This window comes from Leuresthes tenuis, unplaced genomic scaffold (assembly GCF_036924035.1).
Source record: "Leuresthes tenuis unplaced genomic scaffold, fLeuTen1.0.hap1 SCAF_7, whole genome shotgun sequence".
In the NCBI taxonomy this organism is placed as follows: domain Eukaryota; kingdom Metazoa; phylum Chordata; class Actinopteri; order Atheriniformes; family Atherinopsidae; genus Leuresthes; species Leuresthes tenuis.
The window spans coordinates 13047035-13107982 of record NW_027325361.1 but is presented as its reverse complement, the minus strand read 5'-3'; the positions used below and the strand labels follow the sequence as shown (position 1 = coordinate 13107982).

Here is a 60948-nt window from a genome sequence, read left to right as displayed (position 1 = left end):
CATTATCTAATGCCGCCAGCATTGTATCCCTTCTGTCCTCCTTTTTTTTTTCTCTCCTCCGGTCCCGTGACCACCAAGCAGTTGAGGCAGAAAGTTGCCTTATTGAGCCAGGTTCTGCTGCAGGTTTCATCCCGTTAGCGTTCTCTCTCACTTTTGCCAAGTGCTTCCTCACGTGGAACTGTTGGGTTTCTATCCTGAAATATCTATATTTTGATTTAGTGCCACGGACATGCAATTAAATCTAACTCAATAATTCAGTTAGGCCTCCAGCTTGGAACCCAACAGCTTATCGTTCATGCTTCTAAAATTGAGTCATCTTCCCCAGGTTCCTTAGAAATCGCATCTGATAATGTTCTGTAGAATCTGAAATTTTGCCCCCCCCCAAGAAGGAAGTATTTCTTTGTTTGCCTCTGGTTGAAATTAGTCTCAAGAATTTCTTTTTCCCCTGAAGGAAGAAGGTGAGATGCCGTGAGCTATGTGTGAAATCCTAGCGGCAGCACCGTCAGTCATCTGTCAGCTACCTGTCAGCTCGAATAAATCCTCACTTTACTACCATTTAGAAAGGTAGTTATTTTCAAAGCGGCGCTTGAATGCGGCTGGATGCGTTCCAGCATCTGACAATATATGCAAATTTCTCAGTTCTCACTTTAGAATATCGCTACCACTGTCATTAAAACAAAAAAGAAAAGACTCCTTTTCTTCTAATTTCCCCTTTTTCTGTTTATTGCTTTTTTCTGTGTCTCTTTTCTGTGTTGCTTGAATTTATGCCTGATATCTTTGGAGTTTGAATTGCCGTTTTTTATGCCTTCAACCCAGAGGTTTGTTATCCGGGTGGAATCGTTTTATCTTTAACTTGGTATTACGAAACAGTTTTTAATGAATAAATCTTTTTCCGAGCCTTGTTTATGAAGCATATCTCTGCTGCTGGCTACCTAAAATATTTGTTATGTTTCTGATCATATCTTGTACTTCCAAAAGCTTCCATGTGCTGTTCATGGGTTGTGTCTGCCAAAGACTTTCATGTGTACCGCGCTTTCAATCAAACTATAAATTACATACTTTCTAATCAGTGCCAGATATGTCACCCATAGTGACTCGGGGATGAAAGGGTGTTGGTGCTTGTATTCAGGTTATTTTGCATATTAATAATGATCTGAATTTTTTATGCTCTGATAAAATAAATGCAACATTAAAGACCTTATTCATTCCCAGTGTGTACAGCCACTAGTTTAAGGGAGGGGGGGTTTGTCACATCACAAAAGCCTAAAAGTTAGTTTTTTAACTATGTACTTCCTTTAACCAAAGCCAGACTTACTGGGCTTTAAATAATGCTTCATTTTAACCCTCCCTTTCTCCCTGAACTGTTAAACTGTTAATGAATGCTTTGAGCTTTTGCATCCAAAATGTGGGAGTTACAGTCGCTATAAAACACTAAATGGGAGTATGTCAGACGTTCAGAGTTTGGTCGGCAGGGTGCTGAACTTGTTTGCACTTGGCTGTAGAAAAACAGCAGCTTCATTTGGAATGCTGGCTTCTATGTTTACAGGTGCCATCATGTGAGTCCAGTTCCCCTTTCGGAGTTTTACAGAGTAACATGTAATCTGATCAGCTGTAATTTGAGTCCAAAGAAATGTGGACAGCTTTTATTCAAGTATCCAGGCTGACTTTTGGATGGCTTTTGATTTTTTTTATTCTTTTGCCGTTGTTGTTTCGTTTTATTACGGTCAAATGTCCGTCCGGAAATCTGTCCAGGAACTTCAGTCCCTGGAACTGATTAAACTTTGTGTTATATAACATGAACAGAAGAGACTTCAGGGACAGTAGATTATATAAATTGTATGACCTGAACTCGCTCTCAGAATTCAATTAAATGAAATTCCATTCACTTTAATGGGCGTGGAATTAAATCACAGTTGTCATCTCACAACACCAGAGCAAAACTTATCAATTTCCTTTGAGCAGGCACTTGAGGTCAGTTAAACTGTCCTTTGACAGGATGAAACCTCGGACAGAGACAACCAGAGGGAGGGCGGCCATCTGCTTGGACCAACTGGAGTGAGGGGAAAAGAAGAAAGCGAGAGCAGTGAGAGTTGATACATAAGCTTTTCTGATCTAAGTAGATATACACTACTTTTGTACCAAAGTACACTGCAGATGACCAATATGGTGCAGCCCCTGAAAGATCTTAGTCAAAGTATTGTATGTATGATGCTCCAGAATGGGCCCACGTACACTGGCTAAAAAAACAGAACAAAGTCTTTATTTCCATCCGATTCAGGTCACCGCATATGTTGAACGCAGCTGTGATACTCAATTGGCCCAATTCTGCAAGCTGCTGGGGACAACTTAAAAGAACATACAGATAAAGCAACACTGGCCTCCAAGTGGCATGTTGTAGCAAAGCAGCCATACTTGAATCTTCAACCCTGCTTTACGTCATTGTGGCAGATCTTCCTATTCACATTCTTTCCACAGATTAAGGGTGTTCACGCTGCAGCGCTTCACAGCTGTGAGTCACAGTAGCTCCAACGGGAAGTTGGGTAAAAAGGGAAGACGTGTTTGACGTCACTGTGAGCAACGTAGCTCAGAAAATTCAAACCTATGAATGAAGGGTGAAAAACCAGCTTCTCTCCTGCCCGAAACGTCATCATCAACTTGTCCTGACATGTTTGACTTCTGACACACTTCTTATGTGTGTCAAAAGTCACGACGTGTTAAACACGCTGAGCAGGCTACGTCCTGCCCACTATATGATAATGAAAAGCAGCTAATACATCTATAATGTACATGGATTTCTATACTATGTGTCATGATATCATTTACAGTATCAGTCAAATGTTTGGACACACCTGCTGATTCAAAGTAAATGAACAGGTATGTCCAGGCTTTTGACTTGTACTATGTGTACATATTAAACCCACACTCCTGCAAAAAAATATCATTCAATATGATGAACTTTCAGTTCTGCGGAACACTGATTTTCGGCTCAGAACAGGTACTTGCAACATTACGAGCTTTTAACATATTACACGATCGTGATGATTGTGACACACTAAAGAAAGTCAGCGTTGTTTAATGCAGCGTAAAAGGAAGGAAGTCTTATTCAACCCTGGGAGGCCTGACATTGCACGCATGTCTGTGTGTACGTGTGCACATGAGTGTTTTATGCAAGGACAATTACTCACCACTCAGTCATCTGCAACCACACCCAACAATTATGTACTGTTACAGAAAGTTAAACTGCTGTGTCCTTACTTACCGCTGCCATCAAGTGATGGGTAATTAGATGGATACTCTATGGATCCCAAAGGGAAATGAAGGCATTCAGCACCTTGTTTGACTCGCGTACACACATACAGTGCAAAATAACAGCTGTCCCTGCGAGTGAATCATAGATTCCAGTCAGTATCCAAAGCTGTGCAGTGGATTTCTGTGGTGGATGTGATGCAACAGATTCCTTGTGTACTTGTAACAAACAGAATTCAGGAGAATGGTGCCATCGTGTGGTCAGAACGTGAGAGTATCTTCTGCAGTGCAGTTGACATAATTACACTATATGTGCATTGCTGTCCAGCAGAAATAAACACAACATTAAAGCAGTCACTCTCAACATGAGGTTTTACTTTACTTAAGGATAATTTTGGCTTAAATCCATTGAAGTTGTAATTTCGTCAGATGGCTGTTTTTGGGGACAGAAGTCAATCAAAGAGTGGAGGAAGATCGGTTGATGATCTGGATTTAGGAGCCAGGGGTTTGTTATTGTCCATGCATTTTAGGTTTTTAGAACAGTTGATTTAATGAACAACTTAGAACGAATACTTTTCAGGGTGAAAAACACACACACTCACAAGGGGTTTGAGCTAAAAATACTAAGATAAGTTATATCCATGTGGTACTATAGCTCTACTTAGGGGCTTCCCTGGCCTCTTCAACTCTATGGTTAAATAAATGAATCTCATAAATAGTTAAGATAAGGCTGGCAAATTTCCAGAAAGCCATTGTATTTATCTATTTTAGACATACAGCTGTTAATTTCCAATGATCATGTACCAAATCCAATTACACTGTAAGAAAGAAACCACCTACATAGCACACCTAAAACACTTTTCTGACAGAACAGGTTTTTTAACATGTCTGTGGAGTGAGATATACCTGATGGAAGAAATTATAATAGTGTCGGCAGATAGTTGGAGACTGACAGTTTTTACATAAAACTGATCAGACCTGTTCCGGAAATATCCCTCCAGATATATTCAAATCTAGATGGGCCCACATTTGACAACAAAGGGTATATTTTTTAAATGAGTTCACATGCATTCCCTTCAGAAAGTAAACCTTCCACTTCAGTGGGTACAGGTAAGTTCATTTCAGAGTCTAAATTTTCTCTCAGAAATGATCATAGCTGAAGTCAGAAAAGTTGGATGAATCATAAATGCTAATTCTTAAAAAGGCATAGATTTTCATAACAGCACTCAAGATATAGAATATATTAATGATATAAAAGTAAAGGGTATAAATTAATTTAGTCTTAGAGGGTCTTTGGTAACCTGTGATTTTTAAGATGAGAAGTCAAAATGTCGACCTAACTGTGGTTAAGTTTCATGACACTGGGTTAAACTACACAAAACTACAACCCTAATAGAAGTTCCCTGTACCAGGATGCACTTTTTTTTATTGTGCTGTTCATTTTGTGGAATATGGGCCTTTTGCAGGCTCTAGAAAGACGAAGCAAAGGTGTGAAAACATTGATTTTGTAACTTCTTTTTTTTAAACACTATTCTGGATGCTTTGCGGCTGGTGTGATTTCCGTCGGTACTTCTGATTCTCTTTTTTTTTTTTACACGTTATGATGCATGACCACGCCAGCTGGGGAAGTTGTTAGCATGTGGGTGCAGCTGATTGAGCTTTCCAAAGCCCAACCAATGCCTTGAGTGAGGCCCCAAATCCAGTTGAGTTGATGTCTAAGATACAGAGCAGGAACAAAGTGGAGAGAAAGGAAGAGGATGTTAAAACCATCCCCCTCTTGATCTTTATGATCTTCATGAGAAAAGTGAGATCAGATAAAATGAAAAAGCTTGAAATCCTGGCGAGGAAGGAGCAGGAGCAACAGGAAGGTAATATAGTTGTTTTTTTCACTGAGACATAGCTGCAGGAATGACTCTTTAACACCGAACCGGTGGTTTTCAGACAAGATGGACAGACAGAGACTGCAGACAAAAAGAGTAACAGTGAAGAGTTGTTTATCAAGAACGTTCACCTGTATTATCTGTCGACACTGTGTGTAACATCATAAGCTTGTAAGTTGTTGCTAAACTGCAAAAAAAAAAACTACTTTCATTTGTGATGATTCTGAAGATCTAAATCAGACCTCTCATTCTGTTTCACTTCAACTTACTAAAACTTTTTAAAACTGTTAACTGTTTTTAATCTATTTTGTTATCTATTTCTTGTTATTTTCTCTCAACATTTGAAACTACAGTAAAATAATTTCTCTTTGGGCATTAATAAAGTATTAATGAGTTATATTACTCGAAATGATAAAAATAACATTGAGGATAATAATATTGATTATGAATACATTGATAACAGTACTGCAGTATTCATTTCTAACAGCAGGTGGCAGCATTTGACAAGGTTAAGTTACAAGTAATCGAGAAGACTCCATTCTCACCAGCCGGCTCAAATAATATACTCCAAGTCTTGTATGGCGTGAATCCGCGAAAATACAGTTGAATCACTTATGTTAACTCAAGGTGCATAAGGAAGATTAATCGCAGCATCATTTAATCACACAAGCGACACTATTCTGCTTGAAAAGTGGGCAGAGCGGTGCGCATCACCACCGCCCACTTGTGAGGACAGCGAGTCATGCGGCCTCCACTGTTTTGATTCACGACTCGGGCAGGAAGGGCAAAAATGGCAGAAGACTGGAAGTCCGGGTGACTTCTCCAAACAACCCTGCCATTCCGATTAAACTCCAACATAATAAGACTGGAGTCACCGGTGAAGCTGGCAACTGTGTACGGTACTCGACTCTCTCCGGAGAACATGGAGGTTATGGCGGAGGAAGAGGCAGAGGAGCGCAGGTATGTGACAGCTTGGGCAGGGCTGATTACCCGGCTAGCAGGGTTAGGAGTGACCGTTCATAGATAAACAGCATAAGTAGAGAAATGCTATCATTGTAAACCCATTCGCTGATTAGATAGAGACAACCATTAATAGAGACAACTTAACCTCACGTAAGTTGAAGCAGTGTAAAAACAGTAGGTTGCTAACTCGCCGAGAGTGCTAACTTCGAAGCTAGGCTAGGCTAGGCTAGGTTAGGCTGACATGGCAGTCAGAAAACAGGCATTAACTGCAAGGTTAAAATGAGCCACAATCGTGTGGATGGTTACTAAATGCTTCGTACCATTGAAACACTCCACATATTGGGAGAGACAACATGGATATTTAGCCGTAATCTCTGTTGGTGCTAATTATTAGCAACCCCATGGTTAGTCCGTGCTAGCAGCCAAAGCTAGCTGTCAAATCTGTTTTCTAGCTGTCGCTGGCTGCGTTGTGCTGTAAAGTCACATGCTTGATTTAAAAAGTCTATATCAAGCATGAAAGTTTAACAGACCAGTGTGCTTCATGTTCTGTACATGTTGCCTTTTAAACTAATGAAATTATTATTATGAATTATTCAAAACACTATTCCTGATAGCGCCTTTGAGGGAATGAACAAGTTCACTTATGTTCATTTTTAAGGAAGTTGCGAGTGGCTGCTTGCGCTGGTTGTCTGGCAGTTGCACAGTTTGGACTGATCAATTTAAAAGACAACGCTTTAGAGTTTACACTGTAAACACAGTTGTCCCGAGGTTTATGAGGAAACTCCTACATGCACACCGCCACGCGCAAACTCAGAGGAAACCGTGTTGACATGAATCTTAAACCACGACAACCTTTATGGGATTTGAGGAATTTTACTCCATGATGTCCATTGCACACACACATAGTGGCCTCTCTTTATTATTGCTTAAATTCATCATGCTCTGCAGCATGTGAAGAATGTTCTCTAACTTTAAGCCAATTATGGAATGTTATTTGATTAGTGGCCCACCACCTGATGCTGCTCAGTGCTACAGCTGCTTCATACAAATGAGTTTTTATCTTCATAAATGTGCTCCTGTGCACAAGAGGGAGAACAACAAGATGTGTGCTTGGTTACGATTACTTTATGTGATAAAGGGGTTCAAATGGAGATGGCTGGTCAAGGTGCCCTATATACAAAATAAGGTGTTGACAGAAGAGAAATTAGGAAAATTCAAAAGTTGTGTAACTGGTTTTGTTAAGCTTGACTGCTGATCTGAGAGACTGGATTTTTATTTTATTTAATTTTTTTTTATCTGAAACCTTTTAACAGTAACTATGTATCCTAAAGATAAGGGATGCCTCCCTGGCTGTTTACCCAGTTTAAGATGTTCCTGTAAAGGCTGGTTAAGGGCTGACCTGTTTGAAGAATTTGTGCAAAATGTGAGCTTTCTTATTATATAAGCTGATGCCAGTTGCTCTTTTATTTGCAGAAAGATTGTGGTCAGCACAGTTGGTGAGTGACTAAATTGCTGAGGAGGATAGTTTTCTTAGTGCAGGGAATTGTTTTGTTTGACATCAGCAATGATTCAAGCAAGCCCCGGTGACAGTTGTCACCAGCACCTCTTTAATCCGTTACTCATTGTTACCCCCATCCTGTCTTTCCTTCCTGCCTCCCTGTTTGCCTCCAGGAGGGAGCAGTGGAAACTCCTGTCCAGCTTAAAGACCACAGTGGAAGGCCTCGTGTCCACCAACAACCCTAATGTGTGGTCACGGTACGGCGGCTTGCAGCGGCTGCACAAGGACATGAACAACATCCTCAGCCACAGACTCAAGAATGAGCAGGTCAGGAAATGCAGCCCTTTTGAGTTGGTTTTCTTTGATTCATTTGTTTTCCTTTTAAAGATGAAGCTGTCAAATATGTTATTGATGGAAGACTTTAACTGATCAGTTTCAGCACAAGCTGCCGTCTGCTTTAGAAAATTCTGCAGGTCAAAGTTGGCGTCGTTAAACTTTGACTTGCTAATCTCCACGGTTGGCCAGTGTTTCAACACACGGGACTGATTCAAAGTTGTATCTCACTGGCCTATGTGTAGAATATACGCAGAATGGAGTCGCATGTTTTTAAAGAAACCTTTTCCATCAGATTACAAGCAAGCATCTGAACACCTGATCTGCGTTTTGTGTGTGGAGATGGTGTCTTATTATCAGGTCATTCTCAGGCAGAATGTTTATAGCAGCTGCCTTTCTGTTGCAGGTGTACTACAAGCACAGGGACTACTGGCCGTTCGTTTGGTGCGTTCGCTACATCAGCCCCCATCTTGCCTCACACGTCGAACAGGTGGGCTGATTTGTGGCGCCTTTTCTCTCGGTTGGTTTGTTCGAAAGCGTAAAACTGTTGACATTTTGCGAATGCTTTTCTGCACATGTGAGAAGGGTCTGGCCTCTTTCAGTTCTGCAGGCCGTACTGAAAAGTAACCTATTTACTTTTAATCCATTTCTTTTTTTTTTTTTTTTTTTTTTTTTAAACCATTCTACTCATTCACCTTTTGTCCGTCATCATATTTACTGTCAAATCAGCAACAATATACCTTTCATTTTTGTTTTAATGTTAAGGTGATATTTATAAGGTGAAAGTCTAGCGTAACTGTTGTGATGATGATTTTCTCCGCCTGCTGTTGCTGACCCAGCTGTGCTGTAATAACCATGTGATGGCCTGTTGCAGCACTGCCGTAAACAGTAAAATCCCTGTTCTTTTGTTATACTCTGATAAGTGTTTTACTCTGCTGCCGATGCCCCCGACTACCTCATCCCAATCTGTTCTGCCCGTCTTTCTGTCCATCCTCAGTTCAGTCATCTGGAGCCGGTACTGAGCAGTGGGATGCAGAGTGCTGGTGAAAGCTACAAGGCTGAGCGCTGGCTGCTTCACAGCTTACAGGTTCACATGCTCTCAGCTCAGCTCCGACCTCTGCTCAGGCATCTGGGACATACTCGGAAATATTATAATGGTCAGTGTTGCCATAGCAATTGAAACCTCTATATATTTCTGCTCCTCGAAGTGTTTTCTTGTCCACGTGAAAACGTGTTTATTCACTTCCTTTGTCTCTTCCTTATGTCTCTCTTTCAGATGATGCATTCCTACTGAGTGAGCCTCATGTGATCGCCATGTTTCAGTGTCTGGAAGCTGTGGAGCAGAATAACCCCAAACTGCTGGCCCAAGTAGACACAGTTGGGGTAGGTTTCTTACACTTCTCTATATATGTCACAGCTCCTGTGCATGGACAAAACAATGGGAATGGGAGAGGTGGGTAACCGGAACTTTTTACAATGTCTCTTTTCACTCTCCAGTTGTCCCCTCTGAAAGGCTCGCCATATCTGGGTCTTTTGAAGAGCCAGAGCTTGTGTGTGCTGCCAGGGGCCGGTGGGACCTGGCGGAACGCTGACACGGCTCCCAGCAGAGAATCCCTAAACCGCAGACTTGCCACCTCAAACTGCTCTCTGAGAGAGCAGAAATCTGCCAGCATTACAGGAGCTGCATCCCATAACAGCGACACAAGTGAGGAAAATAGCCAGTGTACATTTTAAATGTGCGCTTGGATTGGTTGGTTCTGTTGTTAATTTGTAGTTTCTTCTCATTCAGCTCCTCCAAGATATTAAATGCTGTAACGACAGCTTTGTTCTTTATGTTTCTTTCTGCTTCTTTATGAAGTACGGTGAATATCATGTTGTTGTTTTTTTTTTGGACAGTTCTACTTACATTGATGTTTTATGAACTGGGAGATCTTTTCCTGGTAATAATAAGACAACAGTCAGCGATCATCAGAGAGTCCACCGTTCACCCAGTTGAAGGTTAAGATTGTCAACAATTGTTCTGATTTGATGGTTGAGTTTTGGAGTCAGATGGATCATTCCTTGAAATGATTTTAGGCGATTTTAGACATGATTGTTTATCTCTGTTGTTGGCGGAAAGTCACTATTTTGGTTCTATATGAGACTACATGGGGAGGATTTGGGCTGTGAATACACTACAGTTTGTACGTAAATAGACTGACTTACTCATACAGAAGACTGATTGTTTGTGGGAAACAGCTTTTTGAGGAATGTGTTGATGTTGGAATGGGTTGCACATAGCGATTTGAACCACAACAACAGTTATAGACACGTTTTAGCGTTTTGTAAAATGTTTTCATGAAAGATTCACCCTTTGTGTGTTGTGTTGCAGACTCGACCTCTCCAGCCAGCAGCTCGGGAGCTCCCTGGGTGTTTGTGTCCAGGCCTGGGGAGCTCGAGCGGGGTGTGACTCCTCCTCCTGTGCCGGCGTCGGTTCCTTGCATCTCCCTGACGGAATCCCCGTTGTCGGCATCCCTTCAGCCTGAACCTGGGGACTCTTGCGACGGAGACTCTGATGATGGTCCAGAGTATCTGGCTATTGGTAACCTGGGGCAGCGGAGTCGCCGTGACTCCCGCAGCTCCACTCACAGCAGCGACCAAGGCGAGAGCAAGGAAGTGTACCTGCAGCGGAGTTCCCTCGCCCCGACCCCACCGAGGCGCTCATCTTTTTCAGAGGGTCAGAGGGGGGTGGGCAGGGGGTCCAGAGGACATGCCCGCTCATTTTCAGACACAGGGGTCAATCAAAAACTCAGGAATGGTGAGTCAGCTGGTATGATTACAGAATTTGTAGAAAGCTAGATTTTAAAAGTCTTAAAATATTTAAATGTCTAAAAACACCAGAAATGAATTGTATCCATTACAGCTGCAATCCTACCATTGTTAGTATTCAATGAAATTATATGTGCAAACCAGTCAAATGAAGCTTAAAGTATTAAGTCGATGGTTGCGTGGATCTGCTTTGTCATTAATTGTAACATGGTCAGTATTATTTGGAGTCCCTTCTCCTCGGCTGTGGTCTTTCTTAGAGGATGTACGCTTCCTGTCTGAGTTTAAAGCTTGCCAAAAGAGCGTCCTCTTTTTGGCTTTAGTGAAACTTCTCTCATTCTGCTCTACCTCTCTATTCTCTCTCTTTTACTGTTTGCACAAAGGAGGGGGCCACCGAAAAATCACCATAATAATAGAGGATCCTGTAGCAGGTTGGCAGTGCAGTTTCACTGTACTCCATCACTTGACCCCTCCCACCCTTGTATTTATCCGTTTTGTTTTATGCATGTTGATGCACTTTATCCCTCTCATTTCCAGTCTTACCTTCAGCTCATCATTTGTGCTTGTGGTCCGCAGGAGCCGCTTTGTTTTTGATATGATCGCGTATTTTTCTTGGATCAATTCCACGTGGCAAAAGCCAGGGATGATCACTTTCATTTCAGTTTCCATTGCATGTTGGTGTGTTTTCATGAAATAATTCAAGGATTCATTTAAGGTTTTTCTGCATTTGTAGGAGGCAGATGCAAAACAATTAGCAAGAAGAAAGTTTAGAAGTAAAGGGAAAACAATTTGGTGTCTGTTTTGTATAATTAAATGTGCTTCAGTTCATTTCCATGATCTTTGAAACCTCATCGAATCCCTGATTTAATTGTACTATCTTGTTATGCTGTGATCATGGCTAAAACTCAGCAGCCATATTTTTTTGTTGCATACAGTAAAACAAACCATTTCCATAGTTAATATTTGGCACAAAGTTATGGGACTTTGTGATTAATAAGCTGTTGATAAGCAGTGTTTTTTTTCTCTCTCTCAGAATCAGCTGTCGAAGACTGCTGTATGAAGGATTACAGTCCTTTCTCACCTCAGCGCAGTGATTGCAGCACCCCCAGTTCACTTTACATGGAGTCTCGTGAGTTCTCAGATTTTCGGGTTGCAATACTTAATAAAGTGCTTTGACAGTTTCAGTATAGCACACTTTTGCTACTGTTGCCCTTAGCGGAAGCAAATCTTCCATTTCACATTCAAATTTTTCAATTTTGCAGATGTTCTTTGTTTTTTTTGGGGGGGGTTAAAGTTGGGGATAATGAACGATGTTAAAAGTACGATAAAGAAAATGTCGGGCTCGTGCAGATCCTGTGGTTGTTTGACACAAAATGTTGAGCCAGAGGCTGTTAACAGCATGCATGGGAAGTTGATACAATAGTTTCTTTTTTTTAAGCAAACCGAGTCTTACTTCCTGAATGCCGATGTGTGTCAAGTGTCCTTTAAACGCGACAGTCTGGATTCTCAGTAGGAAGCTCACGGAAGGGTTACAAAGTGTGTTTTTGATGGTACAACCACAAACCGTACAGCCTTAAATTCAAATATGAATTTAGTTTTAGTTCACTTGGTCATTTAAAATTTTTGCAACCTTCGTATTTCTCCCCAGCAATAGACGAATGGTGCATGTTTTATTCCCCTGCGTTGTTTTGTGAAGCTGTAGTTTCCTTAAGCATGCAGGATTACATAAATGAATAGCTCAAATTTCCCCCTTCTCGTTTAGCTGTGAAAAGCAAACCTTTGCTTTGTAAGTTTAAACGGGTGATGGGGAATAACCTGTATTAAAAAAAAAAACATTATTTATTTGGCTCTTTTTATCGATTGGTGTAAAGTTGTGTGTGTGTCTCGGTTTCTTCAGATGGGACCCAGTACAGCAGCGTTCCTGATGGGATGTTCAGGAAGCCTTCAAAGGGTCAGAGCCTCATCAGCTACCTGTCAGAGCAGGACTTTGGCAGCTGTGCTGACCTTGAAAAGGTAACAACTTCATCAGTTTTATTTATAAAAAAAAAAAAAGAAGAAGAAAAAAGTGGTTTACCCTCCTGATTGATATCTGATCTCCTGTTTGTCCCGCAGGAGAACGCTCATTTCAGCATCTCGGAGTCCCTTATAGCAGCCATCGAGCTGATGAAATGCAACATGCGACGTCAGGAGGAAGAGGGCGAAGAGGAGGGAGACAGTGACTCTGAGATTCAGCAGCTAAAGCAAAAGATCCGCCTGCGGAGGCAACAGATCCGGCGCAGCCGCCTGCCAACCTGCACATCCTCCCAACACAGTACGCTGCATTTCTAGTTGGTTGAGTTTTAATGGATGGTGCAGATGCACCACATGGTCCTGTTGTCTAAGAAATGGGTTTAATGTTTGTTTATGTGACACGTGATCAAAATTTCCTGGTTTGCATAAGTCTCCTTCGAGTCTTTCCTTCTGTGCAGATTTCCATTCCACCGACAGTGGAGGCTCCAGGAGGAGCTCTCAGGATTCCTACCAGGGCCTCTCCAACTCCGGCTCAGCTGAGGAGGTGGAGGAATGTGAGCTACAAGGTATGGGGGGGGGTGGGGGGGGGGGGGGGGTGTTTAAGTGAAAACACATTTGAGTCTTTATTTTTCCATCACCATTAAAAACAAGCTCCTTGCAAGCTGTTCATTGGGAACAATCAGTGCAGGAATACTAATGTTAACTTATTTTCATCTGATGAAGATGCAGCTCCTTTAGCAAAACGACACAATGCAGCAAACAGTGTTCCCATCCACAGCTGTGAAACTGTTACTTTGACCAAAGCATTGCTATCTATCTATCTATCTGTTTTTTTTTATTCTTCAGAATTCATTGGAAATTTTCACCATGTGTCTGTGTGAATGAGTCGTTGTTTCAGTCGTAACTCACACCCACTCATTACCACAATGGCCGCTCACTAAGTTTTATGATGAACCATAAACATAAAAGTCTGAGTCTCCAGGTCACGGCATGGTTATGCGCAGAGCGTGGGAGTGAAATATTCTCAATAGCGACACGTGATGGAACTCATTTAGGATTTATATGGTTGTACTTATTTCAAAAGGTATGGTTGGTCTAACAAGGCGAGTGTCAGATAACGGACCCTTTTTATCTGAACATGTATTATTTTGATACATGGGTTGCAGTTCTGGGTTCTACTCTGCTCTTCTGTTTAAACCTTTAAACGGTTTGTGTGTGAATTCTATTTAGTGTGATTTCTTTCCTGCTGTGAAATGGAAATGGTTGTCTCCAGCCTCACCAACAGAGCAACTTTCTCATGTGCAGCAGTCCGCTGGGATGTGCGTGTTCCAATGCATTTCCAGTGTTGAAATATGTGTGTGTGTGTGTGTGTGTGGTGCGGGTTGTTCTGAGTGTTAGTTTCTGTCTCTCAGATGGCTGTGAGGGCCAGTCCCTGCTGGCGGTGTCTCAGAACGGACTCTCCCTGTCACTCGCCTCCCTCTTCTCAGGTATCTGCGGGACGGTGTAGTTTCCAGACGGTTTACTGTGGCCGTGCTCCCTCGAGAGGAAGCTGGTGGCTTTGCCCCAAACTGAAAACTGCGATTCGGATGAAGACGAAGCGATCAGTGTTGGGGCGAAAACAAAGTTAGAACATCAGGTTACAAGCTTGGACTTTTGGGAGGCAAATATGCAAGAATGAGTTAAATATCACTACCTTTTCCAAATGAAAGATAGCGGTGTTCAGTCTCTAAATGAAGCCAAACATCAATCTGAGGGCAGCTACTTAACTTTTACTCCGAGTAGCTGTCGATTTAACCACACATTTCTGGGTTTGGGGATGTTCCAGGTCCGTGTATCTGGTAATATTTTTAAAACAACACGCCGTAACGTTTCAGTTTGGGGATGAGCCAGCCGCCTCTTCGTCTTGGTTGAACTGTGCTTGGCTGTTTGTGTTGTTGCTCAGTGCTTCGGGGTTTTGGTGGTGCAGGAGGACAGATGTTGCCCGTACCTGTTAGTCTACCGAGGCACATGGGAGGAGACGAGCGAGTCAACGAGTGGCATCCTGTTGCATGTATAACGAGCGGTTCTCACCATCCATCCTCGTCATTATTTCTCATGTTCAGTGATGAGGTGTGATTGCCGTCACATACACATTCCTCCATCTTTTTGTTCCCCTTATTTATTTATTTATTTTTTTAGATGATAGTACATACAGTTTCAGACTGTGGCTTTGCTTTAATAAATTAGTATTTTTGTTAAATATATTTATATCCATCTCATGCAGGGGCAGCGCTGGTAATGAAGGACCACGGGGCATTTTTCTCTCTTAAGTGGCTTATATTTACATGTAATATATGTATATTTTTGCTTTAATGGGAATAAAATGTTAATCATTCAACCCCACTGATTAACTATTCATCCAAAGCCCATTAACTCTCTAACTGTGCCATGATTGCACCTCACTCTGCTGGACACAAAATCACTGGAAATCATCTGCCACGGCCTCTGCTCACACTTCCCTTTTTTCTGGGTGCCAATGATTTAAAAACACGTCGCGCTTCACGTCCCAGTCAACAATCTGCCCGAATTATCGGTACAAGCGGAGCTATTCTCAGACACCATTGAGCCAAATCATATTGTTTGTGTGTCTGTAGCTAAATCTCTCATTTTTGTTTCCACTAGAATCTTTTCTTGGCTAATGCCGTTGATCAAAATGCTCGCCGCTCCTGCTGCTACTCGGTGAAAACGTTTGTTCGCTGTAACCCAGAAAGGCTCTGAATCTAAGCCGCGCTTCGGCAACAAACAAGAACGTTGATCTTGTGATAGAAAGAATCCCCGCAGGCGGTCTCCTGTTCTGCCAAACCCGGGCTGCGTGTGTTCTTGCTTACATGTTGATTCTTCAGTTTTAGAGGAAAAATAAAAAAAAAATGTTGTAGAGATGCTGTCGAATATGTTCTGCTTTCACTGCATGAAATGTGCTTGCATAGTTCGCTCTCAATCGGCTATGAGACTTTTAACTCTTCCAACAGAATTGCTTATTTTCCAAGCGCCGTGGTCTTGTTTCTTTTCTAAAACTTTCCCTCACAACATTAAATGCTGCTTTGCCGTAGCAGACAGTGTCACCTGAAACCAAAGAAACTCCAGCCACTGCCCTGTTCTTCCCTTTTCTTGCATTATTTTAGTTTCTTCCATTACTAAAACTCACAACTTTCGTTTTCTTTTGACTCGTTTGGCTCGTGGATGAAGAGGGTTTCTTCACCCGTATCAACCTCTCCTCCTGGGTGGTCAGATGTGTCTCATTTTGCTCTCGCTTTGTTCTCTAGACGCAGACATAAAGCGCAGTGTGAGCTCCAGCGGCAGGTCTTTTCTCAGCTCAGAGTCCATGTGAGTAACAGTTTCTTTTCACCTTCATGCTGCTTCCTGAATACAATTTTTCGTTTTCGTCATGACGACTGAATGTTAATGTTAAAACGGGTTGTTTTTTTTGTTTTTTTGGGTGACCCCAGGCCCAAAAAAATTCAACGACTGCCTCAGGCTCTTATTTTTGGGGATTTCTGGGAGTAAGATGAACCAGATGGATTAGCAGCCAACAGAAAGACTTCAGTGGAAAACCAGTCCACGTGCTTTTTGAACATTCCTCTGTCTTGTGTTTTTCAGCTCTCCCTCCTACCTCCACTCTAACTCAGCGGAGTCGGTAGCCATGGGTTTACTCAGGCAGTTTGAGGGCATGCAGCTTCCTGCGGCCTCGGAGCTCGACTGGCTGGTCCCAGAACACGATGCTCCACAGAAGGTGCGTGGTCTGAGCTGAGTTACATCCCTCCACACATGGCCCTTAACACCCAGCTGTATTTCTCACAGAGAAAAAGACCAGTTCTTCTCTTTGATCTCGCCGTCTTGCAGTTGCTGCCCATTCCCGACTCTCTCCCGATCTCTCCTGATGACGGTGAACACGCAGACATCTACAAGTTGAGAATTCGGGTTCGAGGCAACCTAGAATGGGCACCGCCTCGACCTCAGATCATTTTCAACATTCATCCTGCCCCCAAGTGAGTGAACGCCTGGCTCTACCCGCCCTCCCTGTCTTTCTCTCTTATCCGTTTGTTTCTGTTTTAATCTGACCCCAATGTGGTTGCATCACCTTTGTCACAGCACACACAAACAAATCAGAAGAAGCCACAAATGAAAGCAGAATTGGAGGAGTGAGCAGAGCCAGAGTCAAAATGAACCATCAGTCGCCATCATCTTTGAATCTTTAGCTTGTCATGTTATCACACAGCTTTCAAAGATGATTTACAACAAATTGCGTCGGAACCGTCTCCGTTTCCAACACTCCTGAAGTTTAAGCACAGATGTGAATGTTGGCGCATACGATTTGCATCGCACCGTGTGCTCATACATTGAACTGCAGCGTGTGCGTTGCTTTTCTGCATAAACCCCATCCACAGATTTTATTAAACTGAAGTTTCAGGAAAAAAGCTATTTATTTTGTAGCTATCCAGGAGATTGAGGTCACGTAAGGTCGCGTGTAACAAGCAAAAAATGACAGTTTTTCTTCTTTGTATGAAAAATTGTCAGTAACTTCTATGTTGGTTTCCCTTTCAGGAGAAAAATAATTGTGGCGAAGCAGAATTATCGCTGCGCCGGCTGTGGCACCCGCATTGACCCAGGTATGAACAGCAACCACAGAAATACTTCAGCATGACTGGAAGTGGTAGGATAGGGCTTTTTTTAAGCTTTTATTTTCCTATTGACCCTTTAGCTTTGGTGCACTTTTAAAAATCACGCAGTGTCTTCATTTTGCAAATGTAACTTGTAACTTTAAGACTTCAGCTGACGAATAGTCTCATGCAACCTTAGTCACTTATCTTATCTAGTCACAGCCTCTCATGTCTCAAAATGGCGTCTTTCTTTTCTTTCTTTTTTTTGTTATGAATGGTTTTGTTCCCTTCCTTATCGGTGTCCACCTCTGCACCCCTCAGATTATATCAAGCGACTGCGTTACTGTGAATACCTCGGCCGTTACTTCTGCCAGTGTTGCCACGAGAACGCTCAGGCTGTTGTTCCCGGCCGTGTGCTGAGGAAGTGGGATTTCAGCAAGTACTATGTCAGCAACTTCGCCCGGGACCTGCTGAGTAAGATCGCTGGCGATCCGCTGTTCAACCCCAGTGACATCAACAGCAGCCTTTACAAGAAGATCAAAGCCCTGGAATCTGTTAGGGTGAGTTTGAGGCAGTGTGTCTTTTTTTATTTTTTTATTTTTTTTATAAGCAGCTATTGCATGTACCAGTGTCAGAGGTTGCTGATTAGCTGATAACATCGAATTAAAAGAGAAACGCCTGCAATGCACAACAACCCTACTGTGGTGTTCTGAACGTTAAGTACCCTAAACTGAAATGGCAAACTTGTGACTCGATGCTATTTGCGTGGGAAGCCAGAATGAATAGAGACATTCATGTTTTTAACAGATACCGTTTGGATGAAGCTAAAAAAACACTTCAGTGCTGCTGTTCACTGACACGTCTGTCCAAGATTTAGCAAAACCGTTATATAAAAAAGATAGAAGAAGACCCAAAATAGATTATACAAGCACATTTGCAACCGCATTATCAGGTCGTCCATTATATAAGTTATTTTTAATCTCTTTTAATTTGATTTAATTTTTGATTTAGAGCCTCTCCTACCTTTCCTCATTCAAAAGTGTAATTAAATGATAATACTGGGCAGGAAAAGGCTTTGGAACCTTATGTAGATGATTATAATTCCTGCTGAAGGAGGGGCTGCAGCAGCTTGTTTTAGCAGGAAGTCAGAAAGATGAAACGACCTGGTGAGGAGCAGCTAAAAGGAGCCCACTGAGGAGCTGGCTGTGTGAAAATGTTTACACCAGTGCTCAACACAAAGGGCGGTCTGTTTGGAGAAATGATATTCAGGATTATGGTTTGATTCCTGCTGCATCGTGAGATAATTTGGATACAAATCGATTGTATCGAGTTGCCATCCTTGCACTTCTGCCTTGTTAAAAATGTATATTCACTGTAGCAGCCAAGCAGGATTGTGCGTTCCCAGTCACTGTAACTTGTAACTTTAAGGCTTCAGCTGACGAATTGTCTCATTTAACCTTAGTCACTTATCTTATCTAAGGTGGGGTACCTTACCTCTCTTCAAACTGCAGTGATTGGGTTGATTGGGCTGCAGCTTTGTGCTGTAAGGTGTCACGATTTACTGTGAACTGACTTTTTCTGCGCTGCATCCCTCTGTTTGGTCGTGTCATTTTCATTATCTTTTGTTCTTATTTTACGCCGATGCAAACGGTGCTTTCCAATTTCTCTGTTTAGGTTTTGAGGGTGCAGCTGTTCCACATGAAAAATCTCTTCAAGACGTGTCGCTTTGCTAAAGAGTAAGTCATGTCTGTGCAGGTTTGTCTCGTTTTCAGTTGAACTGTTCAGAAAGTCTGTGGGCAAACATGTGAAAAGTGTCACATGTTCGCTACTCCTCAGGGTGCTGGACCATTTCGACAACCTGCCAGGTCACCTGACCGAGGATCTTCACCTTTTCTCTCTGAATGACCTCGCTGCTGTGCGTAACGGAGAACTGGCTCCCCGAATGAAAGAGCTGCTTAAGCTGGGTACCATGCATGTAGCTGGCTGTGTGGTAAGATGAGCCCCACAATTTCTGTCTCCATACGATATCAAGAAGCTATTGACCTGTTTTAATGTCCACAAAATCCCTGAAGGTCTTCTAACGGTTTTCCTTCTTTCGTTTCCCCAGCTGTGTCAGGCGAATGGCTTTGTGTGCGAGTTCTGCGGCAACGACAAAGACATCATCTTCCCCTTCCAGCTGAGCAAGTGCCAGCGCTGCGAAGGTGAGCCACCTCCAAGAGCCCCCTCCTCCCGCACTTCTTTTCCACTTTCCTGGAAAGACTGGAAGATCCCCAGTCCTCGTAGACTGGCGAGGGTCCTGTCCAGAGACAGGAGGGAGGGGGAGGGAGGGGAGGAGGATTTACAGCTAGGAGCAGATCAGGAGGTGATGAGAGGAGAGCAAAAGAAGACGGATGAAAAAGAAGCAGAGTTGAGGCACACAGCTGAAGTGAGACATAATAGAGGGGGAATATTTCAGGCTTTGACTTCTGGAAAACTGGTTAAGGCTTTTTCCAGGAGGAAGAGTAATGACGGGGAACAAGAGATGGCAGGGAGCGTCGGAGAGGTGGAGGGGGTGGAAGAGATGGAGTCCAGCAAAGCGGGGGAGGGAGGAGATGTGCACGTGTGCAGTAAAGAGAAGGATCAGAGTGAGGAAAGTGGAGATGAACATGCCCGGAGGGAAAAAGTGAACTTCCTCAAAGTTCTACAGATAGACAAATTAAAGAAAAGCATCTCAAAGCGAGACAGAAGAGGTAGTGACAATGAAACCTGCAGCAGCGTGGAAAGTTTAGAAGAAGCAGGGCCAGCGAGAAAAGGCCGCTGGATGATGTCGGGGTTCGCAAGTCGAGTCAAGAAGTTGTCAAAAAAAGGGAATGAGGATGAAAGGGAAACAGAAGTGAATGAGGATCTTGGAAGTGAAGAGTTTGTAAAGATAGCGTTGGAGGGAGAAGAGGGAGCAGAAGAGGAAGGGAAAGATCGGGCAGAGGGTGCAGATGAAACCACAGAAATTGAGAAATTTACAGTCCCAAAATTACTTAAACCCCATCAGCTGATGTCTGTTTTCTCCAAAGGGAGAACCAAGGGAGCGGAGGATATAAGCAGCCGTGAAAGTGACCTGAAAAAAGGGTTGAACAGTGAGGAGGAGGAGGGGGAGGAAGGCCGTAAAGATACGGCACAAACTAAGTGGAGAGCTCGCAAAACCCGCAAAGCCAGGAGAATAACCAGAGGCAAGGAGATGAAGGACAGGGGTGGGCAGTATGGGGAGACTGCAGGGGAGAATGCAGAGAAAGAGGACAGAGAAGATCGTACTGAGGGAGGTGGAGGGCAAAAGTAACAGCAGAGTAAAGTTAAAGAATACAAAAGGTTCAGGGGAAGAAAGGTTGCTTCCAGGCGTCAGAGACTGGATTAGAAAACTCGCTCATAAGGTCTAAGATTGTTATGAGCCAATTAAGTGCAGTTTATAGACTGAATCTTTCATATTTGGTGAATGATAATTAGTTACCTGGGGGCTTCAGAACTGTTCATCCTTACTTAAAGTTGCCAAGTTATTTATGTTTTATTGTTGTTTTATATGAACCTGTCTTACATGTTTTTACCAGAGCTGACTGCCTGCCCTCATTTTTCTATTGCAAAGCTGTACGTAATCATCCCAGTCGTCTGCAAATATTTGCCGGTTGAATGAAAGTCCACTGCGTGGCAGCAGAGCACAGAGACTACCGACAAGTGGAAATGCAACTTTTCAAAACTTCTCATTTCACATCTTATGTGTTGTTTGTCAAACGCGCACAAAAGAAACTCGAGTCTTTAGGCTTTGGTTTTCCTTCTGTTTGTTTCCAACCATCTTGTGGTGTGAGACACTTTCCTTCGCTTATTTCCATCTGAATTCCTGGCATGTTGGTTTTACAGATGCACAGCTGGTGGAGGGTAGATGTTTTGGCAGCCGTTTGGTGGTGGATGTCTTTTAGTTTTCCTCCTTTTTGTCGGCTCTGTGCTGTTTCCGTCTTGGCAGCCGTCTGCCACCCAAGAGAGATCGCTGCTAAATGACGTCCCTGAAGTGGCACGTCACCCATTAACGTTAGGTTTGAGTGTACTTTGGTCAGAGATTTCAGTTTGGACTCTTGTTGAAGCTGCAGCTTATGGTGTGCCTGGGCCAAGTGGAGGATTGATAGTTTGATCACTCATTACTTCAGCTTTCTCTGATTGTTTGCCTCGTAACACGAGTGGAGTTGTGTGATCGTGCTCTTCCACCAGCGTAGGAGAAGCCTTGCAGTAATTCTGCCGCCTCAACTCTCTATGCTGTTAGATTTCTTTTTTTTTTTTTATTTATTGTTGTAGGAAGAATGAGATTGTGCCAAGGTTTTTTAAACTGTAATTTATGCCTTTTTAGTTGCTTCTGCCTTTTACTATTTAAGTTCCATCTTCATGTCAACAAGAAATAAACAGTATTGTTGAATTTGCTTTGCCTGTCATTTCATCATTACATTCAGATTGTATCATTTGTTTCTTTTTAAAACACAGAAAGTAGAAGATCTCAGTAAAGATATTGCAGAGTTGTGAAACTTTGCCGGTCGGTTACGGTAGAACACGACGGGCCTCGACACGTTCGGGTTGTGGTTTGTGCGTCCCAGAACACGAGCTGCTTCAGACCTCCTCCCTCCTGTCTGCCTTGCTGCCTTCTACCTCTGTGCCTTTTATACTCCTGCGCTTCACCCACCCTCCCTCAGGACACCTTGTGATTGGCTGTCCTGTGTATAGATAAAGTCTTATTGTCTCCAGACTGGTTAAACTGGTTGACTGCTGTATAAAACTGGAGCCGCAGCTCGCTGTGCTCCCTGTGCTCACTGCTTATCTCCTCTGTTACGGTGGGCTGTGAAGATGGTGAACAGAACACAGCAAAACCAAACTGACTTCTCTTTTGTCTGTGATACGTTTCCCTTCCTCAGAGTGTCACGCCTGTTACCATCGGAGCTGCTTCCGGACGGGCAACGACTGTCCTCGATGTCATCGGCTGGAAGAGCGCAGAGAGAGGATGGCGCGCAAAAACATGGAGGAACAAGAGGATGAGGGAGGTGGGACTTAGGGCCGGTGACGGCGGAAGAGCACAATGCGACCACGATTGCACTCAATGTCTCATTTTCTTATCCAGTCCCTTCAGACCTTGCTGACGGTGCCGCCTGATAAGAGCAGCTTTCCACCAGGTTGTCGGATCAGGTTTCACTGTTTCTTCTGTCAGGAGGAACGTGTCTACTGGTGATTTGTTTTTATTTTTTTTTTGAGATGAAGATTTTCTTTAAACGCCCTTCAGACATGCACTTTAATTTGTGAACGTGTGCTGCTTGAAAAATGTGTCTGACTGACGATTGCATTGAAACAAGATTGTGTTTTTCTTCCCCCGATATGTGGAAATTTTCAATGATTATTATTATTTCTTTTTCTGTTTTAAAAGAGAGAAAAAAGATATCTATTTAGGCTCAACGTACAATAATCTGATCTCATTCCTCTTGTACTGGAGAAATCAATATTCCCTTCCATATTTCCTCCGTCACCACAAAAAGCAGTGGTTGTTTGACGGTAATTCCTATTTCTCTAAAACTGAAGTTTCAAGCTTTAAAGCATTCTCCTTGTTTTTTTTTGCCCGCCTTAGTTAAACAGAGCTGAATCATTCCTCTACGGACGGAGCCGCTCTGTGTGAGCACGTGCGAATGAAGAGACCCGCACAGCTATTCGATGCCACCCATTTGGCACTCTCTGTGCAGAAAGAGCCAAAGACTGTTTTGTGTAGAACTTGTTAGCACTTGTGTATTGCGGTATTTGTAGGAAAGTATTTGCTCGGACTGTTGCACTCAGGTCTGATGCCTCTTACTACTGTCGGCGAATGCTTCGGACTCTTCATTCTACTGGCCTGGTTGAAATTTTTGGCTTTTGTGACCTTTGTTTTTTCTCCTTTTAACAAAATGAAATTGGATATGTAAGTCTTTTATGATTTGACTGACACTGTATTTGAATAACCCTGCCAGTTGTCTTGTTTTTGTTTTAATATGAATACTCTGAAGCTATTTAAATGATGCTTTCTTTTCCTTAGTCCTTATGTTCCCATTTTAAGCGGTTTTAACCACATTTTTGAGCTCTGGGACCAACAAAGTTAGGCCGGCAGAGAAAGTAGAGTTTCATGGGACAGCTGAAGTTGCAGGATTAGAGTTCAGCAAAAGGTGTCGGAATCGTTGTTGGAATCTTTTAAATGAAACTGCAAATGCTCTGTTTTTGTGCTGCTCTGTGTGTGTGTGTGAGAGTGTGTGTGAGAGTGACCGCGTGCACGTCTACCTGCTGTGCTTGCAGCCACGCACAAATGGTTTGCACTAACCTTGTCAGCACTAAGCTGTTTTCTAACGTAGGCTTTGGAATACCAGAGTGTCTCTGCTGAATGCACTGATCCCGTGTTGTTTCGTTGGAAGGGGGGGGGGGGGGTGGAGTTTGGATGTCACTCTTTGGGAAGTTTTCAGATGTTCGTTTTAAGAACATGAACCGTCACCTTGTAATGTTACCGTTTCTGTTATGAAGTTCCTGTCATCTTGGTTGCACATGTTTGAGGAGTTTCACTCCAGTATGACAGTCTTGAATTTGAATGAATTTAACACTGTTATGAACAACAACAAAAAACTCTTATTTTATTAAATTTTTTTTCCCCTCCAAGATTAAGTCATTATTATTGATTGTAGTTTATTTTCCTAATTATAGTTTAACCCCCTTATATGTGTCACAAAGACGTGTCCAGTTGTTTAAGTGCCTCTGTTTTGTAATATGGAAAATATTTTCCCCTGCTTTTTGCAGTCATCCATTGATTGCGCAGATTAATCGCATGGGAACCGCTCGTCTACTACTGCAGAATTTTCCATTTTTCTTTTTGGCAGATTTCCGGGCTTCAGGTTCAGGTTCAGGTTTTTATAATCTGTGCCTCTGTTGTATTGTGAGTCGAGGGGAAATGAGCTGTGAGAAAACGCGGGTAAAGCTCTGCTAAGAAGATTTGTGCTCGTCTTTTCATCCAAACTCTAATAGACTTACTGCTGTATGTGGACAAACCCTTACAAGATGGACCCATCAAACAGTTGTCTTCACAAGAGAGAAGACATTTTTAAAAAAAAATTTCTTTTAAAAGAAAGTTTGGACGCTAAAGCTTATGGCTCCTGTAGGAACCGACCACCCAACCCTTTAAAAACCTCCTCGACTCAGCTGTTTGTTCGTCTTTGGGCTGCCTTTATTATGATGGAGTGATGAGGTTTAAAGTGCACTACAGATTTAAATGTATGTTATTAAAAATGTTAATTATTCTTATTATGTCTTAATTTGCTTTGAATCTGTAATTATGTTGATAATAAATGACTGCCGCGACTGTTAATACGTTGTCAACTGTAACTAACATTCATTGAACTGTCAGTTAATGTGCTTTTTATTTTCAGAATTAATCCATAATTGAACCATTTTGTGTCTGATAAGGCAGTGTAAAACGATCCACATTTCAGATCCCACACTGTTGAGCTTTGGAGGCTAAAACCGGTGCTGATCAACTCACAAGCCAGTTAAAGTCAGCTGAAATAACAGTTTTTCAGCCTTCAGACCACCGTATTGATTAAAACTGAGCATGTGTGCTTCAACTTTTAAGAGGAAATTGTAACTTTGACATTTACAATGTGTGATGAGAATATCGTGTATCACATCATGTGAACTTTTGTACCATCTAGTGGCAATGATGAGAAAATATTATTTTCACAGCCTCACATCTTCAAAATACCAAAGTCATTTTAAATGTTCCAAGTTTTCCTCCCAGCAGGATCAGAATAGCTTATATTTCGAGTTGCTTGGACCATATAATGTACAGCTGCATGCTGCTTTGAGCCTTTTTCAAAGGTCTATGACTGCATCCAACTGTGCTGAACCTATTTAACAACCAAACCAAAGTCTGAACCAGTCTGAGCTGTGTGCAGATTTGATAGTCAAATTTCCAGATGAGTGAAGCACAGAAGGCTGCTGTGCTGCTCGCTGATATGATTTCCTCTTGGCAGTAATTCTCACGACGTTCATCTTTTCTCAGAGCATACTTTGTCAGTCTTAAGCGAAGTGCCTTCTCTTGATCAAAATGAGCCTCACATGAAAGAAACAGATTACATTTATCAGATATTCATTGTACATAATGTGCATCGAAGTGTTTATTCATCGCAGCAGGTGATACAACATTATCTCCCACACAGCTCAACAGTCTCTCATCATGCCTTTCCTTTTGTTTGATTCCTTTAGCAAACAACAGAAAAGACATGGGTGCTAACAAGATGTGCCGCAGAAATGCACCCGCTTGGAAAATAATGTGCTTTTAGAGGATTAAAGCACGGGAATCTGTTCTTACAGGAACCACAAACCCCTAAATAAGCATTATATGGCCTCTTTAAAGACGCAGGTCCACCTATCTCTGGACCAAATGTTAGCACACTGATATGCGTGCTACTCTGTACGTTATGTGGACAAGAACAAACCGCTCTAACTGGTTTTATTTACCCTCCGAAGAGCAAATATACACACAAGGCCCACAATTTCACATCACTTTTAGCTTGCAGAATTTTTTACATCACTGATGTTAAGTTTAAGAATCGTCAGAGAGTCTGGATGTTAGCAATGATATCGATGCTGAATCCATGTCCGTTTCAGCTTCTAGGTGCATTGCTATCAACACATAGGCTGTCATGGTAGGTTTGCTGCTTTGCACTGCAGTGTGACGTTCGTGTTGATACATTTCAGGGCTCAAATCTGCACATGGTTCTGAAAGTGTAGTGGAAGATGAGAGTGGAGATGGAGTATGAGATGAAATGTAGGTGAGGGTACAAGCAGGACTGGAGAATTTCTGTTCTGGTCTCACATGAGCTCGGCATGAGTTACACACAGATTTTTACACGCACGTATACATCAAACATTGTCTCATTGTATTCATCATAACGTTAATCGGCACACTATGCCAGCTGCTGCAATGGGTTAATAAACAAATTATATAAAAAAACGAGACAATATGGCTCCGGACATGTCCTTTAACCCTCTAACCATACATCAAGCTTCATTTATGTTATGCCAGATCCAGATACTACTGATGGTGATGAAGCTCGCAACGATGAAGAGAATGTACAAGCCGAAGAGCATGCGGTCGATCACTATCCCAATCATTTGCCATTCCTGCGAGTTTTTGGACCCCTGAAAGTATTTGTCCATCTGAAGACGAATGGCTGCGAGATCTCTGCTCAGCTTCTTCAGCTCATCCAAGGCTGGCTCCAGAGGGGGCGCTGGAGGAGGGGGGCCTTTACTGGTGTCATCCGAGCTACCCTGACAATGACTTCCAGAGATGTGTATGGAGCTGGTATTACTTGCTGGCTCTGGGGGAAAAAAAAGAAACAAGATATGTCTACTACATATAAGTCCTGAGGTCTAAAGTTATATAGAACAGAGGTATATTGGTCAAATTAAGTCTAAGCACCCCATCAGTGCACCCTGAGATGAGTAAAACCAGAACTCAAATTTCATCCATGTTATACAGACTCAAGGAAGGCTTTAGGGTGTTTTTTTTTAAATTTTATTTCTGTCATTTATTTATTTGGATTATAGATGCTGTTAAAAGACCAGGACATCGTTCTCAGCTGTGCCCCATTCTGTGATAGAAACATGAGGAAGTGCTGTCAGCTCCATCGACTTAAAATCTATCAATGGCACACTTCTACCAGCTTTTAGGTGTTTTTAGTTGTGTTTTAGAGCCCATCATTGTGAACATGTCAGCTGTGATCTTATTTTAGCCTTGTAAATGAAAGCTTTAAAGCTATTTGCTGGACATCATCAGGTCAGATGATGGCCGTCTCTTTATTCTTGCGTGCTGAGAGATAGACGTCCGCATTTGCATTCTGGGTGTGACTCATCATGTACAAACTGGAGTACAGAGTTGGAAAAATGTCAAAATGTTGCAACACAAGCCCCAAATGCAAACACAGCTGAAGTCACATCACATACGCTCTCTATAAAATGGGTGAATGGGAGTTTTGTCAGAGGATGCTGAGGTCATAGAATTATAATGCTGCAGTTGGAACTAACGATTCTATTAGACCAACCAGCAGGCTGAATTGCGCCCATGAATAAGTTGTCCATTGTGTGTTGTCCAAGTGTTAAATAAGAAATAACAGTGTACCTTTATAATTTGGGTTGAGGATGACTGTGATTCGGTTGCTTTTCTTCATCGGGGGGAGACATACGACGACAGCTAGATAGTGCAACACAAGGGTGCGGAGCCATGTTGGCACTGCACTGTCCTGGCTGGAGCTGAACTGGATGCTAGTGATGAAGACTGTCTCCAGCAGACTGGCCACCATCAGAGCCAGGCTAATGGAGAAAAACACATCTGCAGGACACAACAACAAAAAGGGGGATTCATTACAGTCCTCCTGAAGTTATCTTCAGCTCATACTTCTGAATGCTAAGTACGCACGTCCTCAGTTATGGTCCTCATCAGGAAATAGTGTTTAAATTACTGCTGGAGAAACCAGTGGCTCTTCTCCTTGTGTTCAGGATTGTTGGCAGGTTTCGATCATGTGTCTTTGGTTCTTAAAGTAAAGTAAACATGCTTGCTGAGTCTTTTTTTTTGAAAGGTGTAATCCAGTTGGAGCTTGGCATTAACAATGAGTACCTGTACAGTCACATGCAGCAGATCACATTCTCACATCATTGTCATCTTGACACCTTCAGTGGAAAAAAGTCTATAATCCATACTATAATCGATAATATTAAGGAGGCTAATAGAATTCAAATTGTGCTGCGGCATTAGGAAAACACAACCACATAGATTAAAACAGGACATTTTCTCTGCATCTTGTTTTCACTGGTTTGCATGTCGAAGCTGTCTTTTACTTCTCTCTGTTGCCATCTTTCACGTCGTTGCAGATGTTATCAGACAATTCTTTTGTTTTCAGTCTTTCAGTCTCTCACAGATAATGTTCACCATCACTTCAGACTCTGAATGATGCATCTCTGTCTGTTTGGGCCCCTACGCCTGTGTCCAATAAACCTGCTTAATAACCTGTTCGTTCCTCTCCACCTGTGTGGCAGTGACATTCACAGAAAATGAATGATAAAATCACGGTATCACTCACTGATCAGAGGCGTTGTCTCCCCGGTAACAGGCAGCAGGTCATTCATGATGAGCAGGAAGACAGTGTAACCCAGGATGAGGGTCATCTTAAAGGATGATCTGTCCACAGCAGATGGAGGCAGCATGAAGCTGAAGAGGTCCACAGCAATGAGGAAGCAGCTGGGGATCAGGAGGTTCACCACATACAGCATTGGTCTGCGTCGCAGAATTATCTAAAGAAAAGACAAAGGAACAAAGGCTTAACACTTTGAACTTTCTCTTTTGGCCCTCAGTTGTATAAGTTGACACCAAAAATGAAACCAGAAGTTATGTCATATTTGGTGTTTTAGTATTTCTTCTTAAGTCTATTGTTAACAAAGGTGTGAGTCGTGTTTGTTTTTGAGCCTTTGCTTCCTGCTCATGTTTCACATTGGGTTTGTCTATTTCTGGTCTCAGTGATTGAATGTTTGGTTTTGGTGTATGTCATGAAAGTTTATTGATTATACCTCCGCCTTCATGTGAAAATGCGTTTGGATCCTCTCCATTACACTGGAATTTGACATAAGGTTTGGAATATACATGTTCAAAGCAATGCGACCCTCCACACTGTGGTTTCAAATGAATAGTGTCAACTTCACACAATTCAACACACATTCTATGCTGCCATTCATTTCTAAACTTAAAAATACAGTAAGTGATCAAACTTACATTGTATGTGATCTCAGAGTACGATCCCTCATCTAATGACAGTGTGGAAAGAGCCACGGTGATATTTGTGAGCTCCCACTCCCCGTTGGTCTGCAGCACCTCTTGGGATTCATCCAGGATTTCTTTAGCTGTGGTGCCTTGAATCATCCTTATGTCTGTAACTTGAGTAACAGTTCTTTGCAGTTTAGTCTTTAGTTAGTAAAAAGTGTTGAATTTGTCATATGTTCTGACCACAACAGGGAAATGTAGTGACAAGATCATACTTTTTGAGAAATGCGTAACATTTTCGGCTTACCGAAGTGTAGATATGAACCAAAGGTCAGTGAGCAGGTTTGGACATCAAAGGGGAAAGTGTAGATTTCCAACCTGCAGGAGCTGACCACTTTGATTGGCTTATCATCAAACACATGCCCTGAATTATCCAAGTAGACAAAAGGAGTTTCTGGGGACTTGATCTCGTCCATGCTGCGAGGAAAAAGAATAAAATAACAAAATATTTTTGATGTCACTGAATGTGCTTTTTAAAATTTGGGTTTCAAATATCCAACTTTTCCTTTTAAGCAGCATAACAGGAACATTTCCAGTCCAGGGTATTAAACATCCATAAGTGGTTCCAAGATTGCATATTTGATTTTGAACAGTAGAAGAGAAAAATCTCAAAAAATCCTCACAATTCAGCGATATGAATGTCAGGAACCCAAAGATTTTCCCGAGGGACAGAAACTCTCGTGGCTCCGCATTCCTTCTCATCCCAGCTCAGTCCTGTTATATCCCACTCCTACATTACACCAATAAACAGATAAATAAATGAATACATGAACGATGTGATCAACAGCAAACTTAGATGCCATTTTAATTGATTTCCTACTGTTACATGAGAAAACACAAGTGTTCATCCTCTATGTTTGTTTCGGTCAACAAGAAAATGATAAACATTAAAGAGACGTTGATATTATGCACTGAAGACTTTTACACAAGATAAGTAGGTAAGAAATGATAACTGTGTGTTATTATGCTTTATAAACATAAACCCATGAACAAACTCTGGATTGTCCTATATTGCAAAAAAAACATTAACAAGGTGTAACAGTAGAGATATAAACAAACAAAAACATACCAGGACTTGCCATAAGACTGTAGACAGGGTTTGGGCTTTTTCATCCTGTGGATGAGACACACATGAAATATTCAGGAGATTCACATGTTCACTTCTCTGATTGAATACTAAGTGAGTTGATTTGTCTGTGTAGTCCATATCGTATCATTAGCTCGATTCATCCCTTCTGATCAATGTGCTGGTGGTCCTTCCAAATAAGCCACACTGGCAACATCAAAATGCCAAAACTCAAGGGTAAAAAAATAAACCAATAGGGGATATCTCGATATCTGCTGTATATCCACTTCTAATATAAAACGTATCGATATGTAGGCTGTGTGTACTCACCACTCCTAAAATTCCCACCACAGTGATAGAGATGGTTATGTTAATTGGCTCTGAAAAGCTCGCTACGGGACGAACAAGTTTTTTACTGAATAGATTCTTTTCGAGTTCCTCAAACAGGGAGTGAGGAGTCGGGCTGGTGCAGTTCAAAGCTGCTCCACATCCTTCAGACAGAAAATTCAAAATGAAGAGAAAACAGGAAATAATGACCAAAGCCCATGGCCAAAAGATGGTTTGATACATTTAATTCAGATTGAACTCTTCAGTGTTTGCACTGAGATGAAAGCTGTGGAAAGTTGCATCCTTGCAGTTTTTTTTTATTTAACTGAGCCAACAGGAATTTTGGCTTTAGATATAAATTAAAACGCTCAGGCAAATAGTTGAGGAGAACATTAAAGGGCTGAAGTACCTCTCAGATGAAAAACAGCATCAGCAAACCTTAGAGGAAGAGGTTTCTAGGTTGTACCTAAAAGATTTACTTTTGCTCCTCAGAAAGCACGGGTTTCCCTAATTCTTTCAGATTAGAGAATGATGATTGACTAAATGCAAATATAAGTGTTTGCTTCCTTTTTCTTCTGTCCAACACATATTGACATACATCCATATTTCATGTATTAACACCTCATTTACACGTCCAAACATAACATTTCAGAAGACGCATACAAAGAAATGACATGTCGAAATATTCTCCTGCCTTACCGCGAAGAAGCATGAAGCAGGTAAGGATGAGCCCCACAGGGATTACCTCTGTCATTTTCAATCTGAGTAAAACATTCATTATTTTTGTAACAAATTCCTCAGACAACAAAGAATTACGATCAACTGTCTGTCCCATCAGAAGGAGATCTTCTCCTGTTGTGTCACGATTTTATGTGAAAGTGTCACCTTCTTCAAGGGCTAATGTTGACTTTGTAATATGATACATCCTGACATGACTTTCAGTCTATCTGCTGCTGTGTGCACAGATCCATGCATGTCATTACTGTATTTACATAATGAGTGTTTGGATTCAAAACAGTTTTTTTTTAGCCACCATCAAGTGGATTTGTGCAGTAGGATTCAGCAGAAATCAAACAGTTCCGCTTTGCTTCTTTCAGTTACTAAAGGTGTAACAGGCTTCCTCCATTTAGCTTTTTGTGGCGCTAACGGGAGAACGCATCTATAATGTCTGACGGGCCTTACTTGAAGAAAAAAAGAAATTCGAACACACAATCCTTTTTGACCAGAGAATAAACTGGGGGAAGCATGCCAAGTGCACAGTAAATAAAACAGGATCCTACAATCCTACTTGAGGCTTTGTGAAACTAAAATTGAGCTGAAAGGAACTTGACAGTAAAAGCATTTTATTGAGCGTCTCTATCTATCTATTTTTGAATCACGCATATAGACAGTACCAAAAGTTTGGACAAACGCAAACACTGTAGAGCGACACTGAAAGCCTCCATACTATGAAATGATGCCCAAGCTTATCGTGTAATAAAAACAAATGGGTTTATTAAAAAAACTAAACAAAGCAAAACAAAACAATAAAACATAATATTTATTCAGCTTTTCAAACTCAGCAGTCTGTCCACCAACTAAATCAAGCTTGGAATCATCTGGAATGTTTTTCTAACAACCTCGAAGGCGTTCCCAGACATGTTGAGCACTTGTTGGTCACAAATATTTTCTCTTGGTTTTTCGGTTTGATTTGATTTTAGAGGCCATATCATGTGAGGCAACACTCTTTATTATTTAAATAGCCCTTTTATGTAGCTCAGAAACATGCTTTTGGGTCATTGTTTTGTCAAAACGCCAGTCATTGTCCCAATAAGTGCTAACTAGCTGAGGTGACATGTTGCGACAGAATCCTGTGGTTGTGATGGCAGATGAGGCCCAATCCCAAGATTCATCATAGTGTTGGATGGTTTTCGCAAAGGGCACTTTGAGGAACATTCAGAGCACTTCGGTGATGGTTTCTCAACATTATAGAGATTACTTCAATTGTCGAATAGCGCCCTTTATCTTATACCAACACTCTCAACACAACTGATGCTCTCTCAAACAAAATAGGAAGGCAACTTAACTAATCTGCTTTTGACATCTATCCATGCACACATCCATGCATCAACTTTTTCTTGAAAATTAAAAAAAAAGCAGCAAACAATGACAGAAACCAAATTTATTATCGAGTCATTTATCTATTATAAAACCTATAAAGTCAAGCCTAATCTCAGAAATGTTTGGATGGTATTGACATTAATTTTGCAGTTGAATACTATGTATAAGTTTTTTTATATATATGAAGCATGAAAGCCAACACCCAGGTAGACTGAGAGACATTCTAACAGTTTGTTACCACATATTAATTGTAAAATAAGTGCCAATAGTGTCCTTTTCTTAAAACCATTGCACTCCATTTACCTTTTGGTCCATCCTCCAAGACTTTTAAGCCACCATTGCTCCATGTGTTGGGTACATTTATTTGCAAAAGAGAACCAAAAAAAACAATCTTTGCAGGAAAAAAAAAACTAGATTATAATTTAGTTTAACGCTTTGTGAAATGGTGACAATGCTCATTCATATTCAACCCATTTCCAGCTAGGACTGGCTGATCCAGATGCACCACATGGTGATGATGACCATGGCGTAGCAGGTGATAAGCAGCAGGTAGATGCGGAATAGCAGGTAGTCAAGGACGTATCCCACATGACACCACTGGTCCTGCAGCTCATTCTCCTTTTGCAGAGAGATAAGATGGGCACGCAGGTCTCTCAGGTACTGACAGATCTGTTGTAACTCAGGTAGAGAAGCTGTGCCAGACAGAAGAGTGGACATTTACACTCAACTTCAATAGAATAGGTTGCGCCATTCATTTTTGTTTGATGTATAACTGCATACTGTAGGTAAAATTTGATTGTTTTCAGTATCATTCAACAAAGTAGGGAAGAGAAAAACTGAGAAGAAACACTTGATTAAGTGGGCGAATTAAAACATTTAAAATACTCATCCTTTGCTCTAGATTAACTATGGATATTACTGAAACAAAGCTATATTGTTAAACTAGAAGAAAGCAGTAACTATGAATAGGTAGTATTTTAAAGGTGAGGCCAATTAAGAGCTGGAGCTGGTAAAAGGAAAAACACAGATACTTTCATTCCCTGACTGATTACCTCCGGTGCTGGTTGGTTGCCTGTCAGGTGCTTGGCCGACTGGTTGGATGATCCATGGGCCTGAGCTGCTATGTGAGCTCTCAGGTTTATCCTCCTGTACTTTAGTAAGTGGTCGGACGTCTTCGGGCCAGCGGTAGCAGATCAGGTTTGCTATATGTTTGAGGATAACCACTCTAACCCAGTTAGGCACCTCCTGATACTTCATGGAGCTGTGATGGAGGACGTTGGTTATGATGACTGTCTCTAGTAGACTGATGACCATCAGGGCCAGACAAACTGAGAAATAGATACCTAGAAACAGATTGAAAGCTTGAACCACGCCCATTCATGTGGTAAATGGTAAAGCTTGAAACAGACTGACAGAGCTGTTGGTCAGTTGAAAACGTGACGTAGAGTATTTTCAATGAGATTTCCAGGCTGTACTGAAATGTTTGTAGCTTACATTTGTGCAGATATCCATCTTTAATGGCTAAACCCATCCAAAAACCCATCTGTTTTGTGAAAATGGCATTCAAGAAATTTATATAGTTTATATAAGTAAGCGCATTACATCACTACTTCTGACCTATGATGGGAGTGCCGTTTGCTGTGCTGGGCAGCAGGTCGTTCATGATGAGCAGAAAGACAGTGTAGCCCAGGATGAGAGTCATTTTGAAGGAGGCGCGGTCGACGCTATGGGGAGGCAGGTAGAAAGACAGGATGTCAATGAGCATGAGGAAGGAGCTCGGGATCAGCAGGTTGACCACGTAGAGCACTGGGCGGCGCTTGATGACCACCTAGTGAACAAGAGAAATACACAAAGTTTCAGAAACACAGTGTCTCAGTGGGTGCATTTCTTCTTCTTCTCTGTTTTTGGTTTCCACCTGCTCCTGAGATAATTACCTGACCCTGGGTAGCTGTTAAATTCTTGACTAAACACTACCACCTTTGTGATTGTGTCCTGTTTGGTGCTGAGAAGGTCTTCTAGTTCTTGCTGATTTCACAACTGCATGGTAGGCTTTACTTTGAGTTGTTGGTAAACTCACTATAATTTTAAACATTGCTATTGTAAAAATATTCATCATTGGCACTTTAAAGTAATAAATTAGCCTTAAGGAAGCTATACTTTTCTGCTTCTTTGGAGAGCACAGACGTATACATAGTAGTAAATGCCCTTCTCCCAAGTCTTCATGCTGAGCTAAGTCTATGGTGCAAGCTGCAAATTTCCTCCAAGGCATGAGTTGAGAGTAGCAGCAGCAGAAAAGTCCAAAACAAACCCACAGTACACCTCATAGATCACTGTAAGTATATGTTTGATCTACTTACATATTTAAAAGTAGTAAACTTAGTTTAAGGGAGTTTTTCTGACCCGGAATGTTATGATGTCCCACTCGTCAATCCCAAACTGCAAAATTGAGGTCTCTCCCAGTAAGGCCACCAGCTCCCACTCTCCACTGGCTTCCAGGTAACGCTTTGAGTTTGCAGACATCTCTTCAAAGGTCAGCGCAGGACTGATCCTCACATCAAGTACTGTGAATAAGAAAAACTGTAAAAGGGAAAGCTGGCCAGGCAGTTCTGTAAGCATATTTTGGGTTCTATTTATCAGCCAGTCGACAGCTTTATGTTTGTGTGATTGTGGAAATGATTTTTCTCACTGGTGTGCATGTAAGAGCCAAATGTAAATGTGCAGTTCTGCACATCAAAAGGAAAACTGAAGATCTCCAGATTGCAGGCTGAGACGAGTCGCAGCATCCTGTCCCAGCGAATATGACCTGTGTGGTTCACATAGACGTACGGACACGCCTGGGAAACATCATCATCCACACTGTGAATTGGGTTGTAAAAGAATAAAGAGAAATACAACGAAAACGATGAAATCATCTTTTAATTTTTTCTTTAAAACACAGCAAAAAGAGACAAAACAAAACATACAACGTTGAAAACAGTAACCAGAAATATAAGAAAAATCTATCTGAGCTTCAGCTGTACTCTTTATGGGTATATGTTATGATATGTTTATGCATTTGTCAGATGCTTTTATCCAAAGCGACTTACAGGTAGGCAGATAGGGTAAGGGGTCTAATCTAATTTCTCCAAAACATGAATTAATTTATAGGAGGACTACTGCTTATTGGGGCTCCTGGTGCTGTTTATATCGTTAGCTTTCGATCAATCTTTGAGCAGGATGAAACTGTCCTGTTGACAGTGGTGCACATTGAGGGTGAGCATCTCCTCTCCCAGTGTTCTCTAAGAAACTGATGTATGTGCTATCACCTCAGGGAGTAATAACGCAGCTGGACCAGGACACAGCTGTTATTTACTAGCGTTCCAGGTTGAATGTGCACCAAAATTAAATGGTAGTTTAGGGTCTTTGGCTGGTCCCACACCTCTTAGCAGCTTGGACTCAAGCAGGAGGTATTATCTCTGTTCTTCCAAATCTGTATCTGCGTGACCTTTAAATCCATCTACAACACTACCCACTGCTGAGATCACCCACCAAGCGGTGTTAAACCTGAACAAGAAACACGCTGTGCACCCATCTTTCTCACAGTTTGTGTAATCTATGGACTCTACGTACAACCACAAGTATTACATGTACATTCTGTGCATAAGATCACCCACCCATAAAAAAACTTTTCAAGTTTAGAACTTACAACTCATAAACAATGATGTCTGGAGTCCACAGCTCCTTTACAGGGAGAGAAATCTTGGTGACTCCATCACACTCATCGGGATCCCAAACCAAGAACTCGTGGTGCCAATACTGCAGCAATTTAAGGAGAAACAACACATTGTCAAACTTCCAACATAACATTCCCATAGCTGAATGTCTGTCCATTCAAAATGACTCTACTGGGGTCGGATTACACTTATTGACAGTGTATTGTGTGTGTCCATATTACTCACTAGTCTCAGCCACAAGAATGTAGTGAGTATCTGGGTTTTTTCATTCTGCAATACAATAAACAGCAAGCAGACCTCAGATGATGAACACAGCTGCTTCTCAAACTGGGCTAGAGTTCAGTCAGCATGCAACAAAGCATGGTTATACATTCAGTGTAAATATATATGAATGAATATATTCAATAAATAATAAAAACTCACAACCCCGAGGACTGCATAAAGGGTGAAAGAGATGTTGGCAACAGTTGGGTTGCTGAGGTTAAAAACTGGCCTGAAGGATTTAAGGTCAAACACCGCCTGCATGGACTCATGGGTTGGACCACTGTGGCCTTTTTTACAAGTCAGGTTGCTATGACATATGGGCACTGAGGGAGAAAGTTTGTTAACATTTTCTTTAACCTGAAATTTGACTTCAGAAGCAAGTTAAGTTTTCTTGTGACCAAAATAGAGAAGCCAAGAGCTACGATGTTAACTATCAGCCAAAGTTACTTCCAAGAATATTATCTCTGATTTAGAAAGTCCTGGAAATCCTGTCAGTTTACAGACAATTCACTAAGACTTGAGCTGACAAAACAGAAAAGATTGAATCAACTTCTTTGACCAAAAATGATTACAATCATGACCAGCTGGACTATGCTAAAAACAATAACAGCACCGCTCATCACTGAAGAAACCCCTCTGTAGTTGGAAAAATGACGAACAAACAGTAAAGTAGAGGACAAAAACAGGTTGCAATTACCTGACAGTAAGAATAGCCATGAGACAAAGCTGAAACTCTGCTGAGACAGATTCATCCTGGAAGATTCTGACAAACAAAATTTTCTCCACAACCACAAGTTTAAAAATGTCTGATGAAAAGCTCCTCCTGACAGTGCAAGCACACACATATGCATACTAGTTTTGTTACTTTAAGGGACATAATCATGGATATTAATTCCACTGGGGCTTACCCCCACCTCAACTACATACCCAGTCGTAGCATGTAACATAACCCTAAACAAAACCTTAACCTTAATTAAACCGAAAACCAAAGTAAATCCCTGAAATTTGTTTGTTTTCCAACAATATTTGATTTTAGAGGGCAAGATAAAGTTTTGTCTTGCGTTATGTCACGTATACATGTAAAATCTTCACAATTTATACAAAGATAAATATACATCTCCGATTCCTGATGAACATTAAACTTGTTATATTCTTATCATTTTCCCCAACATTTATGTTGCAAACTGATACAAGCTGATAATTTTTTACTTTGAGTGCATTTACTCCTTATTAACTGATAAAACAAGGGAACTACAACCAAAAACAAATTAAATGGAAAACTTGTTGTTTGACACCTCCAGTGATCATTCACCCGTTTTATTTTTCAACACCTCCCCCAGTGGAAATTCACAAACTGTTTCCTTCTCTTGTTCTGTGTGCTGTGCTTTTGAAACGTGTTCTTGTTGTTGGTTTTACGCTCACACAAAAAGCTGTGACTCACTGTTCCAGGCAGGTGGGACCAAGTCTGAAACTGAGTTACTGCATGGGAAAACACCCTAGCTGTAAATATCTAATACTCAGAAGGAGATTGGAGTGGTGTGTTGTTCAATACAGCCAGTTGAGGTGGTGCAGACGTCTGATAAGGATCTCTGAGTGATGCAACTCTCCTCATCAGGGAGAGCATATACTGGCATATACTGGCCTCTGCAGCAAGTATTTTGTAATTGCATTGTCTCCACTATTATGATATTGTCGAATGATTCATTGAGTTGTGATGATTTTACTTTTGGATATGCAATTCCTGCCCTGACAGACATGCACAACTGCTGAGTCGATATTTATCAATATCCATCAGTCATGTCTCCAATGCAACAGCATGCCGTCACTGTCATTGCGAGCATTTCAGCATTATGACATATAATGATATACAAAGGACTGAGATTCTTTCTAACTGGTTTTTCACTGAAAGCACAAGCTCTTAACATTTCAGACTATTCATAAATGTACCGTGGTAATGAAAAACTGTAAAAGTTTTGCATGAATATAAAAGAAAATCAATCATCATAGCAAAATGCTGTCCTATTAATTCATTCATTGTACTTCTTTTGGCCCACTTGTTCACTTGCACTGACTCTTTTTTATTGATGAACATGAGTCTGGGACATGTCCCATTCGTTACACAGCAAAATGTCCACAGTGGTGGTGTTGCGATATACTTGAGTGGATGATGACTGCTAATAAAATATCAATATTAGGTTTATAATAAACACATGATGATACTGTGATTTGATTTGAGCGGATAAAATAAAAACAAGATTAACTGCAGTGTGTGGTTCTTGTACAGTTCTTAAAAAAATTAAAAAGTAGTAGTTTGATCAAATAAATGTCCACTTTCCCATAGATACTATGAAAATGTTGTGCTTAATGATTTTTCGCCGACATAATTGTTTGGTAACAATCCGTAGTGCAGTGTGTAACTTTGTGATTGGCTAAATTCAGCCTCAACTCACATTACTACTGTACATTAAACTGGGAAAGTTGACCTCAAACTAAACTTAAAATGTATACATCCGATTGTGTGTGATGACCAAATAATGAAGACTCACATCCCAATGAGCAAATGAGCTGAATGTGCCGTTAAATTATGTAAGGGCGAAAGAAAAAAAACACAACAAAGAAATGGTGCTGGCAAACTTTATTGTGTGATAATTAAGAAAGAAGTATATCTGTAACAATTTATTGTGTTGTCTATTCAACAGTGTTTGAGCTACACTTTTATTAATCCATTTATATAAGAACAAACTCCCAACAGATGATTTCTACGCAGAAGGTTAAATCTTATTTTGATTAGTTAAATGTTCAAGTAATTATCTAGTTTAGCATTCAGTGAGCAAGCATCAATACCAAAAATAACTAGAAAAAGTGTCATAAACAAAAAAAACCAAAACAACCATATTTTAGATGGGAAGAAGAAATTAAGGCAGAAACTAGCAAATGGGTTGTGCAAATCAACCTTTTTTGGGGTTTTGTTGTTCAGTTTACAAATTTAAACAATTTTACTAATATTGCATATTACTGGTGATATATTCAAAGCATAGATGTTCAAATCCTTAAATTAAATGATAATTTCTAGGTGTCTTCAGTCAAGATGCTGTTAGAAAACATGGTTTTGATGCTTAAAAGTTTAAAAAGACGAACTTGAAACACACATGGAAGATGTGCCTCTGTAAGAAAATTCAAGGGAAGAGTCTGGCTGTCCAAATGTTTGTTAAAAAATGCTAACTTCTGTTGATTAATGGACTATGCAATGGAACAGCAAGTGTTTCTAGGATCTGACATATTGGTTTCAGTGCCATAAATACACTGTAAACAAGATTATTTTATATGACTGAAATGAATCACCAAAATAGGACATTTTCGTGTCGAGTTGTGACATAATGCACTGATTTCACACAAATCCGAATGACTGAAAACATTTTTTGTCATATAATTAAATCAAGACGTGCTGTACAAGCTTGCCCAGATAATTATCAATGTGATGAAGCTCACTGATATAAAGAGGATGTAAAGGATGAACAGCAGGCGGTCAGTGATGAAACCGATTTGGATCCACTCTGCTGAGCTGGAGCTTCCTTTCAGCTGCTGCACCACCTGAAGGTGGATGGCTTGGAGATCCAAGCTCAGGTTCTTTAGCACCTGTAGGGTCTTTTCCTCATTCAGTGACTTCTTCTGCTCTAAAGTCTCGGTGTTTTTGGCTGTTAGAGAGGACTCCTTCATTTCTATTGCACAGGAAACAAAGGTTGAGGCGAATCACGGTTTATATCACATTAGGAAAACAAATGAACACAGCTAAATGGACCAAAATCACATCTTTATTTTGTATCCTGCCTTGTGCATCAGGGTTTTGGATCACTATGTCCTCTTGTTGTTTGTGCTTTGGAGGAATTCGTACAACTGGACCCAAGACATGTAGAAAAAACATCCTGATCCATCGAGGAGCTGGATCATAGTGAGTGGAGCCTTTCATTAGGTTGGTAACAAAGATGGTCTCCAGCAGACTGGCAACCATCATAGCCAGGCAGAGAGACAGGAAAACATCTGGAACAATAATGTTGAGGAAAAAAAAGCTTCGTTACAGCTGCTTGACAGAAAAGAATACCTATTTAAAAGCAGAAACACAAAAACATGGGAATGTATATATACATATGGTCAAGTTCAAAATATTTTCCTCTTTGGGCTGGCAGAAATCTGCTGCAAACGGCAACAATGAGACATGGCTTTACAGTAATAATATGCAACTAAGCTTCAAAAGACCAGCTGACTTGTCATAGGAAGAATGTCCCCTCTTACTCTTTTACTCTACTAATTTTTTGTGAATGTTGTGGCCTAAAATTGGTTGAATTTTGGCAAAAAAAAATTTTTGTAAAAAAGTTGTATCAAGAGTTTTGAAATTTTTTAAAGCTTATTTTTGCAATGAAATGCAAATGTCTTGACAGAAACTGTGTAATGTTTCTCCACATGTCCAAAGTGTAGTAATTTTACAATCCATGATAAGAAATTGTGTGATTAAAACGTATTTCTAGCCAGTTGTTTTGTGTAGAGCAGCATCAGTATTACACTATGTGAACCCTGAAATGGTAAAATGGGTACTTTTCTCACACTGGCCAACTATTTCTAACTCCTAACTCGAACCTTTTGCAAGTTTGCAACATTTTGTGCTGTGGAAACTAAAACCAAAGGCCAAAAGGTATCCATAGATTTACTGGTAACTGACTTATGAGAGGTATGGTGTTTCCAGTAATGGGCAGCAGATCATTTGTGCTGAGAAGGAAGACAGTGTAGCCCAGGACGAGGGTCATCTTGAATAAGGAGCGGTCAATGTTTTGTGGAGGCAACATAAAGCTGAAGAGGTCCACTGTGATGAGGAAACAACTGGGGATGAGGAGGTTCATGACATACATGGTAGAATGGCGCCGCACAGAGATCTGCAGCAGGGTTGACAAATATGAAGTGCATAGTGAATCTCACAGATAGATGTACAGAAAGTACATACAGCTCCACAATTAGTTTGCACTTTTCCGTACAAAAATATCAGATTTATACTATAAATATTTGCTTTTCACCCCCACATTTTTAAATTGTGATAAACACAATCATAATGCTGCCCTAAGGTGTTTTGCAATATTTATTTGTTTGCAGTGGTCCTAAAGCAAAATGTAAAGTGAAGTGTGTGTTTCTTGTTGTTGCAGACTTCTTGTTGTGTGTGATCTCTTTACTCAGCCCTCCAACCTTCTTGCCAGAAGCAAATGATGCAGAAAAATAATTGAAAATGTAATCTAACCTATGGATTCTAGATTATATCCTAACAAAACGTAACATCCTGTAAACCTGGATCATCATCTTTGTTGTCTTTGAATATGATTGAATGAACAGCATTTACTCCAGTGCCTTACAGAGAAACGAATCTCATCATAAGTTTGTCCAGATGAACTTGGCAGAACAGATTTCTTTGCTGTGAGTCCTACTAATGACCATTCGCCCATCGTTGACATCACTTCTTTAGACCTCCGAAGAATTTCATCTGAAGAATCCAAGAGTTCAAGCTGAATGTCATTTGCTGGAAGGAAAACAATGTTATGGGTCAGATGAAGCTGCTCCTCTTAGTTTAATATGAATGAACTTTTACGGGGAAAAACAGCTCGACTTACAATGGTGTATGTAGGAGTTGAAGCTGAAAGTACAGTTCTGAGTATCAAATGGAAACAAGTAGATGTCCAGACTGCAGGAGCTGACGACTCTGACAGGCTGTTCATCAATAACCCTGCCTTTAAAAAAGAGGTAGGTGTACGGGACAGATGGAGCAGTGTTTTTCTCCATACTGTAGGATAACATGAGACAAAGAATCCGATAAATGTAACAGCTCTTAAAGTCAATTTCTTTTGCAAAATATATGTAATTTCTTAGTATTAAGACACACCCCCACAGGGTTGTTGACAAACAATGTCTTCAGAGAGGACTCAAAGTGACTGAAATCTGGCAGATATTCAGGAAAGATAACAGATGGTTATCTGCACGTTCGTGGGCCATAGACTTGGGCTTAACGATAGCTCTGCTGCTACAAAAATATGACACAACAGTGTGTTGTATACCGCCTGAAATTACTCAGCCTACAGTGAAATTTGGGCTGTTCTGCAGAGATGGGACTTACAATTCATTGATGACTATATCTGGTACCCAGAGCAGTTTTCGTGGAACCGCAATCCATTTAGAACCGCACTCGTCTGGGTCCCACACGGAAAATTCATTTCTCCACTCCTGACCACAACATAGAACATGTTTCCACTTGAACGGGACCATCACCAGGAACTATCTGAGATTTTTGTATCATGTAGTTTGATTTTACAATGTGATAAACTGACAATTCATTTGCCTGACTTTCAAGGCTTGACTAAGACAATCAAAGTGATGTTGATTCTAAAGAAAGTACATACTAGTTTTTGCCAGATAAATGTTGTCAGGACCTGGGCCTTCTCATCCTAAAGAAAAATCAACATGAATCACACATTTCCTTTTATGGAATGATGTTTTGACCGTATGAAGTTAAAAAAGGATGATGATTTGACAAAAAAGATTTTTTTCTTTATCCAGCACAGCTATATGCAGAAAGTATCGATATGGGCTTACACTAAATATATTTTACATTAAGGTTGCGTCTCTTACCACTCCCAAAATACCAAACAGGGTGAAGTAAATGTCGACGGTAGTCGGGTTCGACATATTCACGACTGGTCGAATGGGGCTCAAGTTGAAGACTGACTGAAGTGCACTCAAGTGTGAAGGTGCATCAGGTTGAGAGCAGTTCAGAATGGCAGAGCTGCATGGGGCTACAGAAGAAAGAAGAGATAAAATGTCTTCATTTTCAAAAGTGAGCTTGTATCAAAAGCTGTTTCCCTGATGGTATACAACAATAAATCTTTTCTGTAACATGAGTATCCTACAGAAAGCCTGCATCTGAATCAGCATCAGAGTGAGAAAAAGAGTCATTATGGCAAGTCGATATTTAACAGCAAAACTTCTGATTGAAAAGGACCCAAACAATCACTGAATCTGCCCTCAAATACTTCTACTTTTACACTTTTAGTGGGTGCAACAGTGAGGGTCGTTTTTACCACTTTAATGTGTTGTAACTTCAATTTGTTGACCCAAGGGTTCGAATTGTCAGCTAAAATGTTTTGGTTAAAGTGGCGAGACACAACTTCAGATCTACAGTAAGTAGAAAAGCTCATTCTCTCATTGTTTGCACATGCAAAAGTCTCACTTAGCCTAAAACTATTACTATATCTCACTGAGGTGAAAGGTTTCTAGTTTTATAAACATAAGTACGAGAAGATAAACTCATGAAAATAACAAAAACAAACAGAGTATTCATATAAATGCTGTACTGATATCTTACAGAAGCAGTACTTACCATGCATGAGCAGAGAGATGAGGATGAATAGAAGCTTAGAAGGCTTGTCTTTCAGCGGGCAGCACTAAAAACATTAACATTAGGTCAACAGTGGTTGTTAGTTTGAGTAGTGTGCAAGTGGTGAGGGCTGTCCTGTAAATCTGTTTGGACAGACTTGAGGCCCTACTTGAAAAAGGTAAATTTAACAAACTTTTTTGTTTTTTTCTAACAATATCTATAGAAATAATGTATCCTAATGTAAAATGTGGTATTTTCTGAATACCACAACTTCAAACCAACTGGAAACCATTTCAGGACTTGGAGATACGTAAGAGCCGTTTTGTTATCCAAGAGTTGTATGGCAGAAATGAGAGTTTTAAGGCTTTAATCATTAAAAGAAAGGCATTGCAAGTAGATGCTCATATAGGCTTCAGCCATACATGTGATAAGCGATGCCTTCCAGGTCCAATTCAGGAAAATCTTAATGTGACAACATGTGATGATATTTTAAACCGGTGGAGCTCTGATGAACTCATCTCCCAGCATCAGTGCCCGACATCTGTCCTACTCTTGTGTCTCAGTGGGTGAGGAGAAGGACTGATGCCCATGGGATTAGATGCTCACATACTTTTGACCATGAGGTGTATCAGTAGACCTGTTGCTTTGATATGGATATTCAAACTTCATCAGGAAAACTGAACTGGAATGGAAGTAATAATAACTGCATCCTTAAGATTAAAAGTTTGTAAGATTAAAACTCATGCAAGTAAACAAACTTGATTCGAGCTACTACTTTGTTGTAAATCGGCTTATTTAAGATAAAGTTGTTGACGCTTATTTGGTATAAATTATAATTGTAGCTGGTATTCAGTGTCATATTTTGATTTTAGAAACTGTTAATAGATAATAACAGTTTTAGAACATGTTCACTCAGCTCCAATCAGCATATGCTAGCATTTCCTATAGATTTTAATTTTCTGTAACATTACCATTGAAAGCTGATGCTCAAATGAAAAAGAAAAGTTAAAATAAATGTCAACCAAAAGCTGAATTAAACTTTCCAAGTAATTTTATTTAGTGTACAATGCTTTACCGCAATTAAAAGTTGCACAGCATAACACAAAAGACTCAAAACTCCTTCTAATGGATTTGTAAATTGGTTAAATTCCAACACAATATTATGAACATTAATAATTCTAAACAGTGCTATATGTATATCATATATGTGGGTTGCATAAATACGTTGGCTCCAATAAAGCAGTGTTTGAAATCCTCTAAAGCAAATACAGCATATTGATCTACTTTTAACAAACTTTTGAATTGCTAGCTTCCTAAATGGAGCGTTTTCAAACATACAACAGAAACCTACTGGTTGTAAGAGTTCACCCAAATAATGATGATGGTAATGAAGCTGACTGATATGAAGAGGATGTAGAGGCCAAACAGCAGGCGGTCTATGATGAAACCCACCTGGATCCACTCATCCGAGCTCTGGCTCCCTTTCTGCTGCTCCTCCACCTCACAGCGGATGGTGTGGAGGACATTACCCAGGCTCCTCAGCTCCTGCAGGGCTTTGTCTTCCTCAGCGAGCCCCCCGTTCTCTGGGGGCCCTTCATCAGATTTGTTCTTTGCCACCACAGCGCCGATCTTTGTTCCTATTTTTATGAGACAAATGGATGAATTTTAATGAAACAATTGCAAGAAAAATCAAACAGAAAAAGGTGCAACATCTCGCTATGGTATTATTTCAAAGTTTCAATATCATTTTGTCCTGCTGACTAGATGGGAGACTGTTGTGGTGGTCCTAGATGAGATTGTGTTCAACAGTTGTGCACTTGGCACAACAGCATGTGAAGCAGTGGACTTCTGTTACCATCTGAAGTCACCACACCACCACAACAGCCATCCGTCTGTAAGTAAGAAAACAGCAAACAGGACAGGATTTGCTACCAATGACTTGATATAAATCCTTATGTTACATACCTGACTCTCTTGGTTTCTTAGTTTTTCGTGGCATACAAACAAAAAAGCCCATATATTTCAGAACAACAACTTGGATCCATTGTGGGACTGGAGAGAAATTAGCTGAACAGCACAGCAGGTTGGTGATGAGGATTGTCTCCAGTAGGCTGGCAACCATCAGAGCCAGACAGAGAGAGAAGAACACATCTGGCAGAAAGAGACAGACCCACAAATGATGAACAATGTCAGAATGCGGATACCTGCATGTTCACAGGTCAACATCTTTATACTAACATGCTCTGGAAATGTAAACATAATATGAACTTGTATTTATTTTTTCAATGAAAACTAAAACCACAGTAACATACACTTTTCATAGCTAAAGCAGAAAATATAGCTGTGGTTAAGAGCATAAATATGTGCAGGCTAGAATGACCTGAACAAGTGATATGAATAAGGAACAACAGCTTTGAATTAAATTGAACGCAACAGCAGCTCTCCATGAAACTGCTCTTTGCTATCAACTTAGTTTTCTAAGTAACTGATTTGCTCACAATGTGATTGTGCAAACAGAGCCTTGAAAAGGTACTGTAACTTTGTAATAAAGCTGCTGCTCTACTTATTGCGAACAGCAGCTCAAGATCCAAATGAACCACAGTCATCTATGAACCGCTTCAGGCTCATACTTATGAGAGGTATGGTGTTTCCGGTTATGGGCAGCAGGTCGTTCATGATGAGCAGAAAGACGGTGTAACCCAGGATGAGCGTCATCTTGAATGAGGATCGGTCCACACTCTGTGGAGGCAGCAGGAAGCTGAAGAGGTCCACCGTGATGAGAAAGCAGCTGGGGATGAGGAGGTTCACCACATACATGGTGGCCCGACGCCGCACTCTGATCTGAGGAGAGGATTTTTGCCACAACTCAGCCATATATTTCTTTACTCCAGCTGCCTAACCAGGACAGAATTTTTAGGACTTACAAATGCAAAAGATTTTCGGAATAATGAATATCAGTTTACATTCTTTTTGCTACAATGTGTACACATTCCTATCAACCTACATTAAATGCAAGCTTGTCCGTGAAAAGACCTGTTTCGTCATCGTTCACCAGTTTCTCGGCGGTGATATCTAGCAACTCCCATTCACCCATGGTGGTCATCAATTCCTTTGAGATCTTTGTGATTTTGTCTGCAGGTCTCCCGAGGAAAATCCTGATATCAATCGCTGCAGAGAGAAGGGTCAACAGAGCTGAGCTCAGTCATCCACCTTAATGTAATTTAATCATAGCTGTTGTGGCTTTTTCCACAATTTGTCTTCTGACACGACATTGTTGTTGAATGGAGTCACAGCAAAGCAATAAGGAAAGAGGTGAGGAAAAACAGCAAAACTGCGTTATAACATTATTGATACAGCAGGTTGTTTTCATAGTGCATCTCCAGTATAATACCACCAAGACATACAGTCAATCCAAGCTGTTGTACATTATTTTGTCTTTGTTGATATCATTGTTCGCAGTGAGAAAACCCAGGTGTTCCAAGGTATTATAAACAATATTTCTAAAACAGACAAATCTGTCATTAATATGTGTTTTTTAAAATTTTTCTTTACTTTGGGGTAAAGATAACTTGTTTCCTACGAGCTCTGCGAATTCGGAAATTAAAATTTGGAGTTGGGACTCACCATAGTAGATGTAGGAGTTGAAAGTCAGTGTGCAGTTTTGTATGTCGAAGGGGAAGGTGTAGATGTCGAGGTTACAGGAGCTCACAATCTTGACAGGCAGAGAGTAATGCACCTTACCGTTGTTGTGCAGGTACACATATGGGACAGATGGTGCTTTGTTTTCCTCCATACTGCAAGATCAGAGCGAGCGATGTTAAACGAGAGCATGACACCTTTAACAAAAGCAGTAAAGCTGAAGTGTACCCTTTGGTAGGAAATCCTATTTGTATGTCATTTTTGATTTGCAACTTCAAAATAAAGCTGCTGAAGATTAGTTTAATTTGCAACATGACATCCAACATAAAATTGGAAAAAAATTACTTTTCCATCAGTGATCACCTAATTTACTTCACATAACCGTCTTACTGGATTTTAAATAGAAAACGTTATGGAAAAACATTATGAAATATTAATGGTAATCTTGTGCAATAAAACCACAGTGATGAAATCCAAGGACAAGGCTGGCAGATTTCTGACTTATAATACTGTCAGCGAGTTTTAGAAAAAGAAGAGCAAAAAATGGATTCAATAGACTAACAAGATTTGCAAGTTGAGGCAAAAGCCTAATTGATGTAAATGAGCTGCACTCTTTGGAGCCCATATTTGAAAGGCTCTAATGAGTACACCTCATACAGCTGTTACCGAAGTCCCGATATTTAAATATTCAAAAAATATCAACCAAATAACTGCAGAATTTTCAAAATGTTCAGTAGGAACTGATGTTCTCGGGTTGAATGCCACAGGCCAGAGGAGTGGAACGATCCTTACAGGCAAACTAACAGATTTAAATTGTAGGCTTCTTATTAAAGATGCTTGTCTTCAGATGACTCTACTCACTGGACTTTTTATACAGTGAATCTTTTAAGATGTATCAATTGCTTGTGAATGTGGAACTCACAACTCGTTGATCACAATGTCTGGAAGCCAAAACTTATGTTTGGGTAGGGATATCCTCTTGGTACCACACTGGATTTCGTCCCAGCTGACAAACTCGTTCATCCACCACTACAATAACAAAACTGATGTCAATGTTCACAGTGCGTATGCCACCTGCAGTAATAGCAATTACTAAATAAAGCTCCACAGCTAATTCTAGAAAGAAATAAAAGGTGGATTGCACTACTTACATAATGTAGCCAAATGTAGGTGACCAGGAGCTGAGCCTTTTCATCCTGGAAGAGAAGAAGAGTGACCTTAAGACTTAAAAAACAATGACAGTATCTCTTCTCTGTGTAATATTATGGATATTAGTCCAACAACGTAAAGTTGCTGATTTGTTAATATTTGTCAGAAGTAAACAATAGTAAATTACACCCATATAAAGTTCTTCCTGATGTAAAAATAATGAGTTCAAAGGTTACCTTTCCCTAAAGCTTGATGTTTTCCCAAATATAAGTGAAGAAAAAGTCGTAAATCTCACTCTTTCTTCACACAGTCAGCACATCCTATAGTATCGTCATCATCATTTTCAATGCATTGCTGAACATACATACCACTCCAAGTATTCCATACAACGTGAAGCGCATGCTGATGTTGGTGTAGGTCTTTGGGTCCAGGACAGGCCTTATGGCACTCAGGTTAAAGACGGGACGCAGAGCCTTCAGCAGGCTGATTTGGTCTGGCTTAGAGCAATTCAGCTCAATGGAGCAGCACAGAGCTGATGAGAGGATTCAAAGACAAGACGCGAGAAGTTGACTGATATGTCAAAATGCTTTGACTTGTCATTAAAAAATATACGACAACATATTTAAAAATGACTTTCTGAGGATTATCTCTGCTTTTGTTAACAGAAGTAAAAGAGTATTTTATTGCTCTTTATCCTGCTGGTTAAAAGAAACTCAGATACTCAAGTTGCGCATGGCAAAAAACTCACCTGGCATGAAAATAACGAGCACAACCAGGGTGGGCATGACTGATGGAAAGAGCCACTGGAACCAAGAGAAGTAAAGTTGATGGATGAATTATTTAAGATTTTCATAAACAGCCTCAGGAATGACACTTTATGACACAGATTATGTAGCAGGAGGAGATACTTTACCTTCAAAGTTGTATGCTTGACTGCCATGTTGTTGTCTTTCTGCAGTTGTCAGATGAACCTAGCTGAGGACCACAGAATAATATCATATCATATTATATATTCATTTGAAATATTAACTCAAAACATAACTGGACTGAAAGCATACCTGCCGCTTACCTGGCACACCAGCTCTTGCGAGACTGCCTTCGTGTCCCAGATATACATACACAGTTCAGCCAGAGCGTGATGTGGACAAACCCCTGCCAAATGATGTGGGAAAAGAAAAATTCAAGGCAGAGCGGCTGCTTTCCTCGTTGTTGTTTTCATACCAAGCAAACTCAAACCACAGTTAATGATATGCACCTCAGTGTGTGACTTACAGTTGGCGATGACTGACCACAGCAGCGTCAGAGTCACACCTGATGGTCACAAGCAAATAAATAGTGGACGCCGTGTGAGACACAGGTGTCCTCTGGTTTCTGCCCAACCCTCCTGCCAGCAAACCTGTTTGCATTTTACGTAACAAGTTTGTCGGAATGCATCAAAATGACTTGTTTTTTTCTGTATAATACATCATTATTATTGTTCTTCAAGAAGTTGTCTGTCTCAGTGTGTTGCTCTAAAGAAATAAAATGTTAGCTATGAAAGAGAAAATGGCTTATTTGTAGAAAGATGGAATCTATTACTATGTACTACAGCTGATAGCCGTGGTGATCCTTACTATCAAATAAAAGAGTGCCCTGACCTAATAACTAGTCCCATGAACATCATTACTCCAAATCATGTGAAGCTTGATATTTATAGGTTTTCATTTTTAAATGATATGTTGACTGATTTATTGTTTCGATGGAATGGTTTTCCAGAATAAATCAAAAACTTATTAACTTATTAAGTTAATAATTATCACCTCAGGTAAGATAGGTCCAAATTTTTCTTTAAGTCACAACAAAAAAAAGTTACATTTTCTGAAAATACCTTTGGGACAGATGCAACGCTCTTAAATGAGCTAAACGTTGAAGGCATGATCTTCAGAACATTTTGATTGCAAGTCAGAAACAGTTTCAAGTGCAAAAAAACTTCAGAATAATGAAAGATGAGGATACCGCATGTGAACTTACCTCCATTGTCTTGTTCCAGAACTATAATATACTGGTACTTACCAGAAGTACATGGTGTCAGAAGCTCAGAGAAATGGTTGAGAGAAACACAACGGCCAGTGAGTAAGAGCCACAAGTTGAGATGTCTGGATTAAACCAAGAAATACCTGTACCTAGTTGGATGTTATGTAAATTCTAAAGTAATGGTGACTGAGGATGGAGCAGATAGTTGGGCCTGTGCTGATAAGGACATAGGGCGCCACCTTAGTCAGACACCAGCAAACTGGAGGAATAGCACTGGAATGGGCTACTATATCACAAACGATGAACTGGTTGGATTTTATCGGACTGATGGCACATAAAATCCTGAGGATATAATGTCTGAAAGAACTGGTGCAGGAAGAAGTCTGTAGCATCTGATCAGGCTGTGATCCTTATTCAGGATGATGCTACACCATGGACAGGTACTCCATTGGTTGGCTAGTCAGCAAATGTGAAAGATACTGAAGTTTAGCTTTACAGTGTATCTTTAAATGGCATTTGAGAGGCTGTGTCATGAAATGAAGTGACACACGATGGATGGGAAGTTCATGGCATATGTTGAAAATGTAATATGGTTTCTCTGTAGGGTTTCTCATTGAATATTTTCCAGGATGTAGCAGCTACTCTAAAGATCATCTAAAGATGAAAATTGACTTTGGAGAGGAAAAAAATGATTCATTCATTCAAAGTCCGTTCACACTAAAAATGTCTGATAACTGTGCATACTTTTGTTTTCCTCTGAGAAAGACAAAACTTTATTTTCCTTTATTAAACAATCGAGTTTGAGATTAAGCAGTGTTTTTGATAGACCGAGGGCGCAGTTTGCTTCATAAGTGTAAACACAGTGTGGCACATCTTTTCTGGGACATCATAGACTCTAAACTTTGGATACAAAAGAAGAATGATGACATTGACAATGACATTTGCAGAGGTTTAGCCTCATAATTACACATGAAAGAAGACACACTACATTTCAAATCTAATACATATACTATATATATGTAGACAGTAAATACCCACTTCATAAATTACAAATATATAAATTCTATAGCCAGCAAAGCTTTATGCAATAGTATAAGCACATTTTATATGTTTCTTTCAATGGTAAATAGATCATTGTAATTATGTCATGACATGATAAACTCATTCCCTTTTACAGATTCCTAATTTACAGCCCTCACAATGATTGGGTTCATGTGGACTCTTGACGTCAAGACTTCTGAACTGCTTGTTGCCAGAACCAAGGTATTCATGGTAGCACTTTATTCTTATTTTCTCCACCAGCTTCTCCATGAGGACGTCCATGTTGTCGCTCTCAATTCTGGGTTTCTCCATAGGAGGACTGGTGCACCTCTTGCAGTCCTGACGGAACGGCCTCGCCTTGACAGTTCCCTCCCCATTCATCAGACGCATGTGAAAGATCACCATCACATGGTTGGAGGGCCAGCCTCTCCCACATTTAGTGCATTTGAACCTTGAAAATGAGATCAAGTAGGAATTTCTTTATTGCAGCAACAAATCAAGAGTAAGAGTGTCATAGTATATTTTAAGTTTATAAACTTAGGCCATTGGCTTTTTTTACCAAGATTTGTTTTTGGGTAACCTTGATCAAATCAGTTACTTTTGCAAAGAAGGCTCACTAACCCAAAAAACTACAAAAATAGGTTCAAATACCGATTGATTGGCTAAAAATATCAACTATGTGATGTTATGGAATTGTTTTTGTGCCATAAATGTACTACAGACAAAGTCATGGTGTTTACCCTCTAGTTTGTTTTCTTCAAATATAGGACTCTTAATCGACATGATACAACTGTAATTGATCTTAATATGATGTAGATTTCATAATAACCAACTGCTATAAATACAGTAACAGAAGTCCAGAACGCTGACCTTGCACTTGTCTTCCTGATGTACTGACTCCAGCCTGTGTTTAGCTGGTCAGGCATGATATTGTCATCAAACTCCAAACGCCAAGTGTGTGCTTGATTAAGTATCCTTGTTTTTTTGTTAAAGCTGCTTCTCCATTCCTTTGGATCCATCCTTTCAGTTTAAGTAGAGCTCTTGGTTGGAATAACAATAACAACTTCAACAGCTGATCTGTACAGTGTGCAAACAACTTGTGAGAATGACTCCTCCTCTTCAGGGTGAAAACTTTGACTGCAGTACTGAGTAAAACAAAACTTAACAACCAAGCTTTCGTAAGTTTCAAGTACCCAGAATGGGAGGACTGAGGTAGAAATGAAAGTGCAACTTAATCTGGTCGTATTGAACTCCACACTGACACCTGCTGATCACATGCTGCTCCTCAGACAGCATACAGTAGGTATCTGCACTTTTTATTTTATTTGAATAATTGCTCCACTTTAACATAAATACATTGTATACTGTAGAATGCTGAAAGGCCTGCCATAAATCTTGCATAAATCAGAAGAGTAGGGCAAAAACGCATATAGTTTTCCATAAGTTTATGAACAATACAGCAGTCGCATGGCTTGTACAATGGTCCATTCTGAATAAAACCATCTCTGAAAAGTTTTTAAAAATATAGGTACCTCTTATTTGGCACATACAGCACTGGCCACCTATTTTTAAAAAGATTCTTTCCAGTTTATTCCCAGTCATAGGGAAGCAGTAAAGGATGTAATATGAATTATGAGAACTTTTGGCCAAATGCAGATAGAGATAAAATTGTCAAGCACTGATGCGTAATTGTATCTGTAGATAAGTTTATGTAGTAATGATACATTTGAACTGTAAAATGTATTCGTTATCCTTATATTTTCTACACCTGGGATTAAAAAAACAACATTTTATTGTTGATAGGTCAGTTTATTCTGAGCTTGTTTTCAGGAGATCTTGCTGTTGACCCTTGTTGGGACATTTTTTTTTTTTTACATTATTCCTTATATCAGACTAGGTCTTCTCATAGTCATTGCTTTGCTTCAACTTTATGCCCAACTTAGACTTGATAACTGCAATAAATCCCTCTTATATGATGCCAGTATCATAACAATCAGCACAACTGAGTGGTAAAAAGATAAAAGATATTATAAATCAAGAAAAGACAAAAAAAAACATGCTCAGCACTAAACAGTAGAACATCATAACTTCCCAGAGAGCCATGCATGTTGAAGTGTGCAAACACTATTTTAGTGTAATAAACCTTAGAAGAAATCTAACTGCACTTTAATCTCGTTTGCAGCTTCAATGTTTCGCCATAGAACTATTCAGTCACAAATTGTAATTTGTACCCGATCAATGCCCTGAAGGTAAGGATAACTAATACTGAATGCAATGATCATGTCATGTGTCACATTAGCCTCAATAAAAGGAGGCATACAAATGCATTTTCTTCCTCCCCTGTGGGCTCATACATTTCTAAATGATGACCAATTAAGATGTCCACACAATGTTTACCCCTCTGGGTTGATGACACTAGTCCAATCAATATGGAATTCTCAGTTAGGAACCAACATCTCACTTTAAAGGGGAACTCCTGTATTTTTAAACCTGGACCTTTTTTCTGGCAGGAAATACGTTCATCTACTCACCGAGAACAGTTTGGTGAAAGTCGGCGTCCTTCGGAAGATATTTAGATTCCTCGATATTCATATAATGGAGTGAACGGGGCCATAGACGATGCAGCCTCTAAATAAGGCGTTATCTGTCTTTATTTCACCAATACTTTAAAAAGAATGACTGAATGAACGTTTACTGTTGCACTGTTAGTTCATAGCTGCAATATTGTTGTTATTGGTGGCTATCGGGGGGCTTATAGAGGGCTTTCTACACATTCGTCTACTGGGATGACGTCATCGACGCCCGCTGCTGCAGCACAGCTTCAGCTGATGAGGCCTTGACAGAAAATTTTGCATGAAAGCAGCCGAATTCACTTTTTTACTTGATTTATTTGTAGACAGTAAATACAAAAAACACAAATAGATTTGCTTAATTTCTTGCGCAAGGTTTATGTAGCTATGCTTGTAGTCAGCAAGACAGAATAAAAACTCAGTTCAGCTTTATCTATGAAGCACTTTCTCTCAAAGAAACAAAAAGTTCAAAAGACAAAGCCTTAACTGTAACAAAAAGGTTTGTAACATCTATAAAAGCACTCAAAAATTACAGTAAATGTTTAAGAAAATGTCAATGAAAAGAGTCAAAATGTAACATCATAGAGGAGGAAATGTTGTAGACAGGAGGGAAAGCCTGCCGTACTATGGAGATTTTTCACATTAAAGATCATTCTTCATACACTGATGTTAATAAAAAGCTGACTCAACTCCTCTTACAGATTCCTAGCTTACAGCCCTGACAGTGCGCAGGCTCATGGGGATTGTTGCCATCATAGCTTTTGAAATGCCTGAACTTTGGACCAGTGTTTTCATGGTAGCATTTCTCTCTTATTTTCTCCACCAGATTCTCCATGAGGACGTAGATGCTGCCAGTTTCAATGCTGGGCTTCTCCATAGGACCTTCACTGCAGTTCTTGCACTTCTGATAGAGGGGCCTAATCTTGATGGTACCCCTCATGTTTCTCAGCTGCATGTGAAAGAGCACCATCACTCGGTTGGAACTCCAGCCCCTCCCACAGCTGGTGCATTTGAACCTTGAAAATGACAGAAAGTATGGATTCTGTTTATAATCTGAAAACATTAAGTGTTCATAGTATAACTACAGAGTGTGTTTCAATTTTAAAAAAAGTGTGCTCAAAAAAATTTAGTAATTAAAAAAAAAACAGCCTCAAAGTGTCCCACCCACATTATCAGCTGTCAGGTTAAATGATGGTGTAATACTGAAACAGTGATGTCAGGAAAAATAAGTTGAAGTCTCCTCCTTCCTGCTTACATGATTAAATCCAGACAATAATTAACGGTTCTTTGGTGAGGCTATTTTTCCGTAAGACCGACACTTGAAGATAACATTTTTGTCATACGGGGCATTATTTATTCACCAAACACTAGTTTTACTCTAATCCAGATCTTAACTAAAGAAGTAGGTCTTTATTTGAACTTTTAGTAAACTTAGTTAGCTGCTTTTTGCACATAATTTCAACAGAGTAAAATTCACACATATACATCCTAATAGACAATATGCAACTATAGTGAATGAATTTTAGCTTTACATGTGGCTATAGTACTATTATGTCAAAACCAGCTGCAGTGGTTGTAAACATGATTTCACCTTGCGCATGTGTTTCTGACGCACTGCTTCCAGCCGTAGTTTGGACGATTAGGCACAATATCTTCATCAAACTCCAATTGCCAAGAGTCCTGTTTTCTCATCTTCTTAGCTTTATCTTCAAAGATACGAGTCCACCGTGCTTCGTCCATCCTCTCGGTGACTGATGTGCTGTTTGCTGAAGAAGAAACAAAACAGTAACAGCTGATCAGTCCAGCTGACAAACAGTTTGAGGGAATGACTGATCATCGTCCGGGTGAGAGAGTTTGACTGAGTCAGAATGGGAAGAAAACGAAACTTAACAGTGTCACTGCTTTCCGTAGGTTTCAGTCTAGTTTTATTAAACTGAAGACTGAGGAGAAAATGAAAGTCAAATGTTGTCTGGTAGTATTGGATGCAACACTGACACCTGCAGGTGTTACGCCGCTCCATCTATCGCAGCTGTCATTGGGAGAGAGGCAGGTCACCAGTGCATCACAAGATATGCTGCTCCTAACTCCTGTAGCTATATCAGGTCTTTTGTTTCATTTCTTTAAATATACTTAAGTTTTGTTTTCTCTCTCTGTTTGATGACGTGAAGTATATAGGCACCGGCAAGACTACTGTTAGTGTATGGAAAACATGATTTACAACAAGTTGCACCATTTTGCAACAACATACCATATACCATACTCTATTTTCCATGTAAACAGACCAATGTGTCAAGCACCACTTTGTCATGAGACCTCCAGGGATCACTTCATTTCGAAACCTAAATGGCCATTTTAATGTGTGCAACCAACACTAAAACTTAAGACGCAAGATCCGGCATATTTTTGAAAGAACAGTGGCTGCAATAAATAGGCAAAATCAAGAAGACCTTTAAGAGGGGAAAATCATTAGGACAAATGGTGCCTGATTGTAATAAACCAATTGCAAAAAAAAAAAAGGATCTAACGATATATCAATTCCAAGCCAGCAGGCTAAAAGACACGGAGTGTATTACTATTTCAATTTCAATTAACATAAATGCGTATGAGGAGAAGTTCTCTTATTTTGAAACAGGAAATGAGAAAAAAACGTTGCTATGGTAATGGATACAATCCCGTCTACAGCGACAAGCCTAGCTTGTTAACAATAATTGCTTTCTGTAGATATATGACGCGTTCAGACTCCATGGAGGGGTCAGATACATACCTCATACGACCTAATTATCAGCATAAGTGAGTTGGTCACGTTGGTTTAAAAGCATTTCTGTAGGCAAAGTTTAACTGAGCTTAGCTTAGCTTTTAGCTAGCAAGTTTGTTGCTAAGTTTGGTAACCGAAATATGAATTAAAAACACCGTTTTAAGGTCTGTAAACATGCCGGACGCCTATTTTTTTATAACTAAAATGACACTTTTTAACAGTAGTTTGTCGCTGTAGATTCCTGAAGAAAATCTCCTCAGCCGTGCACTGTGTTAAAGCGGTTTATCATCTATAGGGAATATTTGAACATTTACAACACGAGAGCTATAGTTTCAGACCTTGACAGCAGCAGCTGAGGTAATATTACATTGGGAGTCAACTACGGACCTTTTAGTTCCCTCGTTGATGTGGAAAGTAACAGAGGGACACCTTCCGAGCCTATGGTTCAATCACATGTTGGACTCTGAGAAGCTGGTTCTAAATATGAAAGAGCTACAATTTCTACTTCAATTTTGAGTTGAATACCTACACATTAAATTGGATAATCTGCACCTCAGGCCCATATTTAAGATTTACCTTTGACCCAAGTTCACTTTGGAAGTGGCTGAAATAAAAACTATTGTGTCACTGTTTTTTATTTCCAGATTTAACTGTTATAACTGAGATAGTTTCAATGTATTCTTGTATTAATCAGCTTTGGCGCTCAGTTTACGTATACATCTCTATGTAATATTATACGTATGGGTTATAGGCTACTATATGTAAAATAAAGTGTTATAGAGTGTGGGAAATCCTGAGTCTTGCTGTGAGTAAAGTTTGTTTTCCACTCTTGCTTGCCACTGTTGAATCTTCCAGGTTTAAGCCGGCCATTGTTAAGGAATGTGTCCGTGAAGTCGTGAGGGAGAAGCTGTCTGGAGAGCAATACGACCCAGAAAAAGTGCCAGAGCTGACCCATTCACTGGCTGACTGTATTAAGGACAAAGTGAAGAGTAAGTGATACATCCTTCCTCGTCGTGTGCGCTTCATTCAGAATCCTTTTATGTCCATTCAAAAGGATTTCTTGAACACAAGCTGTTCATCTCAATTTGAGCAGCAGGGAAGTTCACTAGGTTTCAGTTTTCATTCGTCACAGTTTCATTTTATCTTCAGCCCACCAGTCAAACAGCTACAGAACTACAGACTCAATATGCTGTCAATTAGATAATCAAATATCAAACACTTACAGATTTAAATGTAAACTAAAGATATCTTGCTGCTTGTGCTTTTGATTGATACGACTGGAAGTGCAAGCCCACTCAGCGATATATCCCTTTAGATTAGATTGATTTTATACAATCAGAGTGTTTAAGTATATGAACATCACATAGTAAATGTAGCTTTTTGTTGTCTGCTTTCTACTGATTTGCATAAATGCACCTTGCATTTCCTTGTGCACAGCTGCTGGATTTGACAGATACAAGCTTGTCGTGCAGGTGGTCATCGGAGAACAACGCGGACAAGGAGTCCAGTAAGTTACCGTTTAGTTCTCTTAAGCACAAAACAGCTGTTATGTTTTGTTTTAAGCTTTGTTTCTTTCATTTTTGGAGGGAATAAGTACAATATTTCCTGCACTGCACTGCATTGAAAGTGCAAACCAAACATGGGAAAGTGGTAATATCGGCAAAAAAGTGCAACAGTGAAGGAAATAACAAGATAAATATTTGTATAGCGCATGTCCTGTAATCTGCAGGAGCAATAGAAGGCAAAAGATCATAATGTGCCACATTTTAATCAGACATACTAACCTCTGCTATTCACACATCAGTATGCTTAAGTATCCCGTTAAATTAAGATTTTGAACTGACTCAACATTTGGGGAAATCGGAAGAAACAGTGTTTATGAAAGATCTCTGGATTTTATGGCACTAAATCATACATTTTGTTTCTTTATTTTTGTGAAAGACCTTCAAATATATGACCTTTGCCAGTCTCGTAGCTCTCTTTTTTTTGTGTGTTTCCAGCATGTCCTCCAGGTGTCTGTGGGACGCTGACACAGATAACTATGCAGAAGACGTCTTCATGAATGTAAGTGCTCAGTGAGGTGTATTTGGGATGGGGGAGGCTTCTCTGTAAAACCCCTTTTCTAGTAACGACGTCTTTACTTCATAGGACAGCTTGTTCTGTGTGGTGGCAGTTTTTGGAAGCTATTACTACTGAGGACTGGAGCGTGGATGAAAGAGACGACTTTCGTATGAAGCTGTGTGAGGTGGAGCTGCTCGCTGCCAGTATTTCAGGTTCTGAAGTGCATCTTTCAGAGATAACCGTCACTTCTGCTCTGAATGGCAATTGAGCTGATGTTGGGACTTCAGATGATAAGATGGTTATTAACGAACACAGAAAGATGTTGAAATGTTTGTTTATAAAATGGGTTTCCTGAATAAGCCAGCCAACACTCACCAGTGAAAATGTCATCTTTCCCATGTTTACTCTTCGATTTTACAAGATAAACTACTTTGAAGGGTGAACAGATCGAAAAGTGTCTCCACCAGCATTTCGAGACAAATTTGTTATCAAGCAGACGTGCTGCAGTAGTCGTTTGGATGCCCTGGATTCTGTAGCAGCAAATCAAAACAACTGAAAGCAACGAAATGTAATGTCTCACCAGCTAGATTTGCACCCCCTTTGCTAGACTTAGCACTGATGCTACAGTAGAGGTCAGTATTTATCTCTGATTGTTGATAGCTTCGTTCATTTTCTTCTATTCACGGTAGAGCCTATCTCAGCTGTCCTGGGGCTAGAGGCAGGGCCCACCACAAACAGATAGCTGGTGCACCACAAGGCCAGCAGAGACCAGGCAAGCCTCAGACTCTCACCTATGATCTGTCACCATTATTACTGGAAATGTTTGTTCAGATCATCTGCATTGATTATACATAAAATAAACAGCATGGTCTCAGCTGTCAGGTTTGTGTTTAAAATGATGTTTTTATTAAAAGTTGAACACTGTTATTATAACAGATCATTCTTAAATACACTCTGTAGTACTGTAGTATATAATAAAATCAATTAACAATGAATATGCTGAATATTTTTTATAATCCTGAAGGTGTGCAAATAAAAACAGTATTTAATCAAGTAACGAAAACAATGCCGTATAAATTATAATGAATTTCTAGGACAGAATTCCTATCAATTGAAAAAAAAAAAGTAAAATAAGGAAAGGCTCTGTCATAAAAGTATGTGTTAAGACTTTAAGACTCTGACTCTACTGGCTTGATCTCCTCGGGCAGCTCATGTCAGTGTGTCAGAGCTGTGACTGCAAAGGCTCCGTCCGCTCTGGTCTTAAACTGTGATTTAGGATTTTCCAGCATGCGTAATGCACAGTATTTACTGAGGGTGTAAGCACTGATCGACTCTTCCGCATCATTAAAACGTAACAAAAAAAAAAACTTTCAACAGTCCGCATCACTTTCAGCTGGGACACTGGGAGGGACTGTGTTCATCGGCTGGCCGACAGCTTTGAAAGACAATCTGGGGGTTATGCTGATAAAAAGATTTTGAGAATAATGCGCTCTTGTCGTCTTTACCAAATGATTATATTACTATCTAATTCACACGTAAAAACTTGTGATCAGAGGCATTTGTTCATTTTCACCACTCTACAAACTCCCACCCTCAGC

At 40.3% G+C, this 60948-nt stretch overlaps 6 protein-coding genes and 1 long non-coding RNA gene across 10 annotated transcripts; 2 read left to right on the top strand and 5 right to left on the bottom strand.

Moving 5' to 3' along the window:
• Positions 1-1861: 1861 nt before the first annotated feature.
• LOC140311292 (uncharacterized) lies at positions 1862-3412 on the bottom strand. Its single transcript, XR_011916895.1, has 2 exons — positions 3260-3412; positions 1862-2050 (listed from the first exon to the last, which is right to left on the bottom strand). It is a non-coding gene; the product is annotated as an uncharacterized lncRNA (long non-coding RNA).
• Positions 3413-5834: 2422 nt separating this feature from the next.
• On the top strand, positions 5835-24741 carry rubcn (rubicon autophagy regulator). 3 transcript variants are annotated; one of them, XM_072389354.1, is made up of 22 exons: positions 5835-6086; positions 7761-7914; positions 8327-8410; positions 8918-9077; positions 9197-9303; positions 9418-9625; positions 10292-10717; positions 11109-11156; positions 11759-11854; positions 12623-12738; positions 12838-13036; positions 13194-13301; positions 14148-14222; positions 16038-16098; positions 16372-16504; positions 16615-16760; positions 17317-17381; positions 17694-17932; positions 19047-19108; positions 19209-19362; positions 19480-19573; positions 22292-24741. In XM_072389354.1, the coding sequence occupies exons 1-22, from the start codon at positions 6049-6051 to the stop codon at positions 22426-22428; spliced, it is 2910 nt and encodes a 969-aa protein (XP_072245455.1). In that variant the 5' UTR covers positions 5835-6048; the 3' UTR covers positions 22429-24741. The 3 variants fall into 3 exon arrangements, with proteins under 3 accessions (XP_072245455.1, XP_072245457.1, XP_072245456.1); XM_072389356.1 differs by lacking the exon at positions 14148-14222; XM_072389355.1 differs by lacking the exon at positions 11109-11156 and having other exon boundaries at positions 5836-6086.
• Positions 24742-26093: 1352 nt separating this feature from the next.
• On the bottom strand, positions 26094-31488 carry LOC140311808 (5-hydroxytryptamine receptor 3A-like). The gene is made up of 9 exons (XM_072389352.1): positions 31340-31488; positions 30644-30804; positions 30317-30361; positions 29871-29977; positions 29495-29664; positions 29200-29360; positions 28514-28724; positions 27556-27765; positions 26094-26755 (listed from the first exon to the last, which is right to left on the bottom strand). The coding sequence occupies exons 1-9, from the start codon at positions 31473-31475 to the stop codon at positions 26436-26438; spliced, it is 1521 nt and encodes a 506-aa protein (XP_072245453.1). The 5' UTR covers positions 31476-31488; the 3' UTR covers positions 26094-26435.
• Positions 31489-33220: 1732 nt separating this feature from the next.
• LOC140311419 (5-hydroxytryptamine receptor 3A) lies at positions 33221-40434 on the bottom strand. Its single transcript, XM_072388790.1, is given in 9 exon segments — positions 33221-33462; positions 33772-34083; positions 34358-34568; positions 35141-35301; positions 35427-35596; positions 36426-36535; positions 36679-36723; positions 36877-37074; positions 40207-40434. Coding segments are annotated over 9 exon segments (1677 nt in total).
• A 4793-nt stretch (positions 40435-45227) lies between these two features.
• Positions 45228-49888, bottom strand: LOC140311809 (5-hydroxytryptamine receptor 3C-like). Its single transcript, XM_072389353.1, has 10 exons — positions 49824-49888; positions 49659-49713; positions 49279-49442; positions 48913-48957; positions 48684-48790; positions 47747-47916; positions 47127-47290; positions 46753-46963; positions 46088-46273; positions 45228-45759 (listed from the first exon to the last, which is right to left on the bottom strand). The coding sequence occupies exons 1-10, from the start codon at positions 49848-49850 to the stop codon at positions 45470-45472; spliced, it is 1419 nt and encodes a 472-aa protein (XP_072245454.1). The 5' UTR covers positions 49851-49888; the 3' UTR covers positions 45228-45469.
• A 4944-nt stretch (positions 49889-54832) lies between these two features.
• Positions 54833-56366, bottom strand: LOC140311291 (receptor-transporting protein 3). Its single transcript, XM_072388679.1, has 2 exons — positions 56126-56366; positions 54833-55550 (listed from the first exon to the last, which is right to left on the bottom strand). Exons 1-2 carry the CDS (start codon positions 56272-56274, stop codon positions 55220-55222), a joined length of 480 nt encoding a protein of 159 aa, XP_072244780.1. The 5' UTR covers positions 56275-56366; the 3' UTR covers positions 54833-55219.
• An 814-nt stretch (positions 56367-57180) lies between these two features.
• dynlt2b (dynein light chain Tctex-type 2B) lies at positions 57181-60292 on the top strand. 2 transcript variants are annotated; one of them, XM_072389358.1, is made up of 5 exons: positions 57181-57324; positions 58145-58278; positions 58727-58796; positions 59290-59353; positions 59443-60292. In XM_072389358.1, the coding sequence occupies exons 1-5, from the start codon at positions 57260-57262 to the stop codon at positions 59521-59523; spliced, it is 414 nt and encodes a 137-aa protein (XP_072245459.1). In that variant the 5' UTR covers positions 57181-57259; the 3' UTR covers positions 59524-60292. The 2 variants fall into 2 exon arrangements, with proteins under 2 accessions (XP_072245459.1, XP_072245460.1); XM_072389359.1 differs by having other exon boundaries at positions 59438-60290.
• Positions 60293-60948: the final 656 nt, after the last annotated feature.

What these genes read in the sequence shown, in the direction of transcription:
- LOC140311809 (XM_072389353.1), bottom strand. Translation starts at nt 49,850, where the DNA reads ATGGCAGTCAAGCATACAACTTTGAAG. An exon ending in CCTACATTTGGCTACATTAT is followed by an intron (nt 48,791 to 48,912) that starts GTAAGTAGTGCA and finishes TTGTTATTGTAG; the next exon opens with TGGTGGATGAACGAGTTTGT. An exon ending in CAACTCCTACATCTACTATG is followed by an intron (nt 47,291 to 47,746) that starts GTGAGTCCCAAC and finishes TTCTCTCTGCAG; the next exon opens with CGATTGATATCAGGATTTTC.
- dynlt2b (XM_072389358.1), top strand. Translation starts at nt 57,260, where the DNA reads ATGACGCGTTCAGACTCCATGGAGGGGTCAGATACATACCTCATACGA. An exon ending in TATTAAGGACAAAGTGAAGA is followed by an intron (nt 58,279 to 58,726) that starts GTAAGTGATACA and finishes CCTTGTGCACAG; the next exon opens with CTGCTGGATTTGACAGATAC. An exon ending in CAGAAGACGTCTTCATGAAT is followed by an intron (nt 59,354 to 59,442) that starts GTAAGTGCTCAG and finishes TTCATAGGACAG; the next exon opens with CTTGTTCTGTGTGGTGGCAG.
- rubcn (XM_072389354.1), top strand. Translation starts at nt 6,049, where the DNA reads ATGGAGGTTATGGCGGAGGAAGAGGCAGAGGAGCGCAG. An exon ending in TTGCCTCACACGTCGAACAG is followed by an intron (nt 8,411 to 8,917) that starts GTGGGCTGATTT and finishes GTCCATCCTCAG; the next exon opens with TTCAGTCATCTGGAGCCGGT. An exon ending in AACACGATGCTCCACAGAAG is followed by an intron (nt 16,505 to 16,614) that starts GTGCGTGGTCTG and finishes GCCGTCTTGCAG; the next exon opens with TTGCTGCCCATTCCCGACTC.
- LOC140311808 (XM_072389352.1), bottom strand. Translation starts at nt 31,475, where the DNA reads ATGGGACAGACAGTTGATCGTAATTCTTTGTTGTCTGAGGAATTTGTT. An exon ending in CAGTCTTATGGCAAGTCCTG is followed by an intron (nt 29,978 to 30,316) that starts GTATGTTTTTGT and finishes GGTGTAATGTAG; the next exon opens with GAGTGGGATATAACAGGACT. An exon ending in TGGTTCATATCTACACTTCG is followed by an intron (nt 29,361 to 29,494) that starts GTAAGCCGAAAA and finishes CTGTTACTCAAG; the next exon opens with TTACAGACATAAGGATGATT.
- LOC140311291 (XM_072388679.1), bottom strand. Translation starts at nt 56,274, where the DNA reads ATGGACGAAGCACGGTGGACTCGTATCTTTGAAGATAAAGCTAAGAAG. An exon ending in GTCAGAAACACATGCGCAAG is followed by an intron (nt 55,551 to 56,125) that starts GTGAAATCATGT and finishes GTCATTTTCAAG; the next exon opens with GTTCAAATGCACCAGCTGTG.